At 42.6% G+C, this 70,445-nt stretch overlaps 1 protein-coding gene across 1 annotated transcript; it reads left to right on the top strand.

Moving 5' to 3' along the window:
* The first annotated feature begins 18,669 nt into the window (after positions 1-18,669).
* Positions 18,670-69,480, top strand: noc3l (NOC3-like DNA replication regulator). Its single transcript, XM_060939544.1, has 21 exons — positions 18,670-18,803; positions 25,349-25,559; positions 30,206-30,329; positions 34,231-34,388; positions 34,484-34,549; positions 37,157-37,290; positions 37,622-37,783; positions 45,204-45,297; positions 45,375-45,550; positions 47,172-47,300; positions 48,835-48,966; positions 49,054-49,134; positions 52,412-52,512; positions 52,592-52,664; positions 57,605-57,668; positions 57,756-57,827; positions 57,942-58,123; positions 58,378-58,506; positions 68,646-68,743; positions 69,133-69,214; positions 69,307-69,480. The coding sequence occupies exons 1-21, from the start codon at positions 18,795-18,797 to the stop codon at positions 69,415-69,417; spliced, it is 2,388 nt and encodes a 795-aa protein (XP_060795527.1). The 5' UTR covers positions 18,670-18,794; the 3' UTR covers positions 69,418-69,480.
* The last annotated feature ends 965 nt before the right edge of the window (positions 69,481-70,445 follow it).

The following is a 70,445-nucleotide window of genomic DNA, read 5'->3' as shown; positions in this document are numbered from 1 at the left end:
CTGTATACACAGTGGACACAGAAGTGACACTAATCTCAGATCATTAAAATTAAAGCAGTTAAAATAGTGTATGGGGAGACCGGGGATGGATGCAACTTTTTTTTTTTTTTTTAAATTAGCACCTACAACTTGAATTTTTGTGATTAGAGCATTCAAATTTTGACACAACGTCCCTTCATTTGTCTACTACAACTAGCAATGTTTTCAATTTCTCTAACTATATCACAGAATTCATTATTTCATATCAGATGCAAGGAGTGTCCTTGTTGTGACCTACCAGGGTATGTTGTAACACAGCCTGGGGTAAATTGTAACAGTAAAACTGAAGAATTAAAATTGAGACCACACTACAAAACATGCATCTATAGAAGTTTATTTGTATAGCGCTTTTAACAAATTTTTTTTTTTGAAAGCAGCTTTACAGAAAATTAAAGGCTTTTTAAATATGAGCTAATCGATCCCTAATGTGAAAGGCTTGTGGCGATGGTGGCAAGGAAAAACTCCCTCAGACGACATGAGGAAGAAACCTCAAAAGGGACCCCATCCTCACTTGAGTGATGACCGATAACGTGATTATAAATATAAATAACTCTCTTCTTTAACTGTGTCCTATAGAGTCACAAAGTATAACTGTGAAACCAGGAAATTCATTATTGTTTTAACACAAAGTCTGTTTTGTTGAAGTTATAAACTGTTCATTGATGGAAACTTGAGCGTAAAACTGTTCATGGCAACTGCAGTCCTGAAGTTAGCAAGTCAACTGCAGTCCTCTGACGTAAATGTATTACTGTAAGTGTCCAGAGCGTCTTGCAAGTGTGACTTTCGACTGTCCATATGGGGCCGTCCTCTACAGGAGCGATGTGATGAGACTCCAGCCAGACGTAGGGCATCAGGATGGATCAGGTAGGTCCGAGGAGCAGCAGAGGTCAGCACAAGAACAAAAGGAACTCATCACTGATGGTTAAATGAAAAACAGTGTCAGCATGTGTGTCCTGACAGTAGAAGAGCTTCCCTAAAGAAGATCTGATAATACTGACTGACACACAACAATGGAAACCTTCAGCAGGGGGTCAACTGCAGCTCATGATATAATTGATGTAAAATTTCAGGAAGACTTTTGCCAATTAATAAACCAGCAAATGTGCATGGTGTGTGAAATGATAAAACATGAACTTGTGCGTGTGTGTGTTATCCACCTAATCAGAGTCACAGTGGTGACAGATGTACATAGGTCTACCAGAGGTGCAGTTTTTGTGGGATCAGAACTTGCATTTTACACATCTGCTCCAATTTGGGTTTCGAGTGTCCAAAGGGTTCCGTGCACCCAATCAAAAATCATCATTATGCGAGTTGTAATTTCAGGGATGGATGTGGAACACTTTCTTATGAGGCGTTACAACCATCGCCACCTCCGTCAGTCATTCACTACGTTTACATGCACATAGAGAGAATCGAATTTCTGCCGTTGCTCGACTGAAATCGAAGTTCAAAATGCCATGTATACACCTGAATTCGGCTGAAATTGAACCGAACTTGATTTCTCGGAATCGAGCTACACGACCTAGTTTATGCGATTTCTGCCGAGCTACTTTGTGCATGTATATCCTATCGAGCTAGTTGTCGAGCTACTTCCGGAAGTGACGAGTGACGAGACCACAAGCGGGAAACACAACAGCCTCGGTCGGCATGACAACAGTAGTAGCGAGCAGCAGAAGAGGTCAGGAGGAACAAACGAAGAAGAGAAAATGGCGATGTAGAGCTCTCTGAAGTGTGGGTGGAGCACAGAGGACGGCAGGACAAAGCTTCTGGTACTAATAGGCTTTTTATTGTCAGACTTTTCAGTTTAACAGCCTACTTTTATTCTTGAGAGAAAAACACGCGCACGCTGTGTTCTAGTCCCGGGATGAGCTTTCCCCTCTGCCTCCTTAAATAGGGCGCGGTTACTGGGAAGACACACAAACACAGGTTAATTACCGTCAGGTGTAGTGATTCTGCCACTCACCTTCCCTGGCTCCGCCCTCCTGTCACAGACCGGCGCTTGACCACACCCCCACTGCCACAGGCAAGCAGAAACGTGCACTTCTGGAGCAATGAGGAGACAGAGTTCATGCTCATTCAGCTTAAGGAGTTGAATATATTAAAATTCATGGATGGGAGAAAAACGCGCAATGGAGAACACGGAACTGATAACTTTGTTTACACTCTTGAATAGCTCTTCTTCATGACGACAACCGGAAGTGTACCAACACGATGGGGCGTGTAGCGCCACCTGTGGCTCGGGTGCACAATGCACCTCACACAATAGCCCGATTTCAGTTGTGTGCATGTAGGATTGGATTTCTCTGGCACCCTGCTGGGACCTTCAGCTCGATTACCGACAGCAGCTCGATTTGGATGTGCATGTAAACGTAGTCATATTTGTATAGCTAGCTGTACCAGCATGGTGGTTTGAAACTAGCATAGATTAAATGCTTCACATTTGACCTAAAACCTGACTCTTTTATTTAATTCAAATTACTTAAAGGTAGACTGCCTTTCAGATTTTTCAAGTGTAGGTCATAAAAAGAACTTTCCTTGATACCTAGCTGTTTTTGTTCAGTGGACTGAAAGCTGCTGAACCTGAATCATATACCTCAAATTTTTTTTGTTTTTAATAATTAATGAATTTAGGGGCATGTGCCTTTAAATTCTCTGCCATTCCTGTCTGCTTCGACAGGACCCATTTTAAAAAACTACGCCATATATCACATGGTGAGCTTTTCCCATTTTGCGCAAAGCATTGTTGGATGGAAATTTGAAACAGAAGAGAAAAATAGAGGACGTGTGTGTGTGCAAAAGAAACGGCGAAGACCGTCTACAGTACCGGAAAGCGAGAAGAAAAGACGTTATATACGAAGGAAAGGAAGCACAGGACCAAACTAATAAACATCAGCGTTCAGCGAGCACCTCGGTGTGATCAGCTGTTCGTTTAGCGACAGAATGATGGAACTGTCAGTATACGGTCAAAGGTAAACATGCGCATGCACAGACACACGGACTTCCTCTGTCTGCTTGACTGCGCAAACCGAGCGATTTCATGCACATTATTTGCTCGGGAATCCGCTCAAATTAAATAACTTCCCAGCCACAGAATGGCCTGGGTTTTTTGCGATATTACAGAAATAAACATCTCACAATGACCACATTTCAGAAGGAACTAAATTTCACTGATTTTATGAAATCGGGAGGCTGTCTAGCTTTAATTCAAACTCCTGTAGTATCGGTATGAATCAAAATATAGACTTGGTTTTAAAAAAAAAAACTTTGTTAGCTGAAAATTAGTGTTTTGGCTGTAAAAGCTGCACCTTTTAAAAAAAAAAAAAAAAACAGCCATGCAAATTCATATGAAGGTCGGGGGGGAGTGGTTATACGTGGAACTGATCACATGACTCTGTGTGTTATCCCTTATAGAGATCTTGCAGTCACGTGACCGGAAAGTACACAGCCGCCATTTTGTCGGTAAAAAACACCGCTGAATACTGCTGCACTCATGTACAAAATGGATAAATTTCAACCGACGGACTACACGGCTCATTTTTCTAATGAACAGATAATTAGATATATGTCTAAAATAAACGACCTACGGATTAGTGACCCTTATGGCTTAACGGATGTAGTTTTCATGACCGTGTCAGTGGATATTGAACTGCCAGAGGTGGAATACCCAGACGTGTATAATTACCTCATTAACTTTCCCTCGCTGTTCAGTGGTGAAGCACTGTGTGCTTATAAATCTCTGGACAGTTATCTTTACAGAAATTCATGTGACCCCTAAAAGTGTAAAATAATTTTATATCTAGAGACTACATTGATTGTCACACCACTAAAGACCCAATCCACCCCCCGCCCCAACCCTTTTCTCAGGTTCCCACTTCCCGGAATTTTTTATTAGAGCAAGTCATAAACTTATGTTGCAAATAACCACATGGATATACTGAAATAAATACATGACGAACCTGAGATGAAATGGTCACTGCACAGGCACCAGTGATCGTTCTTTCCAGTCGGTTCCCATGCCTTGTTGTTGTTGTTTGCATCGGCCCGGCTGATAGCAGCAATCCACTTTGCACGCCTGTCAGGGTCCCGTGGCAGCCTATGAAACTTTCTTCCCGATTTCTGACCTCTCCTGTTGTGGCATTTATATGCCATACAACTCTCCGGCATTGTGGCACGGTAATATTTGAAGATTTGGGAAAAAAAAAAAAAAAAAAACAAAGTCAGTGTTGGAAAGACGGCGGAAATATGGCGTTTGACTGACAAAATGGCGACTGCTTACAATCTGGAGCGGATGTGACGTCACGTGCAAGATCTCTATTGGTGAAAGTGACGCTGTTACAACCATCCCCGGTCTCCCCTACAACAAGACCTTAAATGGCACCAACAATTTGGAGTCACTTGTTTTAAATTTAGTAATTCAGTAAGTGAGTTATACTATTTAGGTCATAAACATGTTTTGAAATGGTTTTTTTCCCCTTCTTTTTAACTATAGGAAGAAGAAGAAAACATTATAAATTATCTGTTTGGTGTCATTTCTTCTTGGCCTGCCATTTTAGATTGGGTCAGGAACAGTTTTTTAAAATTATTTTTTATTTAGTTTAAAATTAGACAATACATCAACAAAACAGTAAGAACAAGAGAAAGACAAAGTGACAGACATTCCAAGACATGACACAGGCATAAATAAAAAAAAAAGTAATATAGAGGAAAAAAATAGGGGTGATAAGTGAATAAAATAATAAATAGAAACAAGTTTAAAGAAAGAAAAGGAGATATAAAACAGGGCAAATTGAAATGACAGACAATTTCACTTAATGTAATTTGAATGAAATTGAATAGTTGATGAGCACTTTTTGTTGGACAGGAACAGTTTTAAAATCACTCAGGAGATTTATAGAAACGTCATTTCCGGCTTTGCACCGTGTCCTCCATACCTCCATACATTGGCGCGTCTGAGTGAAGCGATCTGGCCGCCATCTTACCACTCTCATCGGATTGGTCCGGTTATATCTGTGCCTAGGAAGCTACACAACACTGGACACGTTATTATATTTGTATGAATGTTTTTTTTTTTTTTTTTTGTAGGGGGGTTATGTGTTTTAATCATAATGTACAATATTCAATATATTTTATCATCATGGATACATTCAGGAAGATAACTGCAGACTTTCTTATCTATCTATCTATCTATCTATCTATCTATCTATCTATCTATCTATCCAAATAAAAAATACATAGACAATACAAGCATAACAGAGAAGAAAACAAAGTGTACATTACAACATGACAGAACAATTCTGGTTTCCACAGACATGCAGAGAGCTTCTGTGTCCGAAATCGCTCACTCGTTCCCTACTCCCTATATAGGGAATTACTATATAGAGGACTATATAGTGAGCTCATTGGTAAAATTAAAAAAAACAAAACGCTTTCGGACACTAGTCCGTCACTCTGGTATTTACGTCACTACTGACGTGCCAGATCGATCAGCTGGTGGGTTTTCAAAATAATAAATTCGTGCATGTATTTTTGTGATAAATCCATATTATACTGAGCGTATTTCCCACATTAATCAATACATAGTACTTTCAAATTTGAGACTTTTCATTTGATTTCTTTGAGCGCACCCACAATGCATGATGGGATATATTGCTTTGCTAAGTGACCATCGTTGTACACTACTTTTCGTGAGGCATTGTGGGATACTGTGAGTGCACTATATAGGGTGTAAATAATCCTCACTAAGGTTTCGGACAGCACTACAAAATGGCGTCCTCACTATATAGTGCCCTATATACAGTGGCACTTGAAAGTTTGTGAACCCTTTAGAATTTTCTATATTTCTGCATAAATATGACCTAAAACATCATCAGATTTTCACACAAGTCCTAAAAGTAGATAAAGAGAGCCCAGTTAAACAAATGAGACAAAAATATTATACTTGGTCATTTATTTATTGAGGAAAATGATCCAATATTACATATCTGTGAGTGGCAAAAATATGTGAACCTCTAGGATTAGCAGTTCATTTGAAGGTGAAATTAGAGTCAGGTGTTCGTTATCCCATTTGATTAAAATCAGGTGTGAGTGGGCACCCTGTTTTATTTAAAGAACAGGGATCTATCAAGTCTGATCTTCACAACATGTTTGTGGAAGTGTATCATGGCACGAACAAAGGAGATTTCTGAGGACCTCAGAAAAAGTGCTGTTGATGCTCATCAGGCTGGAAAAGGTTACAAAACCATCTCTAAAGAGTTTGGACTCCACCAATCCACAGTCAGACAGATTGTGTACAAATGGAGGAAATTCAAGACCATTGTTACCCTCCCCAGGAGTGGTCGACCAACAAAGATCACTCCAAGAGCGAGGCGTGTAATAGTCGACGAGGTCACAAAGGACCCCAGGGTAACTTCTAATCAACTGAAGGCCTCTCTCACATTGGCTAATGTTAATGTTCATGAGTCCACCATCAGGAGAACACTGAACAACAATGGTGTGCATGGCAGGGTTGCAAGGAGAAAGCCACCGCTCTCCAAAAAGAACATTGCTGCTCGTCTGCAGTTTGCTAAAGATCACGTGGACAAGCCAGAAGGCTATTGGAAAAATGTTTTGTGGACAGATGAGGCCAATATAGAACTTTTTGGTTTAAATGAGAAGTGTTATGTTTGGAGAAAGGAAAACACATAAGAACCTTATCCCATCTGTGAAACATGGTGGTGGTAGTATCATGGTTTGGGCCTGTTTTGCTGCATCTGGGCCAGGACGGCTTGCCATCATTGATGGAACAATGAATTCTGAATTATACCAGCGAATTCTAAAGGAAAATGTCAGGACATCTGTCCATGAACTGAATCTCAAGAGAAGGTGGGTCATGCAGCAAGACAACGACCCTAAGCACGCAAGTTGTTCTACCAAAGAACGGTTAAAGAAGAACAAAGTTAATGTTTTGGAATGGCCAAGTCAAAGTCCTGACCTTAATCCAATCGAAATGTTGTGGAAGGACCTGAAGTGAGCAGTTCATGTGAGGAAACCCACCAACATCCCAGAGTTGAAGCTGTTCTGTACGGAGGAATGGGCTAAAATTTCTCCAAGCCGGTGTGCAGGACTGATCAACACTTACTGCAAACGTTTAGTTGCAGTTATTGCTGCACAAGGGGGTCACACCAGATACTGAAAGCAAAGGTTCACAAGCTTTTGCCACTCACAGATATGTAATATTGGATCATTTTCCTCAATAAATAAATGACCAAGTATAATATTTTTGTCTCATTTGTTTAACTGGGTTCTCTTTATCTACTTTTAGGGCTTGTGTGAAAATCTGATCTTGTTTTAGGTCATTTATGCAGAAATATAGAAAATTCGAAAGGGTTCACAAACTTTCAAGCACCACTGTAGTGAGTAGGGAGTGATTTTGGACACGGAGTGTGTGGGTCAGGCTCCACAAACGGCAACGTAATTTCCTGTTGGCCGGAGGCATGTGACCCCTCATATACCGTTCCAGATCAGCAATATATATAAATAAATAAATACAGTCTCCTGCACAGAATGAAAAATGAAATGAAACTAATCATGCAAATAACGGATGGAACAGAGAGTTACATGTAGATATTAGAAATTTACATTTTAGAAACAGATTGATCCCAATCTGTAACTATAGTTACAAATTATGTATAATCGATCATCTCAGAATAATAAGATTAAGCAAGTCCTAAATTAATTACAGGTGGTGTAGTGGTTAGTGCTGTTGCCTCACAGGAAGAAGGTCCTGGGTTCGAGCCCAGCAACCGACAGGAGCCTTTCTGTGCAGAGTTTGCATGTTCTCCCCGTGTCCGTGTGGGTTTCCTCCGGGTGCTCCAGTTTCCTCCAAAGACATGCAGGTTAGGTTAACTGGTGACTCTAAATTGACCGTAGGTGTGAATGTGAGTGTGAATGGTTGTCTGTGTCTATGTGTCAGCCCTGTGATGACCTGGCGACTTGTCCAGGGTGTACCCCGCCTTTCGCCCGTAGTCAGCTGGGATAGGCTCCAGCTTGCCTACGACCCTGCACAGGATAAGCGACTACAGATAATGGATGGATGGATAAATTAATTACAATTTACTGAATAATTATAACAAAACAATAAATTATTCTAGGCGGCACGGTGGTGTAGTGGTTAGCGCTGTCGCCTCACAGCAAGAAGGTCCTGGGTTCGAGCCCCGGGGCCGGCGAGGGCCTTTCTGTGTGGAGTTTGCATGTTCTCCCCGTGTCCACGTGGGTTTCCTCCGGGTGCTCCGGTTTCCCCCACAGTCCAAAGACATGCAGGTTAGGTTAACTGGTGACTCTAAATTGATCGTAGGTGTGAATGGTTGTCTATGTGTCAGCCCTGTGATGACCTGGCGACTTGTCCAGGGTGTACCCCGCCTTTTGCCCCTAGTCAGCTGGGATAGGCTCCAGCTTGCCTGCGACCCTGTAGAAGGATAAAGCGGCTAGAGATAATGAGAATGAGATGAGATGAGATATTAGTGTGAGCACTGAGGAATAATCTATTCAAGCCTTTCACGTATCCCACAATCCACTGCTTGGTTGGGAATGTCTGGTGGTCAGGCCCAGGCTGCTGATAACGGTACAAAAACCAAATACTGGGCTGTATAATCAGTTTCGATGTTCAAATATTATTGCAGGTTTCCATGGTCTCAAAGATTTTTTTCATTATTCATATTTGCTCTACATGATTACACATTTACAATTTGTCATCAGTTTTGATGTTCAAATATCGGATGCAAGCTGAAATGTGACGTTATTAGATTGCTTTTATACGTCTAGTTACTGGTCCCTTGGTATTTTTCGTCAGCACAGAAGCTTTTCATCAGTCATCCTGATATCATCACCCATCTAGCCCTTTCACTTTCACTCTCTGCACTGTTTACGTGAAATGCATGTTCAGCTACTCAGCACTATAACTCTGGCTGACAACATACGTTATTAATGTTTACACTGATGAGTCATTGTAAATGTGCAATCATTTTGAGCAGTATTTATGTTGAAAAAATCTGAGATCATGTGAGCCTGTAATTAATATTTGAACATCTGATATTTGAATATTGGAACTGATTATTTCAGTCCCCCCCCAAACCTGTCCCTCTGAGTTACATGTCGGTCCTGGGATCGAGATCCTGACCTCTTCTGCTCCTCGGACCTGCCTGATCCATCCTGGTGCCCTGTGTCTGGCTGGAGTCTCATCGCATCGCTCCTGTAGAGGACGGCCCCATGTGGACAGTTAGGGGTTGTGCCTGGAGGACGCACTGCAAAAAATGGCCTTTCAAAAATAAGAAATAAAAGATTAAAACAAAGCATATTTGCTTGAATCAGGTGAAAAAAATCTGCCAATGGAACTTGTCAAATTTGACTTGGTAAGAGTTCTTAAAGTAAGATGAAAAATCTAACCTGCTTTTAGATGAAATAATTCCAAAATAAGATTGGGGAACTTATTATGTGAGATCTCATCTCATTATCTGTAGCCGCTTTATCCTTCTACAGGGTCGCAGGCAAGCTGGAGCCTATCCCAGCTGACTACGGGCGAAAGGCGGGGTACACCCTGGACAAGTCGCCAGGTCATCACAGGGCTGACACATAGACACAGACAACCATTCACACTCACATTCACACCTACGGTCAATTTAGAGTCACCAGTTAACCTAACCTGCATGTCTTTGGACTGTGGGGGAAACCGGAGCACCCGGAGGAAACCCACGCAGACACAGGGAGAACATGCAAACTCCACACAGAAAGGCCCTCGCCGGCCCCGGGGCTCGAACCCGGACCTTCTTGCTATGAGGCGACAGCGCTAACCACTACACCACCGTGCCGCCTATGTGAGATCTGATTAACTCAAAATAATCAAAATAGTTCTTATAACAAGATCATACTTCTTACATTTAGCCATTTTTTAAAAAAGATTTTTTGGGGGGCCTTTTCCACCTTTATTGGATAGGACAGTGTAGAGACAGGGAGGGATTGGGAAATGACCTCAGTTCAGAATCGAACCAGGGTCCTCGGATTTATGGTATGGCGCCTTATCCACCTAAGCCAAAGTGGATGACAAAAGCTTAGCAGTAAAAACTGAATTTAAGATAAATATACTAATATTAGGATTGTTAAATTCTACAACTAAGCATTGCTAGCTTAAAAGATTCTCCTTTTGTGACCTGTAATTAGTAAAATACTCTAGATATGAGACCAGAGACTATCTTGAATCAAGTTGACGACATGTGTAGCACTGCAACAATTTTTTTTTTCCCATTTCAACATTCAAACGTTAAAACATCTCTTAAGATTCCACTTCCCCAGGACCTCAGGCACCAAAAAAAAAAATAAAATAAAAAATAAAAAAATAAAGTCTACGCATTTTGACTTGCAGTGCTTACACGACACCAAAGCAACAGTGCATTTTGGAGGCACTGACTATTTATGTGTACGAGGGGTTTACAAGATCAGGCACAAAAAAAAAAAACGTCTACGCATTTTGACTTACAGTGCTTACACAACGCCAAAGCAACAGTGCATTTTGGGGGCAAGATTCAAGTTCATTTATTCCCAAAACAAACATACTTTGTTTTTTTTTCTTGAAACAAGATGAACCGCATTTGACAAAATGTACTTACTTGTTTTAAAAAAAACTTGTTTTATTCTCAAAGGTGCTCCAAATAAGACTTTTTCAAGACATTTTGTCTATACAAGATTTTCAAGATGGACTGTCTAAAAACTAGCCTTTCTAGCTAAATGAGGTTTTGCTTGTTGGGCAATTATGTCTTATAATAAGGGTGGCTAGATGTTTTGACTTGAAAATAGACAAATAAACTTCCTAAGATTTTTATTTTTTGCAGTGCGCTCTGGACTCTTGCAGTGGTGCTTTTGTGGCTGGGGACTGCAGTTGACTTGCTGGCTTTAGGACTGCAGTTGTCATGAACGGTTTTGCGCTCGGGTTTCCGTCGGTGGGGGGTTTATAGCATCAACAAAGCTGACTTTATGTTAAAACTGTTAATGTTATAGTCATGTTGTCTGTTGTCGCCCAAATGAGGATGGGTTCCCTTTTGAGTCGGGTTCCTCTCGAGGTTTCTTTCTCATGTCGTCTGAGGGAGTTTTTCCTTGCCACCGTCGCCGCAGGCTTGCTCATTGGGGATAGATTAGGGATAAAATTAGCTCATGTTTTAAGTCGTTCAAATTCTGTAAAGCTGTTTTGCGACAATGTTTATTGTTAAAAGCGCTATACAAATAAACTTGACTTGACTTGATTATATAGCCCAGTATTTGGTTTTTGTACTGTTATCAGCAGCCTGGGCATGGCCACTGGACGTTCCCAATTGTGCAGTGGATTCTGGGATATGTGAAAGAAGCAAATAAATTATTGAACTCTCTCAGGATCGATTCATGTGTGATGTGAATTATGTGACCCATAAACAATGTTAAGACATGAGTGTGAGAATGAACTGTCCTAAATAGTCGTCGGCGGCGGCTGTAGGATACGCAGATAGGCCGCAATTTCCTTACGAAGCGCCTTGCACAGTAAGGTAAGACAAACGATGTCATGCCGCCATCGTGTTGTCTCTCTGGACCTCCAGACCTGATGCCAAGTGGTGCACAAAAGTGCCACAGACCTGACAGGTATGGAAGTTGCCCCACAGTGACAACTGACTTGCCAAGTGATGCCATCCATTGGCCATTTGAGTGGCTCTTCCGCATGCCATCAGGTGGTGTGCCATTGACCCTGTTGGGTTCATCTACCATATTGCACCAAAAAGCACCCTGCTGCCAGCGCCTTATTGGTGATGTACTATTTAACCCATAGCTGGAACCCAGGCAGGTGCTACCACTCTGGGTCAGAGCGGACCTGGGAGCAATGGTGATTAAGGGGTAACTCCGCTTTCCCCAATACCCAAGTCCTCCCGGACCTGAGACTCACCACCGGTTGCAGTTTAAAGTCATACCCAGGACTAGGAATGATGGTATAATGTATTGTGGATAGAAAAAGACAATAGAATAGCATAGAGTAGGATACCTTAGGAGAGAATAGAATATGACAAATTAGTATATATTAAGATAGAACATAGAGAATAGCGTGCATGGTCACAGAAGAGAACATGACATAATAATATAGAATAGGATAGACATTAGGACAATATAATAGAGTACATTATAAGAGAACAGAAGGGAATATGGGGGCGGCACGGTGGTGTAGTGGTTAGCGCTGTCGCCTCACAGCAAGAAGGTCCTGGGTTCGAACCCCGGGTCCGGCGAGGGCCTTTCTGTGCGGAGTTTGCATGTTCTCCCCGTGTCCGCGTGGGTTTCCTCCGGGTGCTCCGGTTTCCCCCACAGTCCAAAGACATGCAGGTTAGGTTAACTGGTGGCTCTAAATTGACCGTAGGTGTGAGTGTGAATGGTTGTCTGTGTCTATGTGTCAGCCCTGTGATGACCTGGCGACTTGTCCAGGGTGTACCCCGCCTTTCGCCCGTAGTCAGCTGGGATAGGCTCCAGCTTGCCTGCGACCCTGTAGAAGGATAAAGCGGCTAGAGATAATGAGATGAGATGAGAAGGGAATATGATCAAATAGAAAGCATTTTGAAGATAGAAAAGAATATGACAAAATGCTACACATATTCTTTTTTAGTTTGTAGAAAAGAATCGACAGTCATGACAATACAACAAGATAAATTAAAAGAAAGAAGAAGGGAATATGACAGAATAGAAAGCATCATGGAGACACAGAACATGACAAAACACTCCACATATTATCCACAGAATATTAATGTCCTAAATAGAAAGGAAAAAGAAATATATGAAAGAGAAAGATGCACTGTATCAGAGAAAAACTGAAATAATCTCCGTAAAAATAATTACAGTCGTAAAACAGCCATTCAAAAAATGATCAGAGACTGAACTGGAAAAGGGAAAAACAATAACAGTGAAGCAGAGCGCTATAAAGATATATAGGGAATGGGGGGTAACATTGAGAAAGTAAAAGGAGGTAATGAAGGGGGAAAAAAGTCAGGAGAGACTTTTCTTGGGGCAAATTTGATCAGATACGACGCTTTAATACACAAGCCAAATACACGCAATGTGAGTGGTAAGATGGTGGACAGATGGCTTCACTCGTCTCTACAGCTCTCCAGATATTTTACATCGAGATCAGTGTCCCTGTGTCCGAAATCGTTCCCTACTCACTATATATGAGGACGCCATTTTGTAGCGCTGTCCGAAACCTTAGTGAGGATTATTTACACGCTATATAGTGCACTCAAAGTATCCCACAATGCATCACGAAAAATAGTGTACAACCGATGGTCACGAACCAAAGCAGTATATCCCATCATGCATTGCGGTCGCACTGAAAGAAATCAAATCAAAAGCCTCAAGTTTGATTTAATAAAAGGCAGCGGCAAAGAAGAAAGTATTCAGCCTTGATTTAAAAAAAGAACTGAAAGATGCAGCTACTTTATATTGATTAATGTGGGAAATTATATGCTCAGTATAATATCTCATCTCATTCTCATCTCATTATCTGTAGCCGCTTTATCCTTCTACAGGGTCGCAGGCAAGCTGGAGCCTATCCCAGCTGACTACGGGCGAAAGGCGGGGTACACCCTGGACAAGTCGCCAGGTCATCACAGGGCTGACACATAGACACAGACAACCATTCACACTCACATTCACACCTACGGTCAATTTAGAGTCACCAGTTAACCTAACCTGCATGTCTTTGGACTGTGGGGGAAACCGGAGCACCCGGAGGAAACCCACGCGGACACGGGGAGAACATGCAAACTCCGCACAGAAAGGCCCTCGCCGGCCCCGGGGCTCGAACCCAGAACCTTCTTGCTGTGAGGCGACAGCGCTAACCACTACACCACCGTGCCGCCCAGTATAATATGGATTTATCACAAAAACACATCCACGTATTTATTATTTTGAAAACCCACCAGCCGACTGATCTGGCATGTTTTAATTGTGCGACAGTAATGGCATAAATACCAGGGCGACTGAGTAGTGTCCGAAAGCTTTTTTTTTTTCATTTTACCAATGAGCTCACTATATAGTCCTCTATATAGTAATTCCCTATTTAGGAAGTAGGGAGTAGTGAACGACTGAGCGATTTCGGACACAGGGTGTGTGTGTGTGTGTGTACCAGAAGGCACATGTCCTAGATTCAAAGTAGAAAGAGGTATTAGACAGGGATGCAGCATCTCACCTCTTCTATTGGGTGGCAAAGTGGTGTGGTTGTTAGCATGGTCGCCTCACAGCAAGAAGGTTCTAGGTTCGAACCCAGCGGCCGGCGAGGGCCTTTCTGTGTGGAGTTTGCATGTTGTCTGCATGGGTTTCCCCCACAGTCCAAAGACATGCAATTAGGTCAACGGGGGTGGCCTTGGGCTGAAGTGCCCTTGAGCAAGGTTCCTGACCTCTGACTGCTCCCCGGGCGCTCTAGTGTGGCTGCCCACTGCTCTGGGTGTGTGTGCGTGTGTTCACTGCTTCAGATGGGTTAAATGCAGAGGATGAATTTCACTGTGCTTGATGTGTGCATGTGACAAATAAAGGTTTCTTCTATTTGTTGCAGTAACAGAATTATTAGCTATAATTGTTAGAAATTTGAATATTGAAGGATTAGACATAAATAACCACAAATTAATCATAAGTCAGTTTGCTGATGATACAACAGTCTTGCTAAAAAAATCAAGAACAAATGCCACTGGCCTTAGAAACAATAGAGCTTTTCTCTCAAGCCTCAGGTCTGCGTTTGAATCTGGACAAATTTGAACTTACGAGTATACCGTACATGACTGCTTTGAGACTTCACTATATAATTTACCGGTCAAAAAAGAAATTAGATACCTAGGTACAGCCCCGATTCCAAAAAAGTTGGGACAAAGTACAAATTGTAAATAAAAACAGAATACAATAATTTACAAATCTCAAAAACTGATATTGTATTCGCAATAGAACATAGACAACATATCAAATGTCGAAAGTGAGACATTTTGAAACTTCATGCCAAATATTGGCTCATTTGAAATTTCATGACAGCAACACATCTCAAAAAAGTTGGGACAGGGGCAATAAGAGGCTGGAAAAGTTAAAGGTACAAAAAAGGAACAGCTGGAGGACCAAATTGCAACTCATTAGGTCAATTGGCAATAGGTCATTAACATGACTGGGTATAAAAAGAGCATCTTGGAGTGGCAGCGGCTCTCAGAAGTAAAGATGGGAAGAGGATCACCAATCCCCCTAATTCTGCGCCAACAAATAGTGGAGCAATATCAGAAAAGAGTTCGACAGTGTAAAATTGCAAAGAGTTTGAACATATCATCATCTACAGTGCATAATATCATCAAAAGATTCAGAGAATCTGGAAGAATCTCTGTGTGTAAGGGTCAAGGCCGGAAAACCATACTGGGTGCCCGTGATCTTCGGGCCCTTAGATGGCACTGCATCACATACAGGCATGCTTCTGTATTGGAAATCACAAAATGGGCTCAGGAATATTTCCAGAGAACATTATCTGTGAACACAATTCACCGTGCCATCCGCCGTTGCCAGCTAAAACTCTATAGTTCAAAGAAGAAGCCATATCTAAACATGATCCAGAAGCGCAGACGTCTTCTCTGGGCCAAGGCTCATTTAAAATGGACCGTGGCAAAGTGGAAAACTGTTCTGTGGTCAGACGAATCAAAATGTGAAGTTCTTTATGGAAATCAGGGACGCCGTGTCATTCGGACTAAAGAGGAGAAGGACGACCCAAGTTGTTATCAGCGCTCAGTTCAGAAGCCTGCATCTCTGATGGTATGGGATTGCATTAGTGCGTGTGGCATGGGCAGCTTACACATCTGGAAAGACACCATCAATGCTGAAAGGTATATCCAGGTTCTAGAGCAACATATGCTCCCATCCAGACGACGTCTCTTTCAGGGAAGACCTTGCATTTTCCAACATGACAATGCCAAACCACATACTGCATCAATTACAGCATCATGGCTGCGTAGAAGAAGGGTCCGGGTACTGAACTGGCCAGCCTGCAGTCCAGATCTTTCACCCATAGAAAACATTTGGCGCATCATAAAACGCAAGATACGACAAAAAAGACCTAAGACAGTTGAGCAACTAGAATCCTACATTAGACAAGAATGGGTTAACATTCCTATCCCTAAACTTGAGCAACTTGTCTCCTCAGTCCCCAGACGTTTACAGACTGTTGTAAAGAGAAAAGGGGATGTCTCACAGTGGTAAACATGGCCTTGTCCCAACTTTTTGGAGATGTGGTGTTGTCATGAAATTTAAAATCACCTAATTTTTCTCTTTAAATGATACATTTTCTCAGTTTAAACATTTGATATGCCATCTATGTTCTATTCTGAATAAAATATGGAATTTTGAAACTTCCACATCATTGCATTCCGTTTTTATTTACAATTTGTACTTTGTCCCAACTTTTTTGGAATCGGAGTTGTATTTGGATCACCAAATGTTCAGATACAAGCGGGAAAAAGAATATCCAAAATCTCATCTCATCTCATTATCTCTAGCCGCTTTATCCTGTTCTACAGGGTCGCAGGCGAGCTGGAGCCTATCCCAGCTGACTATGGGCGAAAGGCGGGGTACACCCTGGACAAGTCGCCAGGTCATCACAGGGCAATATCCAAAATAATGTTGATAAATGTAAAAAAAAATACGAAGTAACTGGTTGCAAAGAGATTTAACATTGTTTGGAAGGACAATATTAACTAAAATTGAATCTATATATAGGCTAATTTATCCAGCATACTCTCTAGAGATAGGATCATTAAAGAAATTAATAGAATGAACTTTAATTTCATTTGGCGAAACAAACATCACTACATCAAAAAGGGGGACTTGCTAAAAAATGATGAGGAGGGGGGCATAAAGGCAGTTGATTTTGAAGTCATGAATGGGACCTTAAAAATTAAATGGCTCCAATCCTTTTAAAAAAAACGGTGAAAAGATATGGTTCTCATTACCTACACTTGTATTTAGTAAAGTTGGAGGTATCAAGTTTCTATTAACATGTGATTTGGAAATACCTAAATTGCCTATTAGACTCTCCACCTTTCATCAACAGGTATTGTTACAGTCGAAGTTGATCTTTAAACATAACTTCAGCCTTCATAATGTCCCATTGTGGAATAATAGTTATATTAAGTAGGAGGAAATCTATATTTATGGAAGAACAGATATGGTCTATTCTACATATTATGGATAGAAATGGCAATATACTTGAATTAAGTGAATTTAATACTAAATATGATATGGATTGCTCCATCGAGACTTATAAGAAAGTGACAGAACATTACAATATCCCTTGTTCAATTAATTAAAAAGAATATATTAAACATAAGGGGGCGGCACGGTGGTGTAGTGGTTAGCGCTGTCGCCTCACAGCAAGAAGGTCCTGGGTTCGAGCCCCGGGGCCGGCGAGGGCCTTTCTGTGCGGAGTTTGCATGTTCTCCCCGTGTCCGCGTGGGTTTCCTCCGGGTGCTCCGGTTTCCCCCACAATCCAAAGACATGCAGGTTAGGTTAACTGGTGACTCTAAATTGACCGTAGGTGTGAGTGTGAATGGTTGTCTGTGTCTATGTGTCGGCCCTGTGATGACCTGGCGACTTGTCCAGGGTGTACCCCGCCTTTCGCCCATAGTCAGCTGGGATAGGCTCCAGCTTGCCTGCGACCCTGTAGAACAGGATAAAGCGGCTAGAGATGATGGATGGATGGATGGAGTTTCTAGTGAATAATCTCATTATAGTTACAAAATATTACATACACAAATGTCGATTTAGAAAGTGCTCTCCATTATGGTCTGTTCTTAAGCAGGAATCATCTTTATTTCACAAATGTCTCAAGAAAATTAACAATGCCCAGGCTAGGAGCTTATGCTCACTTATATTGTCATATCAGTTGTACTAACGCCTTGTTATATTTGTTTTCTTTTATTTATTTTCTTTGTCTTACATACTTTAATCCACTCATTAGAGGAGGTGGGATTGTGGTTTTTGACAGATTTGTTAAAAGTATTGTAGAGAGTTTGTGTTTAAAAAAAAAAGTGTGTGTGTCTCCCCTGCATACTGCTTGAGGGCAGAGCGGAAACAGACGCTGTTACACTTCCTGTCTGTCACCAGCATCATGATTCACTTTATGGACTCGATTCCTTTGAACTACCCGTTTAAGGGAACCGAGTTGTCCTGTTTTGATTCTTACAGATACTATTGTGTCGATATAATTTCTACAACATTCACACAACCTTTTGTTTACAAAACCTTTTTTTTATGACCAAAAGAACCTGAATGTGTTAATGGTAGCTAACCAAGTTAGCTACTCGTAAAAGCTATCCATAAACTTAAAAAAAAAGTAGTGTCTCGTTCCTGAATTCTTCTCAAGGTATAATTTGAGCACGAAAATAAAAAAAAAAACGTCTTAAGAAATATAAAACAAAAACGAGTAATGGAACTTTAAGTTTACGTTTGTTTTTATAGTACTGGACTGATTTTTTCCCCCCGTGCGAGTCCGAATGAATCGTTTAATTGAAACGACTCAGATTTGATTCGATCCAATTGATCCGATTCCTACGTCACTGATGGTTTCCTGGGTTTGAGAGCCATGTGAGAGGAAAAAAAAAAACAACACATGTGAGAGGAGCAGTGAGCTGCAGGAGAGAAGAGCAGCGCTAAGTGGACATTTGCACGCTGTTGTAAAAGACACTGAGTTTCCAGAACCAGTGAGAGTCATGGGGGCGGTGAGTGAACACAAGATTCACTTTTACACACTTTACAGTTAGTAGAGATTTCTGGAACAATGCTAACAGCTAGCACAGAGCTAACATTAAAACCCACCTGTAGTCTGACAACATGGTGTGCTAGTGCATCTCAAAAAATTAGAATACCATGAAAAAGGTCCCTTCTTTTCATAATTTAACTCAAAAAGGTAAACTTTCATATTCTATATTCATTACATGTAAAGTGAAATATTTAAAGCCTTTTTTGTTTTAATTTTGATGATTATGGCTTATAGCTCATGAAAACCAGAAATCCAGTGTCTCAAATTATTAGAATATTCCCTAAGATCAATCAAAAAAAGGATTTACAATACAGAAATGTCCAACTTCTGAAAAGTATATTCATTTATGCACTCAATACTTGGTTGGGGCTCCTTTACCATGAATTACTGTATCAATGCGGTGTGGCATGGAGGTGATCAGTCTGTGGCACTGCTGAGGTGTTATTGAAGCCCAGGTTGCTTTGATAGTGGCCTTCAGCGTATCTGTATTTTTGGGTCGGGTGTTTCTCATCTTCCTCTTGACAATACCCCATAGATTCTCTATGGGGTTCAGGTCAGGCAAGTTGGCTGGCCAATCAAACACAGTAATATCATGGTCAGCAAACCATTTGGTAGTAGTTTTGGCACTGTGGGTAGGTGCTAAGTCCTGCTGGAAAAGGAAATCAGCATCTCCAAAAAGCTCGTCAGCAGATGGAAGCATGAAGTGCTCTAAAATCTCCTGGTAGTTGGCTGTGTTGACTTTGGACTTGATAAAATACAGTGGACCAACACCAGCAGATGACATGGCACCCCAAATCATCACAGACTGTGGAAACTTCACACTGGGCTTCAAACACCTTGGATTCTGTGCCTCTCCACTCTTCCTCCAGACTCTAGAACCATCTCATCTCATCTCATTATCTCTAGCCGCTTTATCCTGTTCTACAGGGTCGCAGGCAAGCTGGAGCCTATCCCAGCTGACTACGGGCGAAAGCCGGGGTACACCCTGGACAAGTCGCCAGGTCATCACAGGGCTGACACATAGACAGACAACCATTCACACTCACATTCACACCTACGGTCAATTTAGAGCAGACCTGGGCATTTTACGGCCTGCGGGCCGCATCCGGCCCTTTGGTTCATTCTGACCGGCCCACGTAAGGTTAATTAGAAATTACAAAATAAACGTATTTTCTAATTTTACCTCATGCATGGACTGAATGTGCATTGCTTTTATTTTGAAGTTGTGTTCAACAAAAACGCAATGCGTGCGACATGAACATGACATGAAATCCCACGAAACCTAATCCCGCGATAACTACTTCCGTAATTTGTCCAGACCAACCACAAACTTGTACGTCATCCTTCAAACGGTTCAGCCAATCACATAGTGTGACGTCACTAGCAAGCGCCGGAGCCCGAGCCGATCTGTAGATCTGATACCTACACCGAATTGACACGGCATCATTATTATAATATGATGTATCTTGTTTGATATGTGGAGTAGAAAGACAATATTGTCATGTCTTTATTGTGTTTTGGGGTGAATGTGACTGAGAAAAAAAATGGTACAAACGTTCACATTTTGTTAACCATTGTTTGGGAAATTTGATTGAATAAATGACATTTTTTTGTAAGGCAACCTCGTTTTTTCCCCCCATACTCTTACCAGTCTTAGCAGCTTGTAAAAACAATGTTATTTACTGCTTTATATAAAGAAATACAATTAATATTATGTAGAATTTAGTTCAGCCTTTTGGTCCGGCCCGCCACAAAATTTTCTGTTTCTCATGTGGCCCCATGGAAAAAATAATTGCCCACCCCTGATTTAGAGTCACCAGTTAACCTAACCTGCATGTCTTTGGACTGTGGGGGAAACCGGAGCATCCGGAGGAAACCCACGCAGACACGGGGAGAACATGCAAACTCCACACAGAAAGGCCCTCGCCGGCCACGGGGCTCGAACCCGGACCTTCTTGCTGTGAGGCGACAGTGCTAACCACTACACCACCGTGCCGCCCTCTAGAACCGTGATTTCCAAATTAAATGCAAAATGTACTTTCATCTGAAAAGAGGACTTTGGACCACTGAGCAACAGTCCATTTCTTTCTCTCCTTAGCCCAGATAAGACACTTCTGACATTGTCTCTGGCTCAGGAGTAGCTTGATATTAGGAATGTGAAAGTTGTATCCCCTTTCTTGAAGATGTCTGTTCGTGACGGGTCTTGATACACTGACACCAGCCTCAGTCCACTCCTTGTGAAGCTCTCCCAAGTTCTTGAATCAACTTTTCTTGACAATCCTCTCAAGACTGCGGCCATCCCTGTTGCTTGTGCACCTTTTCCAGCCACCCTTTTCAAGCTTACCCTCCTTGTGGAGGGCATCAGTGATCATCTTCTGGACAACAGTCAAGTCAGCAGTCTTCCCCATGATTGTGGTTGTGTGTACTGAACTAAACCGAGAGATACACTGTGTTCATACTGTTTTACTCAAACTCGAAATGAAATATTCTAATATTTTGAGAGGGTTTTTTTTAATGTTTTTGTACTGTATGCCATACTGATTAAAATTAAAATAGAAAAATGCTTGAAACATTTGTTTATGTGTAATGAGTCTATAATATATAACATTTTCACTTTCTTAAATAACTGATGGAAAATATTGAACTTTTTCACAATATTCTAATTTTTTGAGATGCACTAGTAGATATGTGTCTAAAGTATTGATTGTGTGTGTGTGTGTGTGTGTGTGTGTGTGTGTTTTATCATTTACAATGCACTTTAATTTAATGAGTCAGTTTCCAGGGCTCAACATTAACTTTTAAACCCACCTGCCCTGAGGGGCAAATAGGGGTTAATTTCCACTGCCCCCCAGTATTATCACTCACCCCCTATTTTGCAAGCACTACCTTTTTTCTTTTCTTCTCTTTCTAGGAAAACCATAGAATAGTTGTGAATTGCACCATAAAATGAAGATCACCCATTGAGTTATTGATTTTTATTATTAAGTTTGGTTATTGGTTACTTTTTACTTGTAACGCACAATAAGAGCAGGCTATGCTTCCTGAGGAGGCTGCGGTCCTTTAACATCTGCAACATCTTGTGGATGTTCTATCAGTCCGTGGTCACCAGTGTCCTGTTTTACACCGTGGTGTGCTGGGGGGGCAGGTCAAGTTTATTTGTATAGCGCTTTTAACAATAAACATTGTCGCAAAGCAGCTTTACAGAATTTGAACGACTTAAAACATGAGCTAATTTTATCCCTAATCGATCCCCAATGAGCACGATGGTGGCAAGGAAAAACTCCCTCAGACGACATGAGGAAGAAACCTCGAGGGCAATCCATCCTCATTTGCGCAACAACAGACATGACTATAACATGAACAGTTTTAAGTGTTTTCGTTGATGTTATAAACTCTTCATTGATGGAAACTTGAGTGCAAAACTGTTCATGACAACTGCAGTCCTAAAGTTAGCAAGTCAACTGTAGTCCTCAGCCATAAAAGCATTACTGTAAGAGTCCAGAGCGTCCTCCAGGTGTGACTTTCAACTGTCCTCATGGGGCCGTCCTCAACAGGAGCGATGCGATGAGACTCCAACCAGACACAGGGCACCAGGATGGATCAGGCAGGTCCGAGGAGCAGAAGAGGTCAGGATCTCGATCCCAGGACTGACATGTAACTCAAGCACATCCAAGAAGGACACATCCAGGCTGGCAAACTGATCAGGCAGGTCGACTCTGTGGTCGGCGTGAAGCTGGACTCTCTGGTGACGGTGGCAGAGAACTATGGACAAACTATTGAACATCATGGACGATGCCAGTCACCCTCTGCACACCGTCATCAGCAACCAGCGGAGCCTGTTCAGTGACAGAATGCTCCTTCCCAAGTGCAGGACTATCAGACTTAAAAACTCCTTTGTCCCTCACGCCATCAGACTGTCCAACTCCTCTCTGGGGGGGAGGAGGGGTAACAGGAGGACAGAGGACGGGAAGGAGCAGTAGCCTAGCCTGACAATAAGCAATACTGGACAATGTGCAATATAAAGTGCAGTATCTCTCCTGCTGGCCCCTTTTTTCTCTTTTTTTTTTTTTTCTCCCCACCCTTCCTCTCTTCCCCATATCTTTTTTTTTTTTTTTTTATACGTGTATATGTAAATATTTAATTTATCTAGAAGTTTTTTCTCTATTTTCTGTTCTGTGTTTATCCTGTAATGATGCTGCTGGAATCTTTAATTTCCCTGAGGGAACCCTCCCAAAGGGATCAATAAAGTTCTATCTAATCTAATAACAATTTTATCCAAAATAGATTTTCCTGCGTTCGTCGATTTTTATTTCCATTTCACATTTATGCAGCTGTTGTAAAGTTCGGTGTGTTTGTGTAGAACTCTCTGACTGTAGGTTCATTACTTGATAATGTAGAAATCATAAAATAGAAATCTATAACAAAGTTTGTATGAAGAAAACAGTTGGGTGCCAAGACTTTTGAACAATACTGTGTTTAAGAATATTTGTATATTGGGGTTTTTTATCATCCATCGCGCTGCATCATGACAGAGACAGGATAATGTTTGAGTTTAAAATTGTTTAGTATGTAGGCTGTGGGTGTTTTATACAGACCTGGCAACCTGTAACTGAATCAGTGCAGCCGGTCTGTCATGACGCAGCGCAGGTGGTTGTTTTTTTTTTTTTAAATAAACCTAGAGGTTGATGATATTGAAAGCCCTGATATATAAATGTTTTGCACAGGATTGTGTTCATCTGACAACAGAAACAAAGCTCCAGCTCTCTCTGCTCTTAATCTGTTTTGTTCTTTCAGGATTTATTGCGCATGTCGCTCCTTGTTGAGGGTTTTTTTTTTTTTTATTTTTATGCCTGAGTTGTTGGAAACCAATCTGGGTTTTCTGTGTCAAATAAGGAAGCGGCTTCACCTGTAAGAAAATCAAACTCTTTTATGAAGGAGCTGACTTGAATGCGAGCAGAAAAAAAATAAAAACGAGATTCTTAAAGGAACAGTCCACCGTACTTCCATAATGAAATATGTTCTTCTCTGAATTGAGACGAGCTGCTCCGTACCTCTCCGAGCTTTGTGCGACCTCCCAGTCAGTCAGACGCGCTGTCACTCCTGTTAGCAATGTAGCTAGGCTCAGCATGGCCAATGGTATTTTTTGGGGCTGTAGTTAGATGCGACCAAACTCTTCCGCGTTTTTCCTGTTTACATAGGTTTATATGACCAGTGATATGAAACAAAGTTCAGTTACACAAATTGAAATGTGGCGATTTTCTATGCTATGGAAAGTCCGCACTATAATGACAGGCGTACTAACACCTTCTGCGCGCTTCGGCAGCGCATTGATACCTTCACTCCTGAGTGAAGTTGAGCTCCGTATCAATGCGCTGTGAAGCGCGCAGAAGGTGTTAGTACGCCTGTCATTATAGTGCGGACTTTCCATAGCATAGAAAATCGCCACGTTTCAATTTGTGTAACTGAACTTGTTTCATATCACTGGTCATATAAACCTATGTAAACAGGAAAAACGCGGAAGAGTTTGGTCGCATCTAACTACAGCCCCAAAAAATACCATTGGCCATACTGAGCCTAGCTACATTGCTAACAGGAGTGACAGCGCGTCTGACTGACTGGGAGGTCGCACAAAGCTCGGAGAGGTACGGAGCAGCTCGTCTCAATTCAGAGAAGAACATATTTCATTATGGAAGTACGGTGGACTGTTCCTTTAAGCAAACTCTTCCATCCTCACTTCCGACTTTGTTTTTGCAAAATACATTTTAAATACAGTTGTGAATTTCTCTGGAGTTTTCAGGCTGAGCTCCTCTCGTCGTATTCTTTAACCACTCATTTCCTCGTTGTTCTTGAAGCATTTGCTTCTATTTGTTAACATTTTTCTTGATAGCGGGGAGACGGTAACGCCTTTTATCTATTTCTCTGTTTGAACGAGCAAAAACAGCGCAAAAATGAACCATATTGAAGACAGATTAAGCCTTGCTTGCAAGAAAGACGGTGTCTGTCTGACCCCAGCTGTAATTCTCACGTGATGTGACATCATGCACACGCGGTCTATAAACAGTGCGCGTACCATACTACAACAGCGGGGGGATATAAAATAACTTGCAAAGCAGTAAATGAAACCGAGACTAAGAAAACAGCCAAGACATAATGGTGGATACGTAGTGAGGGATGTGTTTAGGAACTGAAATAAAAGATCAAAAAGCCTAATTTTTGTGGTGCTAGTTCGTAATATATGCTCATTCCAACTTGCCCGGTCGGGCATGTCAGGGGCATATCCCACTTGCCCGAATGCATGTTTCACTTGCCCCGGGCAATCGGGCAGTCCTTAATGTCAAGCCCTGGTTTCACCACACTCAGGTCTTCCAAAAGTAGCTGAGGGAAATTTCACACCTGGTAAACAACCAGGGCTTTGATTCAGATGTTGTCCAAGTTCCTGCTACGTCGCATTTACATGTTTGTGTTTCCGTTTACATGACCGAAACGTGTTCTGTTCCACAACAGGCTACGAAAAAGCAAAAGAAGAAGAAGCCAAGCTTCCGCAAGCTGCTGAAAACCAGCAACATCAAGCTGGACAACAAGCTGAAGAACCGTCAGTTCAAGCAGCAGAGCACAGCCAAGAAGCAGCGCAAGGAGCAGAGAAAACTGCAGCAGGCCCTCAGTGATGCGTCCCATCAGACTGTACAGCCTTTAGAGCGCTACGAGAAGAAGCCAGGTGGGAAAGTTCACCTCCCTCTCAGTGTCTTTCAGACCTCATTAAAGGAGAACTAAAGGCAAATTTATCAAAATTCTATTTATCTCATTTTATTAAATATTGGAATGCATATTTGATAGCCATGTTGTCACTGCTATAGCAAGTTATAGGGGTGTTCACACGGCAACTTTTACTCTGGTGTAGCACCGGGGCTGCCCCGGTAGAGCGTTCACACGGTACAAAGTTATAGCGGTGTAGCCCCTGAAAGCTGCTTAAACCGGTGCAAATCTAACCCTGCTCGGGAGGTGGTTTAAGAAATTTACTCCGGAGTAAATGCTAGTTTGCGGGGCAGCACCGATATAAAATGGGACGTCTGAACGCTACAGGGGTAGACTCGCTACGCGTGAGGAGAGTTGATTACATACGGGCATTGCATAATTTGTATCCTGGTATTTTGCGCTTCCAAAATGGCGAATATCAACAACAACAGAACTGTGTCTTCCAGTGTTGCCAGATTGGGCGGTTTTAAGTGCATTTTGGCGGATTTGAACATATTTTGGGTTGGAAAACGTCAGCAGTATCTGGCAACACTGGTGTCTTCATTCATCCACGTTGTTTTCCCGGCGCTTGGTGATGCCATGACAACCGGGAAAAGGAAGTACATTTTCACGCATGCGCATATTTCATTTCCGCATTATTACTATCGTATAGCACGGTCGCAAAAACTGCCGTGTGAACGCAAGTGGAGCTGCACCGGTGCTAACACGCTTCTCTCTAGTAAGCAGGTTTGTGACGTGTGAATGCTCCACAAAATTTACACCGGTGTAAGATATATCGCAACAAAATACATCGGTGTAGCATCGATGCAAGTATGTGCCGTGTGAACACCCCTAATGAGTGTTTGGAATATGCTCTGTAATATATCAGTCCATATGTCAAAGCGATGGCCGTAAACGAGATTCGTTGAGACCTGTGCGAGACGTCGTAGGACGGAAGTAAAACGTACAGCGGAAATCAAAGCGACCAACGTCGCCAAAAGATGCGCACGCCCTCCTTCTAACGCTGACTTAATCAAGCCGGGAGTTTTCCTTGTGTCCAAAATCGTTCCCTACTCACGATATAGGGCACTATATAGCGGGGACGTCATTTTGTAGTGCTGTCCGAAACCTTAGTGAAGATTATGTGGGAAATACGCTCAGTATCACAATCATCTTCTGGCTGCTCCCGATTAGGGGTCGCCACAGCGGATCTTTCGTCTCCATTGCTCCCTGTCTTCCGCATCCTTCTCTACCACAGCTGCCACTTTCATGTCCTCTCTCACCACATCCATGTACCTCCTCTTTGGCCTTCCTCGTTTTCGTGTGCCTGGCAGCTCCATCCTCAACATTCTCCTTCCAACATGCTCTGCATCTCTTCTCAGGATGTGCCCATACCATCTCAGTCTCATCTCTCTTAGCTTCATTCCCAAGCTCTCCACATGTGCTGTCCCTCTGATGTGCTTGTTCCTTATCCTGTCCAACCTCGTCACTCCCATCGCAAACCTCAACTCCACCACCTCCAACTTTACCTCCTGTCTCTTCGTTAAGTGTACTGTCTCCAATCCATACATCACAGCTGGTCTCACTACTCTCTTATACATCTTACCTTTCACTTTTGCTGGGACTTTCCGATCACAAATGACTCCCGAAATCCTCCTCCGACTGCTCCACGCTCAGTATAATATGGATTTATGACAAAAATACATATATGCATGTATTTATTATTTTGAAAACCCACCAGCCGCCTGATCTGACATGTTTTAATTGTGCGACAGTAATGACGTAAATACCAGCGCGACGGACTCGTCCTTATCCTGTCGTCTTTCCAACTCTCCTCAGTTGGTTTGAAGTCATATGGAATAATCTCCATGTCACATACACAAGGGAGGCGAATGTATGTGCAGAAGTATACAGTTTAATAAAGTGCAGAATATATAGAGGATTTCGACGTGATGTCACAGGTCACGTGACGCCCCGGTGTCCACCATTTTGAAGGTCAAGCTAGCTAATGTCAACAACAGTAGCTAGTATGTTACTGTAGCAATGTTTACGTTCAGTTATTTGGATGACCTGTTAAAACCTTTCAGTCTCAAGTTTTTCCTTTACTGTATTTACTAGTTTACTGAGCTAGCGCGCTCGGGTAGGCTGGGAGCGAGCGCGCTAGCTCGGGCAGGCTGGGAGCTCCCAGCCTGCCCGAGCGCGCTAGCTCAGTAAACTAGTAAATACAGTAAAGGAAAAACTTGAGACTGAAAGGTTTTAACAGTCATCCAAATGACTGAACGTAAACATTGCTACAGTAACATACCAGCTACTGTTGTTAACATTAGCTAGTGCTAACAGCTAGCTGCTAGTGCACTGCTACAACTACACCGACCCTAATAATACAGTTCTTGGTCATTGCCTGGTAACAGCAAATTTATAACGGGCCATGTCTCAACAGACTAAGAAGTTATTTCAATGACATTTAATAACATTTTGTTTATCCTGAGGACCGAAAGTAAATGAAAATGTGAACAAACCTTAGCTGTAATAAGATGGCGACCACCGGCTCCAGGGACGACCCACTGATGTAGGCATGTTACCCAGCCTGACACAAAATATTTGTAGGCATCCAAACTCTTATACGCTTTCAGATCAATACCTGTGTATGGCGATGGGTTTTTAACGACATAGGTATACAGATCATGTGGGCCGAAGTCAGGTAAAGACGAGGGCTTCGTGTACTTCCGTACGTCAGTGAACAATCCTGGTGGAAGCAGGTAAACGTCGTTCTCTAAGCCTGCTAACCTCAATTTTTGCAAATACCTCTCCCTCTGCTCGCCCTGTAAATGCCCTACGTCGCTGGATAGTGAAGGTGTTTTCTGCATCTCGCTCCTTTTTCTTTTATGTTTTTTCCCTGGTATTTCCCACACGCCGGACTGCAGGTCAGGAAGATCACCCGCGTCGTGGCTCAGGTGGATAAGGCGCCATACCATAAATCCGGGGACCTGGGTTCGATTCTAACCCGAGGTCATTTCCCGATCCCTCCCCATCTCTCTCCTGCTCATTTCCTGTCTCTACACTGTCCTATCCAATAAAGGTGGAAAAAGCCCCCCCCAAAAAAAGAAGAAAGGCTCGGTAATGCGTACACGTGTATCATAATACTTGACGATGCAAATGTATCAGGACAGTCCTTAAATAGGCAACCACACAGTTCGTTAATTGAGCTCAGGTACGCGTTCTTCACAGTCCACTTGGCCGGCGTGCCTTCAGGTGCACGCGCCACAGCGCACAGGACCGACACTCCATCACTGATGAAGCTGGCGAATCTCGGAATTAATCTAAATTGGAACGATATGGCGACCTGGCCGCTGTGTAAACGGTTTTCAAAACGGCGGCGCCGACACTTCACGTTTGAAGTCTCGCACAAGTCTCGTGAAGATCGCGCGGATAAGTGACGCCTGCCGGGGACCAAACAAGCTACAGTCAACATGGCTTAAAAACCGAAAAGGCCGATAAGCGTAATATAACATGCCAATATGTTGTCTGTGTGTCCAAATTTTAGCCTGTCTGAATGAAAGGCCGGGGCCCTGCCTGCATTGTTCCGGCCTTTGGCCCCTATACTTTATTTCTTTCATTTCTAAGGACAGCAAATTGAACCGCTGCACCATCAGTACACTGTATTGTAAGAAACATAGGTCAGGATAATTTTGCCCTGTCGTGAACATCCAGTACCAGTCAAAAGTTTGTACACCCCACTCATTCTTAATTTTTTTTTTTTCTGCATTGTGGCTATTTTCTGCATTGTAGAGCAATACTGAAGATCGAAACTATGAAATAACACATGGAACGTAGATGGAATTATGTGCTCAGCAAAAAAAGTGTTCAAAACAAAATGTTTGATATTTTCTTGCCTTAACGCGTTTGAGATTAGTCAGTAATAAAAATACAGTAAATCATCCTATTCTAATACCACAACTGTAGCAATCCATATTACATCAAGTACAACTAAGTAAAGAGACACGACGTCCATCGTTATCATACTTTAAGACATGAAGTGACTTTTTTTTTTTAATTAATAAAAAAAAAAAATCCACTAGAAGAATTAGAAGGCGTGTCCAAACTTTTAACCGGTCCTGTATTTGCTCATCTCTCCGTTGCCAGAAGATTACAAGATGTGCTTTTGGGTTGTTTATAGACGTGGGTGTGACTTATATAATCAAGCACAACACGGAAACTGTAGTCAAGCCAAGCCTGAATGCACATATATATGGTAGTTTACGGTAACCGCTCTTTCTACGCTACGGATCTCCTGAGAGTTCTGGATAGTGTGAAAACGTTGTAGTCTTCGGATTATAGCGATTACAATTCTGAGAAGCAAAATTCATCTTGCCGGTAGTTTGTACGGCGATATTTGAAACAACAGTATTCTGGGTCATGTTCCTGTCGACCTAATAGCCACCGTCTTATTTGGTGTATAAGGGCAAGAGCTTAAAATTGATCAAATCCCAGACTGCTGATAGGGTTCCACTTGTCCTTGCACTCGTCTTTATACCAAAGTGTCCCTTGGTGACGTTGTGCTGGTGTCATGTGACCAGGTGAAGGCGTCTATAACGATCAATGATGCAATGTGTTTGCTGTCTGATGTAGAGGAGGAAGATGAGGAGGAGTTTCTGGAGTCGCTGCCCACTGATATGATGGAGGACGACGACCTGGAGGAGATCAGAGCGATGGCTCAGAAAGCCTCGTTCCTCACAAGAGACCTTTCGTCCTGGTAAAACCCGCTGCTGATGATTTATGTGATTTTATATTATACGGATTTGAGCTCCAAGCTTCGAGGAACAGAGTTCTTAAAAAAAAAAAAAAAAGACATACATACAGGTTAAAAAAAAATACTAATTGCAATACATGGTGAAATTCTGGGTCAAAATTTTTTTCAGGAATGGGATGAACAAAAACAATTACAACGTCTGTATAACGGCTGCAGTTTCAACACTCAAAAAAACGCATGTCCGATTGTCCGAGACAACTAAAGTATGTGCAAGGACGAGTAAAACTTTAATGGTAATCGTCCGATCGGACGACAAAAGTTAGTGCTGGCAACCTAAGCAACACAGGCAACTGCTCCGTGGTGCAGGTTTGAACGGTCAGTCCGGCAGTAGCATATTATTATTATTATTATGCAAAGTGAATCACGCATCGTGACATCTGACTCCTCGTCAAAACAAAATTCACCTGTGTCTATCGAAAATCTTGTTTTCCTGGACTGGTTCCCGTCTAAAATGAATCCTACCAAGCATCAGAGACATTGACTGGATGCTCACTCTGTGCTAAGAGAGCAGGGAACCAGTCTAAAGTAGCTCAGCTCGTTTCACGGGAAATGCGTTAAAAACATGACAGTATATACAGTGGGGCAAAAAAGTATTTAGTCAGTCACCAATTGTGCAAGTTCTCCCACTTAAAAAGATGAAAGAGGCCTGTAATTTTCATCATAGGTACACTTCAACTATGAGAGACAGAATGAGAAAAAAAAAATCCAGACAATCACATTGTCTGATTTTTAAAGAATTTATTTGCAAATTATGGTGGAAAATAAGCATTTGGTCAATAACAAAAGTTCATCTCAATACTTTGTTATATACCCTTTGTTGGCAATGACAGAGGTCAAACGTTTTCTGTAAGTCTTCACAAGGTTCTCACACACTGTTGCTGGTATTTTGGCCCATTCCTCCATGCAGATCTCCTCTAGAGCAGTGATGTTTTGGGGCTGTCGCTGGGCAACACAGACTTTCAACTCCCTCCAAAGATTTTCTATGGGGTTGAGATCTGGAGACTGGCTAGGCCACTCCAGGACCTTGAAATGCTTCTTACGAAGCCACTCCTTCGTTGCCCGGGCGGTGTGTTTGGGATCATTGTCATGCTGAAAGACCCAGCCACGTTTCATCTTCAATGCCCTTGCTGATGGAAGGAGCTTTTCACTCAAAATCTCACGATACATGGCCCCATTCATTTTTTCCTTTACACGGATCAGTCGTCCTGGTCCCTTTGCAGAAAAACAGCCCCAAAGCATGATGTTTCCACCCCCATGCTTCACAGTAGGTATGGTGTTCTTTGGATGCAACTCAGCATTCTTTCTCCTCCAAACACGACAAGTTGAGTTTTTACCAAAAAGTTCTATTTTGGCTTCATCTGACCATATGCCATTCTCCCAATCCTCTTCTGGATCATCCAAATGCTCTCTAGCAAACTTCAGACGGGCCTGGACATGTACTGGCTTAAGCAGGGGGACACGTCTGGCACTGCAGGATTTGAGTCCCTGGCGGCGTAGTGTGTTACTGATTGTAGCCTTTGTTAGGTCATTATTAAAAAAGGTTCTGTTTCTGGTCCACCGGCTGGGTGAGTGCCGTTTGTGCGGGTGAAATTTTTTTTTTAAACGCCGGTTTTCCGACATTTTTTCGGGCTCGTAAATCTAAACTCGAACTTGACATTTACGCATTCCCAGGGCTTTCCACTAAGGCTCATACTGCCTCCGCCGAGTGCGCGCGCACACCGCATGTCGGGGCCGCGGATGAGTTACTCTCCCCTGATCAACAAAGTCGGCGGGGAATTTGTGGTTATTATCGGTACAAACAGCGCGAATCACAACTTAAATGAGTGCGGTTCAGTTTGACATTATTGTCAGTCCGTTAGATAAACATTTTAATAAAATTAAATCGAAAATTAATATTTAGAGCCTGTGGGCTACAAAAATAATAGTCATTAAAGTAGCCGGCTGGACTTAATTGCGTGGCCGCAGCCGGCGCTTGTGGAAAGCCCTGTCGAATCAGCTCTGCGCATGCGGCGTGCGGCACAAAAAAATGGCAGCCACCATGAAGGAAGGAGATGCGGAGTTTTCAAACATTTGCTTAAGTGTGAAATCGCAAAATGGTATTCTAGCGAACAACAAAATAGTAAAGATTCAGAAAAACAAATCATTCAGTGATCATTTTAATAGCGTAATTTCATCCGAACTAGGCCTAACGGTCGATTTAGAACTACAGAAAGTCTGTGTGTCGGACATTTTAATTACCTTTGTAAAAGTTTTGCAAATGTTGCAGTCAGCATTTAAAATGCTAACTTAAAGTTTTTGTACAAGTTTCAGTTGATTAAACTGTCATTTTGTATTAAATGTGTCTGCTTTTGTAATAAAAAAGTACTGAAAGAAAAAGCAAACACAGCATTTCAATTTCTTATCCATCCATCCATATATAATAAAAAAAAAATCCCTCCCTCCCGACTGAAAATTTTTTTGCTCACCCGGTGGACAGGAAACAGATTTTTTTTAAGGATGGCCTTACTTTGGTCCCAGCTCTCTGCAGGTCATTCACTAGGTCCCCCCGTGTGGTTCTGGGATTTTTGCTCACCGTTCTTGTGATTATTTTGACCCCACGGGGTGAGATCTTGCGTGGAGCCCCAGATCGAGGGAGATTATCAGTGGTCTTGTATGTCTCCCATTTTCTAATAATTGCTCCCACAGTTGATTTCTTCACACCAAGCTGCTTACCTATTGCAGATTCAGTCTTCCCAGCCTGGTGCAGGTCTACAATTTTGTTTCTGGTGTCCTTTGACAGCTCTTTGGTCTTGGCCATAGTGGAGTTTGGAGTGTGACTGTTTGAGGTTGTGGACAGGTGTCTTTTATACTGATAACGAGTTCAAACAGGTGCCATTAATACAGGTAACGAGTGGAGGACAGAGGAGCCTCTTAAAGAAGTTGTTACAGGTCTGTGAGAGCCAGAAATCTTGCTTGTTTGTAGGTGACCAAATACTTATTTTACCGAGGAATTTACCAATTAATTCATTAAAAATCCTACAATGTGATTTCCTGGATTCTTTCCCCCCATTCTGTCTCTCATAGTTGAAGTGTACCTATGATGAAAATTACAGGCCTCTCTCATCTTTTTAAGTGGGAGAACTTGCACAATTGGTGGCTGACTAAATACTTTTTTGCCCCACTGTAAAAGTCCAAAAAAATATTTTGAGGAAATCATTCAAATTTCCTTGTTTTTGGTTATAATTCGTCGAAGTATGTGTGTGTTCGAGTGTACTGGAAAAGCTCGGCTCAGAGGGGTCCACGTAATGACGTAATAGGCCGTTTGCAGGAATTGGTCATGTGTCAATTTCCCCATAGCAACAAGCCCATGGTGGGCAAGCTAACTTGACATTCCTTGACAACCATAAGAGTTTGACTGGTAATGCAAAGCGATCCATTTCTATAATTGCTGTTTTTACCTTTCCTACTGTTATTTTTTTGACCCGAATTTTCATGCGTACTTGGAAAATGTTTGTGGTTTTAACTTCTGTCGTAAGTTAAAGCGAATCACTGGCCATAAGAGGTTTTTTTTGGACTCAAGTTGGTCGCCGCCGAAAGAAATTCACGTGTGAAATGGCGGCTATATCTGTATTTATATATCTCTATTTATTTTCAAGAATCTTCACACATTAAGCGAATGATAAAGGTAGAAAAGGAGAAATTATAAGTTATACCTGAGAAATCCACCATTTCGCACGTGAATTTCTTTTGGCGGCGACCAACTTGAGTCCAAAAAACTCCTTTTTTTTTCTGCCTCTCTCTGATGAACAAATCCGATTTTAAGCGATCTTGGCGATAATGAGTTACGGTTGTATGGCTCTTGCAGCGCTCCTGCTCACACCAAAAAGCGCAGGTCGGACCAGACGTTGGAAAAGTACGAGAAGGTGCCCAGGAAGATGAAACAAGCGGAAGAGAAGGAGGTCATTCATCTGCTGCCAATCAAAGACAAGCACGGCCTGATCCCTCAAACTATGGAGAAACCAGGTGTGGGCTGCTAGTTTGTCTCCAAACTGTTTGCCTACCACGATGGCAGGCGACTGATTTTACATCATATTCTAACGTTCTGTTTTGGTTTGTAGTGGTGCAGAAAGCACCCGAGGAGGACGAGCAGGAGGAAGCAAGCGACAGAGATGAGTCCGAGCAAGGTGAGAGGATAAAATATCATTCATGAAGCTTTTATTAGAAGTATTTTTTTTAAGTGGATTTAATGTCCCTAAACCTCACTTTTCTTTTCGTTGTACAAAGCAACAATCATTATGTCGACTGACCGTGTGTTTCCGAACCATAGCTGATCCAAAACACCATAAATTAATGGAAACTCAATAAGATCAGCCGATTTTTATGGAACCTGCCGAGATTGAACCGGAAGATCCCGAAGGGGTGCGTGACGTCACACGTGTAACAAAGATCCAGGTATCAGTTTCGTTCCCGTGCGCAGCAGTGGTTAGACCAGTCTCGATATGGAATCACGTTTTAGAGAGAATTCTGATAGTGATTGGGATTCTTTTATGTCAGATGAAGGAGCAGATGATTATCGAGGATATTCCAGAGTAAATGGTTATCTTCTCGAGCCCCCAAGACAAGAAACAGATGCCAGTTCACACCAGTCCCGCTCACCGCCGATAGCGCACCACCAGCCAGAGAGAACTGGAAACACAGACTGGTTTTTGGATTTTTATTCTAAGCCGGCTGCTGCAAGATACAGGGAAAATATTTACATGTGCCTCAATAAATACAGAAATATAATCTTTAAAACGTACACTTATTCAGTGTAATTACTGAAAGAAAATATGACCTGGGCGAAAATAGGGGAATCGACGAACTGTCCAAATGTCAGATCAAATGTCATTTATTAAACAAACGGGTTTCTTTTTGCTCCAGTAATTCCCATGAGGTCGTTCTGGTGGTGATGAACACTTGATCACTTGATGAATCAGATTTATCATTAGTTGGCGACACGAAATCTGTCCGCTTAGTTTGCACAAACCTCACCCACTGTCGCTTTAGATTAGCGTCATTTCTTGGAAATTCGTGAACTGAATGTCCTGCTGTATACGGATTTAAACATCCAAAACCCAACGCAGCGCTTTCACATCGTTGTTTTTGTAAGATTCCAACAACAATATCCAATTTCAGTGAGTAAACAAGCACGGAATCGGATGAACCGAAATGACCCAGATAACCGGGGTTCCATGTGTGACGTCATGCGAGATTAGCCCTGAGGCGAGGCTGCCTTTTTCCGGGATCCAGACGCCGCGATTTATCGATAGTTTTGTGCTTGATAATAAAATAACAAATAATTATTACACTGGGGAACGATTTGAAAAAATGTTTCTGTTGAGTTAGATTTTTATGCTGATTAAAACTAAAATTGGCATGCTGATTCCAAAATTGCAGTCTTTTTTTTTTTTTTTTCCCCCCCAGCACGTCAAGTTTTTTTTCTCCACAGCTTACCCTCCAGATAAGCAAAATTCCACTGATTAGCTGTAGTAAGACTATTTGAAGGTTATGGAAGAACGTTATCAGGGTAGATGGGATGTACATATGATGGCTGACTATTGTTGGAGCATCAAATGGTGGTGTAGTGGTTAGTACGGTCGCCTCACAGCAAGAAGGTTCCGGGTTCGAACCCAGCAGCCGGCGAGGGCCTTTCTGTGTGGAGTTTGCATGTTCTCCCCGTGTCTGTGTGGGTTTCCTCCCGGTGCTCCGGTTTCCCCCACAGTCCAAAGACATGCAGGTTAGGTTAACATGGGGCAGCCTTGGGCTGAGGTGCCCTTGAGCAGGGTACCGAACCCCTGACTGCTCCCCGGGCGCTCTGATGTGGCTGCCCGCTGCTCTGGGTGTGTGCGCGTGTGTTCACTGCTTCAGATGGGTTAAATGCAGAGGATGAATTTCACTGTGCTTGAAGTGTGCATGTGACAAATAAAGGTTTCTTCTTCTTGCACACAATTATAATTACAGTAGCCATATCCTTTGTAAGGGCGGCACGGTGGTGTAGTGGTTAGCGCTGTCGCCTCACAGCAAGAAGGTCCGGGTTCGAGCCCCGTGGCCGGCGAGGGCCTTTCTGTGCGGAGTTTGCATGTTCTCCCCGTGTCCGCGTGGGTTTCCTCCGGGTGCTCCGGTTTCCCCCACAGTCCAAAGACATGCAGGTTAGGTTAACTGGTGACTCTAAATTGACTGTAGGTGTGAATGTGAGTGTGAATGGTTGTCTGTGTCTATGTGTCAGCCCTGTGATGACCTGGCGACTTGTCCAGGGTGTACCCCGCCTTTCACCCGTAGTCAGCTGGGATAGGCTCCAGCTTGCCTGCGACCCTGTAGAAGGATAAAGCGGCTAGAGATAATGAGATGAGATGAGAAATCCTTTGTAAAAACATTGTGTTAAATAAACATTGCAGTCATGCCTGTTTCTTTCATATTTCACTGTATGTCAATATTTGTAAATTTTTATAAAACAAGCACATATCTGTTAAGTACAGTATTTTTCATATTTTCTAAGAAACCGGGGATCCTATAGTTCAAAAACTTGACGTGCTAGAGAAAAACTGAGATCAGTTTTGGATTCCGCACCCAAAAATTAGTTAAAAACAGCTGTCAGACCTAATGCAACAAAAATTGTGTTCCCCAGTGTTATTTTCCCATCCTGCTTTATTAATTCATTTTGGTTGTTAATAATGATGTATATTAATTTTAAAGCATTACACTAAGGCATTACATACACAGACGTGGGGTTATGTGGTTTAATTTCCTTACAGCGATGGAAGAAGCACAGAACTTCTTAACACTGACTCCAGAAGAACAGCTGAAGCTTCGCTCGCAGAAGCTGATGGAGAGGAAACTACACATCGCGAGCTTGGGATCAGTCATTCTCGCAGATCCAAACTCGAATGTAAGATGCACGTGGATGCAATTATCCTTCACACTAGAGAGAGAGAGAGAGAGGGGAGGAAAAAAAAGTGAAATTCTGACCTCAATTACAAATTGAGCTGAGATTGACACTCCCTAGCCAGTTTATTAGGCACGTCTGGTCATTTATGCAATTATGCAATTATCCAATCATGTGGCGGCAGCGGTGGCAGCACGGTATATAAAATCATGCAAGTCATGAAACTTCTTCAGATCATTTTCACATCAGTGTGATCTCAGTGAGCAGGTACGTGTACACACTGAACTTTCCTGTAGGTTGTAAATCCAACACAATGCTCTGTCCTGTACATCAGATTAAGAAACTGAAGGAGCTCCGGGCCATGCTGATGGAGACGGACCCGTGCATGGCGGTCACGGTCAGGAAGCTGGTCATGGTCTCACTGATGGAGATCTTCAAGGACATAGTGCCCTCCTACAGGATCCGTCCTCTGACTGAAGAAGAAAAAAACACCAAGGTACAATTCAGCTCATGTGTAGAGCACACAGTGAAGTTCAGGCGTAGCTGTGAAGTAAGGGAAGGGAAGTCATGGCCTAATCGTTAGAGAAGCAGCTTTGGGATCACAAGGTTGCCAGTTTGATTCCCTGGACCAGCAGGAATGACTGAAGCACGCTTGAGCAAGGCGTCAGATCCCCAGACTGATCTGGGTACGTTGTATCTAGGGGTGGGCGATATGGCAAAAATGTCACATCACGATTTTTTAACATAAAATCTCGATTTCGATTTTTTATCACGATCTTCCATCGAAAAAAAACAAAAACAGGCATTTTGGGGCTACAAACTTTCTGAACAGATTTTAATGAATAGTAGCAATTTTGCATGTGCAAACATTGTAAACACACTGATAAAGTGCACTATTGGTTGTGAAGACAACAACACTAAGTAAACATCACTCTGATAAAGTAAACATCACTCTGATAAAGTGAACATCTCATCTCATTATCTCTAGCTGCTTTATCCTTCTACAGGGTCGCAGGCAAGCTGGAGCCTATCCCAGCTGGCTACGGGCGAAAGGCGGGGTACACCCTGGACAAGTCGCCAGGTCATCACAGGGCTGACACATAGACACAGACAACCATTCACACTCACATTCACACCTACGGTCAATTTAGAGTCACCAGTTAACCTAACCTGCATGTCTTTGGACTGTGGGGGAAACCGGAGCACCCGGAGGAAACCCACGCGGACACGGGGAGAACATGCAAACTCCGCACAGAAAGGCCCTCGTCGGCCACGGGGCTCGAACCCGGACCTTCTTGCTGTGAGGCGACAGCGCTAACCGCTACACCACCGTGCCGCCCTAAAGTGAACATCACTCTGATAAAGTGCATTCTTAGAATATAAAAAAAAGAAAGTAAAATATGAAATGTTGAATAACACACAGTCTTCGGTTATTTTGAAATGATTTAAGTATCAAAACACCAAATAGCTTTTTGAAAATGGTCCAGACTGGTGGTGGGGAGGCTTCTGCATAGCTTTATTGTGGCTGTTTGAATGTTGCTAGCACCAGCCTCTTGTGCTCGAAATGTAGTTTATACTTAAAGAAGCCTTCCCCAAACTTGACAGCCAGAGACCTCTGCCCTCTCCCCAAAGAACCAGCGCGGGCACGGTGCGCCAGCCCCGCGCCTCGGGATGTAATTCGCCACGAGGCGCGCCGCGGGGCTCCGCTTAGGTTTCGTTTCTATCCCGGGCTCCAGCCCGACTTTACAGCGCCTCGGGACGAAGAGCCACGGTGCTCGGCTTTAGTTTCGTTTTCCCATCGGCGGCTCCAGCCCCTCTTTGGACGCCCGTAGCTCGGGCAGGGGAGGTCCCAGCCTCCCCAAGCTTAGAATGTGTAGATTCCATTTCTGACAGTAAATTCCGTTTCAGATGCATAATTCCGCGATTTCCGTCCGTTTTCCGCGATCGTGGATTTTCAGTCCCTCTACAGGTTAAGGACGTCTTGCGTCTGCCGCGTCGGCGGGAACCAGCATAGAACGTCAAGTTATTGTACCCAAAGGGAAAAAAAGTTATTGCGCTCATTGGCCAAGGCGATCTATACGATTTCTCCACTTTGGCAGATCGTCTGCGATCTTCTACTCGTTCTTATTCTTAACGATTTTATATCGTCAGATCGCACACCCCTAGTTGTATCTGGATAAGAGCGTCTGCTAAATGCCTGTAATGTAATGTAATGTAATGTAGCTGGACCTTTCAGTGTAGTAAGGAAACCTGAAATAGTGTTTAAAGGTGCCATATGATACCTCTTTTCCACAAGTTGACCCAGTTCCCTGCGGTCTTAATGAAATGTCTGTGACGTTCTTTGATCAAAATATCACACGGGTAAAACACCACAGCTTCCTTCTCTAAACAGACGGTTTAAAGTGCATCTCCTGGACCAATTTCGTGTTTTGTTTTTTTTTATATGAAAGTATGTCCCTTTACACACTCAGCCAGAAGGGTAATTTTGCACAAGGCCATCTGTCTACAGCAGAAAAAAATAAAATAACAAAACGAGTCTGGAAAAATCCCAAGGGAGTCTGGAGCCAGATTCGTGACGTTACCTGTGGAAGTGCCAGCAGGCTGCGAGAGCTTTGCACGGTTTCAGTGCACAGCCTGTGTAGACCAAGCGCTCCTATTTCTCTCTCATTGGGAAACGATGAGTACTAATCCCATCAAGATTGGTGTTGCTACACCCTCCGACGATACACCTGTTAACCATTTTAATAATTACGCGATAACGTTGAAGAAATTTGCAGAAAACCACCAGGTCGTTTTCTCATAAACAAACCAGCGCTGACGTAGGATTCAGAGGGAGGCGTCCCGCATGCGACGTCACGAAAATCAATGTTTCCCGGGAAATCCAAATGCCAAGTTTTTTCAGAGGCGGACCAATTCGCCTCAAATGGCTTGATTTCAACTGAATTTTTCTGGTATTGCGCAAGGTAAAAAAATTGCACAAAATGCAGAATGTTACAGATATTTGACCAAAGTTTAATATAAAATAGGAGAATTACACTGATCTTGCTCCTGAATTTATGCACTTTAAGGAAAGGCCTGTTCCTTTAAATGATAATGAGCCACTGCTCACCCCACCCCTTCTTCCACCAGCCAATCAGGTAGCACTTTCCTCATGAATATTCATTCACAAAGGCAGTTCAGAGAGAGTCAGATGAGGGGGTGTGGTATAATTCTAATGAGCTCTGCTTGGGACAAAGAAAGTGGAGTCAAATCTGAACGGCTTGTTGAGGCTCATGTTTTCTGAAACAGGCAGCACAAAAACTGACCGGGTGTCTTATTTCAGAGTTTATGGGTTCGTAGGCTCCAGATACCCAAATGTATCTGCGCAAGCACTGAGAAAGCGTGTTTTTCAGAGTATGTCCCCTTTAATGTGCATCTCCACCCTGATCAGGATAGTGATAGATAGATCGAGGACATTTTTATTGAGAGATAGCATTTGATATCCCAGGCATCACCAAATGGCAGACCTCGGTCCGGATCCGGACGCAGTGATGGTTCTGTCCGGACCCGTGACCAATGGTAAATTCACGAGATTAAGTAATTTTCATGAAGCATTATTTTGGACGGTCGTGGCTATTGACAGCGGGCGCTGCTACTCCAGTTAATACGACAATAGCTTCACTCAGTTGAGCCAATAAAATCGTTAGTTTACCCAGCGCGCCACAGCAGAGCAACAAGCAGAGAGGAAGAGAGTTAAGTTCAGAGACAACCGACCGAGACAACATGGCTTGCTCCAAAAGGCGGCAGAAAGTAGACAAGGAAAATCGTTGTTTTAAAGATGAATGGACGGAGAAATATATGTTCATTCTTCCGGCAAGCAGTTCAAAACCAGTGTGCCTCATAGTATGCTCCGAAAATGTGGCATTAATTAAAAGCGGCAACGTGAAGCGCCACTATGAAACAAAGCACAGCTCTTTTGAGCAAAGTTATCCCCTGAAGTCCGAGCTGAGGGCACGCAAAATAACCCAACTGCAAGCACAGTATGACAGGTCTACCCGACTCATCACACACACACTTACAGCGCAGCAACGTGCAAACGAATGTTCCTTAAAAGTAGCGTGGATTTTGGGGCAACATAAACACATTGGAGTGTGTTCCCTGGTCTAATCAAAGGAGCACTGCACACCATGACTATGTTTGGATCGACTTACAGCTGTGAGTCAGCTTTTTCCACTATGAACATTGTCAAAACCAAGTACCGTTCTAGGCTCAACAATGAACACCTACATATCTGCATGAGAATGGCACTCCAACCAAGATTTAAATTACTGGCAGGTCAGCCACATGCCCGTTTTTCTCATTAAGAAGAGTAAAAGAAGAATTAAAAGAGAAAAGTTCAAAGAAAAATGTTCTGTTTGTATTTCCCCCCCAAAAAGCCACTTGTTTTCTGAAAATGTGAACTTTTTTTTTTTTCTTGAAAAGTAGGCCTTCATTTTTTTTTAGGCTGGGACCTCCTTATTTTAAGAACAAAGAAGAGAAAATGTTAAAGGTGGGGTATGAGATTTTTTTTCAGGAGTATTTTTTACCATATTGCTTGAAAAGCTCCTCACACCCATGTTGCAAGCAGTACAATAGAAGGTTTGACCCAAAAACTAAATATTTTAATCCAGTCTACACTGTAAAATAAAGGAAAAACTCCATCCAATCCTATCGAGGTACCACCTCAAAATGATTGGATACTGACACGTCAATCAGACTGAAGTCCGCGAGCAGCCCGGCCCTTCTGTGTGTGTGTGTGTGTGTGAGAGAGCGAGCAGCCCCTCCCCCAACCCGCGCGCTGCGAGCAGTGTGTCACACAGAGCGCAGGATTTTCCCAGTGCGCTCCCTCCAAACAACGGGGATTTACACGAAAACGGAAGATGTTCACAAAATTCTTTCACAGTGAGCGCCACAAGACTCTCCTGAACACACTGATGTAATTTTTTTTGCCTGTAGTGTAAAAAATGAGGTCACTAGAGCGAGTTAAAAACGAGTGACTTTTCTGCCACGTTTATAATGGCAGTCTATGGGGCAGCGCGCCTGCCCTCTCCTCACTTTCAGGCTTCTCATTCAAAAACTGCAAGTCCTATCATGTAGGTAGACACATTGTGTGAATCAGGACAAGTGTGGCTACTACTTTTGAGAAAATTGTGTGTGGAGTGAAAATCGGGGCTGAAAACACAGTTTAAATGAGAAAGTTTGAGCTATTTTTCCAAGCTCTCTACACTCTGCTCCACTGGTATGTAACGCAATAGACACCCATTATAAAGCCGGAATTTCTCAGGCTTTATAAGGGGGAGGAGGGGTGGAGATGCGGGGGGTGGGAGCATGGCGAGGGCGGGTGTGTTTCTTTTCAAAATATGGCTTGCGGGAACCGTTATTCCAAAATCTTGTACCCCACCTTTAAGTCAATGCTCTGTTTGCACTTTTTAGTTAATGTTTTCTGAGTTGACTTTTTTACTTGAAGTGTAGGCCTTCAATTCTTCAGGTTGGGACCTCTTGAATTTAAGAGAAAAAGGAGTTATTCCACTCTGTTTGCACTTTATTTTATTCTGAGGTTTCTGTTTTCTTTAATCTGAAATAAAGGCCTTGAATTTATTTTCCTGGGACTACTTTTATTTATGGTAAAAGAGAGAGTTGTGCACGCAGCTCATTTCCTGCATTGGAAATTAACAATAAATATTGTTGAAACCATATGAAAATGTGGACATAGGGGAAGGCTATAAGACACAAGCTGGACTTCGGTTCGGACCTTCTACTTGGACAAAATTAAATAACTGGACCTCAGTGACGTTTAATTGAATACCCCTGTGATATCCTATAGATAATATACACGTGGCTGTCAGTTCAAAAAGAAAAACATTGTCAAGAATGAAAACTGAGCAGAGATTCTTTACATTGATGGGTAGTTTTCATGGAAAAGCAGTCGTGACGGCGCTGATGAATGCCGCAAGAGATTTGCATGGTTTTGCTTCCAGAGGAAGTGAGGTTCCACGGTTTTGCAAACGTTTGATCACCGAAAGAGCGATTTTTAAAAACGCGGCAGGATAACGTCCGTGTTCGCATGCCGAGTGTTCCTTCCATGGACTGCCGCGAAGTTGACGAACCTTTTCCTAAGGTACTCCAGAGCAAGACCATTAAGACCCGTGGAATGGTACTCTATCAAGTTCCTTAAAAAGGCTTTCGGATGGATGATCCCATGCCACGTCCATGATGATTCTCGCAACACGCTTCTGAATCATAAGCAGAGCGTCCGGATGTTTCTTGAAGGTCTCTCCCCAGACGGTTGCACCAGAGTCCATGATGGGTGTCCAAAAAGGTTTTCCTGGCTCTTGGTGAAAGAAATTTCTTGGAACGCTAGAAGTGATTACAAAAGATGGATGAATAGCCATGGAAAATACTTTCTTCTGATTGGCTGGGGTGGTGTCCATTATTGATTTGCTTACAAATTACTTTACAATTTTAAAGTGTAAGTAATGCTTTATTGTAATGCTTTTAAAATTAATATATATCATTAGTAACAACCAAAATGAATTAATAAAGCAGTGGGGGATATTAATTATTTATTTTATTATCAAGCACAAAACTATCAATAAATCGTGGCGTCTGGATCCCGGAAAAAGGCAGCCTTGCCTCAGGGCTAATCTCGCATGACGTCACACATGGAACCCCGGTTATCTGGGTCATATCGGTTTATCTGATTCCGTGCTTGTTTACTCACTGAAATTGGATATTGTTGTTGGAATCTTACAAAAACAACGATGTGAAAGCGCTGCGTTGGGTTTGGATGTTCAAATCCGTATACAGCAGGACATTCAGTTCACGAAATTCTGAGAAATGACGCTAATCTAAAGCGACAGTGGGTGAGGTTTGTGCAAACGAAGCGGACAGGTTTCGTGTCGCCAACTAATGATAAATCTGATTCATCAAGTGATCAAGTGTTCATCACCACCAGAACGACCACACGGGAATTACTGGAGCAAAAAGAAACCCGTTTGTTTAATAAATGACATTTGATCTGACATTTGGACAGTTCGTCGATTCCCCTATTTTCGCCCATGTCATATTTTCTTTCAGTAATTACACTGAATAAGTGTACGTTTTAAAGATTATATTTCTGTATTTATTGAGGCACATGTAAATGTTTTCCCTGTATCTTGCAGCAGCCGGCTAAGAATAAAAATCCACAAACCAGTCTGTTTCCAGTTCTCTCTGGCTGGTGGTGCGCTATCGGCGGTGAGCGGGACTGGCGTGAACTGGCATCTGTTTCTCGTCTTGGGGGCTCAAAAAGAGAACCATTTACTCCGGAATATCCTCGATAATCATTTGCTCCTTCATCCGACATATAAGAATCCCAATCGCTATCAGAATTCTCTCTAAAACGTGATTTCATATCGAGACCGGTCTAACCACTGCTGCGCACGGGAACGAAACTGATACCTGGATCTTTGTTACACGTGTGATGTCACGCACCTCTTTGGGATCTTCCGGTTCAGTCTCGGCAGATTCCATAAAAATCGGCTGATTTTATTGATTTTTACATTAATTTATGGCCTTTTGGATCAGCTATGGTTCGGAAACGCATGTTCAATCAACATAATGATTGTTGCTTTGTACAAGGAAAAAAAAAGTGGGATTCAGGGACATTAAATTCACTTTAAGTCTGGTACTGTATAACCACTTTGGGATGCAACCAGGACAACGATTATGGTTGATGCCTGTTGCTGGTTTAAATTAAAATAACGCAGTTTGGTGTCTCACTGCCTCGTTCATCATTCCCTCATATCAAAGACCTTCATAAACACTCCTTATCCTTCTTTGAAAAGAAGCAGTAGCTGTGTTTTCACTCCGCTTCCTGCCTAGACTGAACGTATGACCCGTTGGTTATTTTATTCCAGGTAAAAAAAGAGACGCAGCAGCTGAGAGAGTTTGAAGAGGGGCTCGTAAGTCAGTATAAATTCTACTTGGAGAATCTGGAGCAAACCGTTAAAGGTAAGACACACTTTTCTAACATTGGAGCACTGCGTGTGTATACAGTGTTGTGATCAGCTGTTCCTCTCACACCACAGACTGGAAGCAGAAGAAGTTGAAGGGCAGTCAGGCAGTGGCTCTGGCTTCTTATAAAGGCTTGGCTGAAGTGGCCATCAGGTGTCTGTGTGAGCTGCTGGTGGCTTTGCCGCACTTCAACTTCCACAACAACATCATTGTCGCCGTGGTGGCTCTGATGAACGAACCGGCCAAGAAGGCAAGTCGGACAGCTTGAAGGCTATTTAACAAATACACTTTATGCTAATGTGCACTAATCCAGACCTAAAGGGCTACAGTGTTGCAGTGTCTTGCAAAAGTATTCATCCCCCTTGGTGTTTTGTCGCATTGCAAGCTGGAATTAAAATTGATTTTTGGAGGGTTAGCAACATATGATTTACACAACATGCCTACCACTTTAGTCAATACTATATAGAGCCACCTTTTGCTGCAATTACAGCTACAAGTCTCTTGGGGTATGTCTCTATTAGTTTAGCACATCTAGCCACTGGGATTTTTGCCCATTCCTCAAGCCAAAACTGCTCCAACTCCAAGTTAGATGGGTTGTGTTGGTGTACAGCAATCTTCAAGTTATGCCACAGATTCTCAGTGGGATTGAGGTCTGGGCTTTGATTAGGCCATTCCAAGACATTTAAATGTTTCCCTTTAAACCACTCCAGTGTAGCTTTAGCAGTATGTTTAGGCTCATTGTCCTGCTGGAACGTGAACCTTCATCCCAGTCTCAAACCTCTGGCCGACTCAAACAGGTTTTCCTCCAGAATTGCCCTGTATTTAGTGCCATCCATCTTTCCTTCAGTCCTGACCAGCTTTCCTGTCCCTGTAGATGAAAAACATCCCCACAGCATGATGCTGCCACCACCATGCTTCACTGTAGGAATGGTGTTCTCAGAGTGTTGGGTTTGCACCAGACATGGCATTTCCCATGATGGCCAAAAAGTTCAATTTTTGTCTCATTTGACCAGAGAATCTTCTTCCATGTGTTTGGGGAGTCTGCCACATGCTGTTGGGCAAACTCCAAACGTGTTTAAGAAAGCATTGGCTTTTTTCTGGCCACTCTTCCATAAAGCCCCACTCTGTGGAGTGTACGGCTTAAAGTGGCCCTATGGACAGATACTCCCATCTCCACTGTGGATCTTTGCAGCTCCTTCAGTGTTCTCTTTGGTGTCTTTGTTGCATCTCTGATTAATGCCCTCCTTGCCTGGTCTGTGAGTTTTGGTGGGCGGCCTTCTCTTGTCAGGTTTGTAGTGGTGCCATACAGTATTCTTTCCATTTTGCTATAATGGATTTAATGGTGCTCCCTGGGATATTCAAAGTTTGGGATATTTTTTTATAACCCAACCCTGATCTATACTTCTCCACAACTTTGTCTCTGACCTGTTTGGAGTGCTTGTTGGTTTTCATGTCGTTTGCTTTGTAGTGTAGCAGAGTCAGCGTCCTTCCAGAACAGGTTGATTTTATACAGACATCATGTGACCGATCATGTGACACTTTGATTGCACACAGGTGGATCTTAATCAACTAATTATGTGACTTATGAAGTGAATTGTTTGGACCAGCTCTTATTTAGGGGTTTCATATGAAAGGGGGTGAATACCTATGCACACTCCAGATTTCTGTTTTTTCATCTTAATTATTGTTTGTGTCGCAATAAAACAACAATGTGCACCTTTAAAGTGGTAGGCATGTTGTGTAAATGAAATGGTGCTAACCCTCCAAAAATCCATTTTATTTCCGGCTTGTAACGCGACAAAACAGGACGAACGCCAAGGGGGATGAATACTTTTGCAAGACAGTGGTGGTTCTAATTTGTTTATGTTCAGGTGTCAGTGATGTGCTGTGAAGCAGTCAGGGATCTGTTGAAGCAGGACAAGCTGGGTCAGGCTTCACTCGCCACAGTGAGAGTCATCTCGGGAATGGTCAAAGGCAGGAACTACAACGTCAAACCAGAGGTAGGACTTGGAGGACACTTTTGTTTGACACTGGACTGAAACAGTGGGATAAATTCACAGCATTGCACAGGAGCCATGATATGGTGAAAAAAGTAATAAAAAAAAAATTTGTATGCTTTTGAGATTTGCATTCCTGTCCTGCTTTATTAGGAGGGAAATGTTTTTGGTATAGAAGTAGAGAAATCTTGCTCGAGAGATTATGCCGCGTTGGTTAGCTATTTTTAATGAATGTGTTATTAATTATTCTGTCCATACAATAACTTTTAGATACATTTTCCCTCATTACAAACCAGGGCTTTGAACCGGTTCAAGGAATGAAAACAAAAACCGGGAACTTTTTCTATTTCACATGGAACAGAAACGAAACCAGAAACTTTATTATTTTTTATGTTCCGAAACAGAAACGCTTATTAAAAATAATGGTAACCGGTTAATACCGGTTTTTATTTCGTTCCTCAAAGTTTCCGTAGCCTACAAATAAAGTCATTCTTCTCCTGCGCAAGTTTCTATGACCCGCTGGGGTTCACTTCCTGTGTGACGTTCGCTGACTGAATGGAGAGCGCGGGAGGGTGGACTACTATCACGCCTCCACATCTTAAATAAGAGGTAAATATTGCAGTCTATCGTTATTCAAAAACGCCAATTTCAAACATGATATCAATATATTTGTCCACGTTAATGAGAGGCTCGCGAACATTAAATAACGTTAACCTCTGTTAGCCTGTCAGTGCATACGGGGCTTTCCACTGTGGCTCATACTAGCCAGCCATGACAAACAAGTAGCCAGCAGGGGGGTGTTAAACACAAAATAAACTCCGCTGAGTGCGCGCGCACACCGCATGTCGGGGCCGCGGATCAACGAAGTCGGCGGGGAATTTGTGGTTGTTATCGGTACAAACAGCGTGAATCACAACTTAAATGAGTGCGGTTCAGTTTGACATTATTGTCGGTCCGTTAGATAAACATTTAATTTTATTAAAATCGAAAATTAATATTTAGAGCCTGTGGGCTACAAAAATAATAGTCATTAAAGTAGCCGGCTGGACTTAATTGTGTAGTCGGCTGTATGGCCGGCAGCCGGCGCTTGTGGAAAGCCCTGCATAGGGCCTGACTAGCCTTTGGTAACACACTAAACGAATTATCTTTCATTTTTGGCACTTTTTCTGTTTGTGTAGATGGGAAGACATACTGAGAATCCAAATCGCCAACATTTGAAATAATTGTTTTGAATTATTTCTTGTCTTATTTAATGAAGGTTGTAATAGAATTAGCCTACATTTGGCTTAAGCTGGATGAGACAGAGACATAATTTTATAGCCATTTGTTAAACAGCTGGCAGGGAACATAATTAACCGTTCCGGGAACGAAATTTTTTAGTTCTAACCGGTTCGGGAACGTCTATTTAATGGTGGAACTCAAAACCGGAAACGTTAAAATTCCGTTTCTGTTCGGAACGAACCAATAGGAAAAAAATTCTGGTTCAAAGCTCTGTTACAAAGACGCCATGTCAAAATAATGGTGTGTGTGTGTGTAGGTCCTGAACACGTTGCTGTGTCTAAGGATAAAAGAAGTGGATGTGAAGAAGGACGCCGAAGACCTGGCCCCAAAACAAAAGTTCATGAACTACAAAGAGAAGAAGAAGAACCTGTCCAGGATGCAGAGGAAGGTCAGCACATGCCTACTGTATAAAATTCACTTCCTGTTGCTGTGTGTGTGTGTGAGAGAGAAGCTGAATGTCTTTTGTCCTCAACAGTGGAAGAAAGCTGAGGAGAAACTCCAAAAGGAGCTGCTCGAGACTGAAGGGTCTGAGAGTAAGGACAAGAAGCTCAAGCTTGTAAGTCCTTCACGAAGCACAAGAATGCTGTTTAATTATTATTTCTCCGTGCTCTCATGGAAGGCGGTCGTATTTCTCTGCCTCTCCTCTCCCTTATCGTCCCTGCTTTGCTCCTCTTGTCTCATCTGTCTACTGTCTATACTTTTGAGAGACTCTCTCTGCACTGCTCTCCAAACTAAAAAAATCATGGAATTGATAAACTGGTCTCTGAACGCAATTGACACAATTTTCTCGACGAGAAGCCTGGGTTCGGGGGAACCGGCCTGTCCTGCCGGAACGTTCGCAGCTGGCTACACGATGGACGCGTGGGAGAGGTGGCGGGTCGTGTGCCTGGCGGTTCTTTCTGTGTAGGACATTGAAGACATCTACCTATTCGGAACCATGATTACAGGACTTTTGCTGATTGGATTAGGCATTGCCCTGGTTTATCGAGGAAATCAGAAAACGGTGACAGCTGTCCAAAGCCCCATAAAGCTGCCCGACATGATTGAAGCGGTGGGCAGAGCTGTCGGCACTCAGACTGTGGCTATTCAGAACTTGAACCGCAACATGGATAACATCATGGAGAAGCTTTTGGCTTTGCAAAGGAAATGGATCGATTCGGAGACCAGAATGGACAAAGAGTAGTCGTGTAAAAGAATGCATCTACTCGCCTCAAGACCAAACAATCGCAATCTTATCTGCTTTTGGCTCCCTCAGACAGCACTGGCCTCGGCCAAGGCCGTTGCTGGAACAACAACTCCCCCTGAAGATCACTGCAGTGAGATGCTCTTGCATTCCTTCCCCCACTTCCCACGGTCGCCACTTTTACCCCCAGTGTGACAAGCGGGTGTGCGACCAGCGCCATCATGGCTGCAGGAACGGACGGCTGCTTGCTTGCGCTGGGTTACCTCTACCTCCCCCCCCCCCCCCCCCCCCCCCCCCGATCACCCCGCCCACCCCCTTCCCCCCTCAAGTCCCGAGCTTTCATGTTGTAAAGTGTACGTGTTATTTTGTGCTTATGTGCTGAGGTGTTTTTAAATGTTCCCACACTGTACTGGAAAGGAAACGCAGGACCAAACTAATAAATATCGGCGCTCAGTGAACACCTCGGTGTGATCAGCTGTTCGTTTAGCGACAGAATGATGGAACTGTCAGTGCACCATCAAAGGTAAACCTGTAGATGGCAGTAATGCAACACTGTGGATCCCAGCTGCTATAAAACCCAAAAGAAGGTGGTGGTAAACCTGCGCATGCGCAAACTGACTTCCTCTGTCTGCTTGACTGCACGAAGCGAGCGATTTCATGCGCGTTATTTGCTCAGGAATCGCCTCAAATTAAAGAACTTGCCAGCCACAGAATGACCACATTTCAGAAGGAACTAAATTTCACCGATTTTATGAAATCGAAAGGCCGTCTCGCTTTAATGTTTACACGTTTATTGCAGTGCACTTTGTTAGCTAAATGATGCATCATGATGCATATAATTTATCTTATACCTGTCCTCAAGTATCATGATATAATATTTTTTGTCATATCGCCCACTCCTTATCAGGGCCCCAGGGATAAACCAGCGTGCCAGTATTATCAGCGGAGATGACAGAATTGCCGATAAATCAGTATTGGCGTTTATAACGGCCAGTAAATGATAATTAAAAGAAGAAACGGTGAGACAGATGATTGATCCTTTAATTATCCTTTGAGTGTCGTTGTGTAGTTTGTCCACCAGAGGGCACACTGCGGCAACAAACATGATTGGAATGCCACGAATCCCAACAATCAGCTGACCCAAGAGTCCGGACGACGCGTCAGACCGATGAAGGCGTTCAGCTATTTTATAAACCTGCCATTCCAGTTTATTTTAGTTGTATGCATAAATTAATGACATGTATGTACAAATTGTATTTAGTTTTAACTAAATTTTTTTTTGTTGTTGTTCCTCTACCTCTATAAATAAACGAATAAATTATCCTAAAGTATTTCAGTTATATATAGGTAATAAAGTTGGATTCAACTTTTTTTTTAAAATACTTTGAAGACATGTAAGTTATGTATATACCATGGCCTAAAGGTTAGAGAAGCAGCCTTGGGCCCAAAAGGTCACTGGTTCAATTCTCTGGACCAGCAGGACAATCCATGGCTGAAGTGCCTTTGAGCACGGCACCTAACCCCTATCTGCTCCCCAGGCTGCCCTGGGTATGTCGTACATCGCTCTGGATAAGAGCGTCTGTTAAATACCTGTAATGTAATATAGTTTTGTATATAGATCATTCAAAAAAAAAATTTCCTGTCTACATAGAGACCTGCCTGACCTGTCTCTGGACTATTTATGATATTTTAATACATTTCTATTTTGAACAAAGACATTTGTCTTTTTTTTTTTTCTTTCCAAGGGGTGGGTATCGGCCGATAATATCAGTTATCAGAAATCGCACACCTTTTTCTATTGTCCTTGGTATCGGTGCCAAAAATCCCTTATCGTTCAACTCTAGTCCTTACAGTAATACTCATGGAATGGTGCATTACTGTTATTGGCGATAATGTAACAAAAAAGAGCGTTATCATGGCAGAAGTGAAGTACAAGCCTTTTTGGCGTACACATTGGTGTTATAAAGACTTCGTAATAAGATTGTAGAGAATTCTATCCATCATCAAAACATTCTTGTACAGGGATTGGCCAATGACGGCTCATGTGACATAAAATAGTTCCACCATTGATATCTCTTGATGTCAGAAACTTAAAAAAAAAAAAAAAAAATGGATATGTCGTGAGTCAGTCATGGTATATCCTGGATATACCATGAAATAATGTCACAATTTCAAGCTATACAGCTGACTCGAGTCGTAGAATTTCCGTGTGTAGATCTACGGATCGTGCCTAGCGAGGCAGGTGATAGCACGGTACACTGCGCACTTTTTTTTTTCGCTTGAAATTTTTTGATGAGGGATATAAATCTAGTATCCCATACACTGAGGGGCACCGGTTGAAATGATGGATTCTCTTCGGTGACTGGTGTAGTACTGGGTTGCGCCCGTCAGAAAATAGTGCTACACCAGTCACCTCCGAGAATCCATCGTTTCAATCGGAGCCTCCGAGTGCATGGGATATTAGATTACTATATTCCAGGCCTTAAGGTAGGAAACGCTAAACACTTGGAACTACGGTGACACTAATGGTGTTAAAACTTTACTGTTAGAATTTTAACAGTAAGGATCTCCCAGGCGTTGTTTTAGAGGCAGTACGAATGCGTTATAAACTGTGACGTCATTTTCTGTTGTTTCTCTTCACTTCCTCCAGCACACAGAGACGCTCAACATCGTGTTCCTGATCTACTTCCGAATACTGAAGAAAGCCCAGAAATCCATCTTGCTTCCCTCCGTTTTAGAAGGTTTAGCAAAGTAAGTGCTCTGGATCAGATCTCTAGCTCACGTTACACTCGTTAGTCTGCTTGGCTAATGGCTCGTGTTTCCCTTTAAGGTTCGCTCATCTCATAAACTTGGAGTTCTTTGACGATCTGCTCACGGTTCTGCAAGATTTAATTATGTCCGGCGTAAGTATTTGCAGTAGGTCATTATTTTTGAAAGGTGAACCAATCAGTAGCCCAGGTGAGGCCTGGGACAAGATGATTTATGTGTCTGGGTTGTTGTTTATTCATAGTTGCTCTTTAAGCTAGAGATCTACAAAAAAACAAAACTAAAAAAAACCCCCTGTTAACTATATTTACTTCATGGTAGTGCCGCATACCTTGACGTAACCGTAGTGGTGTTGGTTGTGACTCCAACCACCTGCTGAACTACACACACGGGTTTTTACTCGATGACCTTTTCATCATCAGGAACGCGGTACACGGCATCGCTGAAGAAACCGAGCAAAATAAAGTGCAGCATAAAGCTCTCCTGCTCACGCAGTGGACTTTTCCGGTCAGTTTAAAACATTTAGCTCTTTAACAGCACAACAGACCGCGACACCAAGCAGCTTTACAGAAATCTGGATGTAGATGTCTCACTCAAGTAGATGTACGTTAGATTTAGATTTGTCCCTAATGAGTGTTGAGAGGACGTGAGGAAAAGCCCTCAAGAGGAAACCGACTCAGAAGGAACCCAGCCTCTTCTGGGTGAGGCAGATAGTGAGAGTATACAGTGCTGCTGAAAGTTTGTGGACCCTTTAGAATTTTCTGCGTAAATATGACCTAAAACATCATCAGATTTTCACACAAGTCCTAAAAGTAGATAAAGGCCGAATCCCATTTCACCCCTTGGACCAACCCCTTGGCCCTTCCCCTCCATTTTGCGCGTTCACGTGAAGGGGTAGGGGTATCCCAATCCCAGTTAACGCGGAGGGGTAGGGGAAGGGGTAGGGCTTCTGTACCCCTCCAAACGGAGATTTTCCTGGAGCTGACTCCGAACGAAGGGGTTTGAGTGATTTCCCACAATGCCATGCGGATTTCAGCGAGATTTCATGCGGATTTCAGAAAGATGGCGGTTCCCGCGGCGAAAGATTGTCATAAATGTATTTTCTCCATTATTTACGTGTTTTAAGTTGTTATCCAGAGGAAACACGCCACTTGATTCGCTTTCGAGCTGAGAATGAGCAGCGATTTCTGAAATCCAAGCTGCTGCTAAAAAGCTTTGGGAGTGAGTATTGTTTTCGGTTGCTTGACTGCGTACGTTTTGTTCTGTTATTCTCGCTTTTATTGTTTACATGAGTGTTCTGACACCTCATTCTGTCGGATGTGGTGCACGAAGCGCCAAAGATATCCCATTCAGTGGTGTTAGTTAACAAATCACACCCTGCCAGCAGAGATTTCTGGCTCTGGCTCTGACTGTAGCGGCTGGTCGCAGCCAATGACGCATTTGGTCGCGTTTTGCTAACGTAAACGCTGACGGAGGTACGCGATGACGTATGCGATCATTGAAGGGCTATCCCAATACGTAGGGGTTGAATTTCAAGCCCTATCCCTTGTAGCTCAGTTTCAAGGGGGAGGGGTAGGGGTAGAAATTAGAATTGGGATTGGGCCAAAGAGAACCCAGTTAAACAAATGAGACAAAAATATTTGTCTGTGAAGATTCTCAATCATCCAGGTCATAGTAAGCTGTGGGTGGTAGAAATGGGCAACTGGACTTGCTTGAAAATTCTTGAAAACGTTTCACCTCTCGTCCAAAAGGCTTCCTCAGTTCTGTCTGACTAATAGGGAGTATCAGATATTTATCTTCTCCTGGATCAGAATCAGAATTCTGATGACCAGCTCATCTAAGGTGTCATTGAGGCATCATGTTGGTGTGGGTCACTCCAGTGACCACATCTCCAGTGACCCACACCAACATGATGCGTCAATGACACCTTAGATGAGCTGGTCATCAGAATTCTGATTCTGATCCAGGAGAAGATAAATATCTGATACTCCCTATTAGTCAGACAGAACTGAGGAAGCCTTTTGGACGAGAGGTGAAACGTTTTCAAGAATTTTCAAGCAAGTCCAGTTGCCCATTTCTACCACCCACAGACAAAAATATTATACTTATTTATTTATTGAGGAAAACGATCCAATATTACATATCTGTGAGTGGTAAAAGTATGTGAACCTTTGCTTTCAGTATCTGGTGTGACCCCCTTGTGCAGCAATAACTGCAACTAAACGTTTGCGGTAACTGTTGATCAGTCCTGCACACCGGCTTGGAGGAATTTTAGCCCATTCCTCCGTACAGAACAGCTTCAACTCTGGGATGTTGGTGGGTTTCCTCACATGAACTGCTCGCTTCAGGTCCTTCCACAACATTTCAATTGAATTAAGGTCAGGACTTTGACTTGGCCATTCCAAAACATTAACTTTATTCTTCTTTAACCATTCTTTGGTAGAACGACTTGTGTGCTTAGGGTTGTTGTCTTGCTGCATGACCCACCTTCTCTTGAGATTCAGTTCATGGACAGATATCCTGACATTTTCCTTTAGAATTCGCTGGTATAGTTCAGAATTCATTGTTCCATCAATGATGGCAAGCCGTCCTGGCCCAGATGCAGCAAAACAGGCCCAAACCATGATACTACCACCACCATGTTTCACAGACGGGATAAGGTTCTTATGCTGGAATGCAGTGTTTTCCTTTCTCCAAACATAACGCTTCTCATTTAAACCAAAAAGTTCTATTTTGGCCTCATCTGTCCGCAAAACTTTTTTTCCAATAGCCTTCTGGCTTGTCCACATGATCTTTAGCAAACTGCAGATGAGCAGCAATGTTCTTTTTGGAGAGCAGTGGCTTTCTCCTTGCAACCCTGCCATGCACACCGTTGCTGTTTAGTGTTCTCCTGATGGTGGACTCATGAACATTAACATTAGCCAATGTGAGAGAGGCCTTCAGTTGCTTAGAAGTTACCCTGGGGTCCTTTGTGACCTCGCCGACTATTACACGTCTTGCTCTTGGAGTGATCTTTGTTGGTCGACCACTCCTGGGGAGGGTAACAATGGTCTTGAATTCCCTCCATTTGTACACAATCTGTCTGACTGTGGATTGGTGGAGTCCAAACTCTTTAGAGATGGTTTTGTAACCTTTTCCAGCCTGATGAGCATCAACAACGCTTTTTCTGAGGTCCTCAGAAATCTCCTTTGTTCGTGCCATGATACACTTCCACAAACATGGGTTGTGAAGATCAGACTTTGATAGATCCCTGTTCTTTAAATAAAACAGGGTGCCCACTCACACCTGATTGTCATCCCATTGATTGAAAACACCGGAGTCTAATTTCACCTTCAAATTAACTGCCAATCCTAGAGGTTCACATACTTTTGCCACTCAGATATGTAATATTGGATCATTTTCCTCAATAAATAAATGGCCAAGTATAATATTTTTGTCTCATTTGTTTAACTGGGTTCTCTTTATCTACTTTTAGGACTTGTGTGAAAATCTGATGATGTTTTAGGTCATATTTATGCAGAAATATAGAAAATTCTAAAGGGTTCACAAACTTTCAAGCACCACTGTAAACCGATACTCTTGTGTAACTGTGTACTGTAGAGTCGAGCAGTGATGCACGTGTTGGAAAGACGTTCAGTGTAAAGCATCGCAGTGTTCAGTAGAGTTTCAGCATTGAGTCTGTAATATGCAGCTGAAGTGATGCACTGGATAATGAATGGGACTTGAGCAGAGTTTTAGCAACACGCGGTACTGTACTTCACTACCACTGTTTATCTTTTCGGTTTTTGCTACTTCCGCCGTTCATCCTTTCGGTTTTTGCTACTTCCGCTGTTTATCTTTTCGGTTTTTGCTACTTCCGCCGTTTATCCTTTCGGTTTTTGTTACTTCCGCCGTTTATCTTTTCGGTTTTTGTTACTTCCGCCGTTTATCTTTTCGGTTTTTGTTACTTCCGCCGTTTATCTTTTCGGTTTTTGCTACTTCCGCCGTTCATCCTTTTGGTTTTTGTTACTTCCGCCGTTTATCCTTTCGGTTTTTGTTACTTCCGCAGTTTTATCTTTTCGGTTTTTGCTGCTTCCGCCGTTCATCCTTTCGGTTTTTGCTACTTCCGCCGTTTATCCTTTTGTTTTTTGCTACTTCCGCCGTTTATCCTTTCGGTTTTTGCTACTTCCGCCATTCATCCTTTCGGTTTTTGCTACTTCCGCCGTTTATCCTTTCGGTTTTTGCTACTTCCGCAGTTTTATCTTTTCGGTTTTTGCTACTTCCGCCGTTCATCCTTTCGGTTTTTGCTACTTCCGCAGTTTTATCTTTTCGGTTTTTGCTACTTCCGCCGTTTATCCTTTCGGTTTTTGCTACTTCCGCAGTTTTATCTTTTCGGTTTTTGCTACTTCCGCAGTTTTATCTTTTCGGTTTTTGCTACTTCCGCCGTTCATCCTTTTGTTTTTTGCTACTTGCGCCGTTCATCATTTCGGTTTTTGCTACTTCCGCCGTTCATCCTTTTGTTTTTTGCTACTTCCGCTGTTCATCCTTTCAGTTTTTATTATGTCTGTCGTTTATCGTTAACAGGAAGCAATTTTTATTATTCCGCCATTTATCATTTCCATTTTAACGACTTCCGCTGTTGATCGTTTACAGCAGGAAATACTCCAGCATTTATTTCAGTCTGCTCTTTATAAATTGAATCTGTACTTCAGGTTCAAATTTGACTTGAGCTGCTTCAGTAAAAGTGAATTTTAAAGTGTAAATCTCTGAACACTCAAATGAAACTACTTTGGATTTAAAGCAGTTTACTTCCAAGTAAATAAATGCAGACGTTCTGTTACTATATTTCAATGCTAAGAATTAAATGCTGGTTGTTTTGTTTGTTCAAATATCATTGAATTATTAAGTCAGTCTTTTAAAACCTTCACGTGTCTGCATTTTTGAGAAATCCACTTAAGTATGATGAGACATCTAAACTGCAGCAGTTTTGAACTTTTTCAACACTTTTTTTTTTTTTTTTAAATATATGAGGCTCCTGGTGCTTCCAAGCTTCCAGTCATTCCTGTTCCTCTAACCCCTTGTCTTCCTGCATGTGTAGGACTTGTCCTACCGAGAGTCTCTCCACTGCATCCTCACAGCCTTCCGCATCCTCTCCGGTCAAGGTGGGCGTCGTTTCACTTTTCTTATCCATCACTGTCACTCGGGATAAACTTTTCCATTTGATTCTGACCGCCCTCTGTCTCCGACAGGCGACGTGCTCAATATCGACCCGCTGAAATTCTACACCCACTTGTACAAAACCCTGCTTAGGCTGCACGCAGGTAAGCTCACCTTCACGGCCGTGCGCGCTTCAGCGGTCTGACTCGGGGATAGCTGATGAAGACGAGAAAAGCAGACTGTTTGTTTTTGTGTCTAATGAGGTTTGTCTCCGGCAGGCGCGTCGAACGAGGGCACAGGCATCGTGCTGCAGTGTGTGGACGTGATGCTGAGTAAGCGCAGGAAACAGGTCAGCCTGCACAGAGCGCTCGCCTTCCTCAAGAGACTCGACACGCTCGCTCTGCACGTCATGCCCGACTCGTGTGTGGGCATCCTGGCAGCTAACAGGGCGCTCATACATGTGAGAACATTGTGTTTATCGTCCGTGTATACAGACAGTGTGTCTACTACAGTGATGGAAAGCGTGAGAGCGCTGACGCTGGAGATTCCTTCCATGAATCTGGAATAAACCCGAGAGCGTCACCTGATCAGTGATAGTCATGTTATTTGTTCCATAAAATGAACAAGATTTTTACAAGTCTGTTTAAATATTACGTGGGGATTAAATAAAAATATGGTAGACATCGATTTTCAGTCTGTGTAATTTGTGTGTAGACTTTCCCCAAGTGTGACTTCCTGCTGGATAACGACATGCAGGGCAGCGGTGTGTACCTGCCTGAGCTGGATGAGCCGGAGTACTGCAACCCTCAAAACACCTGCCTGTGGGAGCTGCACACCCTCAAGGTAGCTATATTACAATAAACGCTGCAGCAAAAGCATCCGTCAAAAGTTTGTACACCCCTACTCTACTCATTTATAGGTTTTGCTGTATTGTAGAACAATCCCGAAGATGAAACAACATCCGGAGCATGTATGTAATTATGTGGTGAACAAAAGCGTTCAACAAAATTTTTATTTTATTTTAGACCCTTCAAAGTATCCAGCATTGATGACGTGTTACACACTCTTGGCGTTATCGTACCCAGCTTCATGAGGGCGTCACGGTGGCCGGGAAGTGCAAAACAAAATGCGAAACACCTTATATTTTATAAAACAATTACATTAGCAAAATGGGGTGGCACGGTGGTGTAGTGGTTAGCGCTGTCGCCTCACAGCAAGAAGGTCCGGGTTCGAGCCCTGGGGCCGGCGAGGGCCTTTCTGTGAGGAGTTTGCATGTTCTCCCCGTGTCCGCGTGGGTTTCCTCCGGGTGCTCCGGTTTCCCCCACAGTCCAAAGACATGCAGGTTAGGTTAACTGGTGACTCTAAATTGACCGTAGGTGTGAATGTGAGTGTGAATGGTTGTCTGTGTCTGTGTGTCAGCCCTGTGATGACCTGGCGACTTGTCCAGGGTGTACCCCGCCTTTCGCCCGTAGTCAGCTGGGATAGGCTCCAGCTCGCCTGCGACCCTGTAGAAGGATAAAGCGGCTAGAGATGATGAGATGAGATGAGACATTAGCAAAATGCTTTTACCAAGGACAAGACAAATTTACAAATGAGAATCGTCACAGAACGGGAATGTACCAAATGCCGCAAGCGACCTGGAAGTGATGGTGAGCGGTCAACTTCTACAGAGTTTATGGTGACGGAACGTCGATTGTGACCGAATGATGTTTGGCCCCTTTTGTGGAAAACACATGAAGCGCTTAATACGGTTCGTGTGGACGGTCTGTAGAATTTTTTTTTTTAAAGGACACGGACCAGACAGAAGGACCAAGCGCACAGGGAACAAGACGACAGCTGTGTCTGAAATCACTCACTATATAGTGAGGAGTGAGTGATTTCGGACACAGGGAGCACAAATTGACCGCTGACTCTAGCCCTGTGTCCGAAATCGCCCACTCGTTCACTACTCCCTACTCCCTATGTAGGGAATTACTATATAGGGGACTATATAGTGAGTTCAATGGTAAAATGAAAAAACGCTTTCGGACACTACTCTGTCACGCCGGTATTTACGTCATTACTGTCACGCAATTAAAACGTGCCAGATCAGTCGGCTGGTGGGTTTTCAAAATAATAAATACATGCACGTGTTTTTGTGATAAATCCATATTATACTGAGTGTATTTCCCACATTAATCAATACAAAATAGCTGCATCTTTCAGTTCTTTTTTTTTTTAAATCAAGGCTGAATACTTTCTTCTTTGCCGCTGCCTTTTATTAAATCAAATTTGAGACTTTTGATTTGATTTCTTTCAGCGCGACCGCAATGCATGATGGGATATATTGCTTTGGTTAGTGATCATCGGTTGGACACTACTTTTCGTGATGCATTCTGGGATACTTTGAATGCACTATATAGGGTGTAAATAATCCTCACTAAGGTTTCGGACAGCGCTACAAAATGGCGTCCTCACTATATAGTGAGTAGTGAGCGATTTCGGACACAGGGTATCGCTTCTGGGTCGCTTGTGGCATTTGGTGCATTTCCCCTTGTGTGAAGATTCTCGTTTGTAAATTTGTCTCCGTAAAAGTGCTTCGCTAATCTAATTTTGTTTTATGAAACGTAAAAGTGTTTCTAATTTTGTTTTGCACTTCCCGGCCACCGTAGGTAGTCACCTGGAATGCTTTTCAATTAACAGGCGTGCCTCATCAAAAGTTAATTACTGGATGAATTTCTCGTCGTCTTAATGTGTTTGAGATCAAACGGTAAATAATAAAAATACAGTGAATAACCCAACTGTAGTAATCCATATCATGTCATGAACTGAACAGGTAAGTAAAGAGAAACGATATCCATCATTACTTTAAGACATGACGTGTCCTTTTAATAAAAATAAAGAATAAACATTGTGTCCCCAAACATTATATCTAGTACATTAGGGCTGGACGATATGACCTAAAATTAATATTGTGATATATTTTGACACTTTCATCTTAACAATATGTATCATGACGTAGTATTGCTTTGCTTTTGTTCCTTGTGTTTTGACCTTTTCTGTATGGTTGTGGGGGTTTTTTTTCCCCCTCCTCTCTTTTCTCCTCCCTGTTTACTCCAGTTTTGGGTTTATAAAGCCTGTTTTGTTTTGTTTTTTTTCTTCCCCCACCCCTGACTTGGTGTCTACTCTGCCATCTCCTGCTATTCTCGACAGTAAGGTTGTAATATTTCTGAAGCTAGTTCTCCATCTCGTGCTCCATTGTACAGATTCTGCACTGATGTATTAATGGAGGTCAAAACACTAAAGTTCGTTTCTGGAGGAAAGTTGGTATTTCTGCTAAATCACGATACTCAGGCTATTCAGTTGGCTGAAGATATGAATAGTCATATAGCAGTAATAATTATTGTTATTCTATCCACATTCATTGGATATGAGCAATCGCGCTCTGATTGATTGGCTACTCTACTACTCAGATATCCGCTCATATACCATGAGTAGAGAAAAACAAAATGGCGGAGCGCCTCAAGTCAGATATGTCCCATTATCACGTATTTAAAAGAAACAGAAATAGCTAAAAGAATATAGTTTTGTTTTGTTTTTTCCCCCACACACAAATATCTCCTGGTCCACACTCCAGCCCAGTCGGTGGCAGTAATGCACCTTTAAGTTGGTTTGCCAGTCGCCAAAAATCCCTAAAGAACAACAACAAAATGGTGGCGCATGTTGCTGAACCAACCGAGGACGAAATAAAAACTCTACTTGAAAACAAAACCCCCAAAAATGCAAAAGAAAAGCAACAAAATATGGAATAAAAGCATTTGATGGTAAGAATGTAAGCTTGCCCGTGACCCTGCACAGGATAAGCAGTTATGGATAATGGATGGGTGGATGAATGGAGCCCCTTTCACATACAAAATCCGTTATTGTATGAGATAAAAACAGCACAGGATGGATAACAAATCTTCATTCCCACTCAGTCTTCCATAATGGAAAAGTAAGATATTGCATATTCCCACCTGACTGTATTTAACGGAATGCTACAGCACGCAAACCTCTATCACTACGTTCACACTAGAGGCTGAAGTGACTCAAATCCGATTTTTTCGCCCATATGTGACCTGTATCCGATCTTTTATTGACAATATGAACGACACAGATCTGATTTTTTCAAATCCGACCCAGGCCATTTGGATATGTGGTCCTAATTCCGATTCCTATCCGATCTTTTCATATGCGACTTCAGTCTGAACCGCCAGGTCGCATTCATCCGACTTGCACGTCATCAACAAGCCACAAACGTCACTATTCTGCGCTGAAGTAGGCGGTGGGTCTCTCAAAAAAAGTTACAACAACATGGCTTTGATGTTCCTTTGAACGGAGTTTGCAGTCACTACCCCGCAGAACGCCTGAGCCAAAACCCTTGCCCTCTTCCTTCTCGACCTCCTCCTTAACATCAGGCTATTGTGCATGTTCTGGCTCCGTCGCAACAATAACTGCATCATCGCCAGGTACTCCATGCTGGCTACTGTCATACACAAGAAACTTTAGGTTACTTCCGTAAACACTGGCCATGCTCACTGCGTGTGACGTCGTCGTATCCTGCAATGCGCATGCAGAACACTTTTAGGTCGCTTTTCGTTCATACTGAGGATCACATACAAGTTGCATATATTTGTTAATGTGAACGACCTCACAAAAAAATCGGATTTCACAAAAAAATCGGAATTGAGCATTAAGCCTTGCAGTGTGAACGTAGTGTATGAGACGTGTAAAACAAGTGAGACCAAACAAAGACGTATAATTCGTGTGGTGGCAAGCCCAGTGTTGGGGGGTGGGGGAGCCCGAGCTGAGACATTAGCCAAGTAGCCACATGACACCAGTCAAGCTGTATCAGGTCTCCCTTGAGAGATACAGTATCTTTCCCTGTTTCTGAACGTTTGTTTAGTTCAAGCAAAGGCTTTTTATAACATTTTTGCCTAATACAGTATCTACCGATGGGGTGTTTGGTGTTTTTTTTTTTTTTAACCCCCCCTTCCCCTTGTTGTTTGGCGTTTGCTGCTGGTTACTTTACACTGAGGCAGTATGATTTAGTTTGTCATAATATCACTACGTCATCATTTACATCACCGCAAGCAACATCATGACCAACCACAACATGTAAATCCAATGGTTCCTATTCCCAGTGGAGCCATGGCGAAAGATTACTGTAAAGGTAACTAGGTCACCAGGGGTGTTGATTAACGTTTCAGCATTACCGGTTTGCCCCCATTCCCACATAACCATTATTATGCTCTAATGGTGTTATTACTCTATCCACATTCACTGGATATGAACAATCGCGCGCGCTGAACCAACCGAGGACGAAATAAAAACTATTTGGAAACAAAACAACCCCCCAAAAAATACCAAAAAAGCTATGAAATATATGGAATGAAAGTATTTGGTGGTAAGAACGTATCTTTTTTTTTTTTCTTTTAATTTTTCACAAATTGCTACGGTCATTTCTTATGGAATCAATTTTGTGCCAAAATGTTCATACAATATTTTGAAATATCAAACAAAAATGACAAAATACAAAAAAAGAAAAAAAAAAGTAAATTTTTTTAGACTGGCAAACAAATTATTCGTGTAATCGTGCAAAATATCAGTCTATTACTCTTCAGAAACCTTTTATTTTTGTTCCGCGTCTTTCTCAGTTTTGTTTGACGTAATTTATTTTGGTTGCGATTCCAGCTTTCTCGTTTGCGCTCCCTGACTTTTTGCTTGCAGTTTTAGCACAAACTTCCCATGTGGGTGGGCTGTCCAGGAATGCATTCCCATTGGCTAACTTATGTTTGACTGACAGCTCTTCTCAGCCATTTCCTACTCGGATTTTGGCGGACTGTTTGGCGAGTGACCGATCCATTGACTGTAAACAAGGATGGAGTGGACTTCAGTGGCGACTATGATATTGAATTAATTCAACAGAGTGTAAATTCAATATCATAGTCGCCACTGAAGTCCACTTGATCCTTGTTTACCGTCAATGGATCGGTCACTCGCCAAACAGTCCGCCAGAATCCGAGTAGGAAATGGCTGAACGTAGCTGTCAGTCAAACACAAGTTAGCCAATGGGAATGCATTCCTGGACAGCCCACCCACACGTGAAGTTTGTGCCAAAACTGCAAGCAAAAAGTCAGGGAGCGCAAACGAGAAAAATTACGTCAAACAAAACTGAGAAAGTCGCAGAACAAAAATAAAAGGTTTCTGAAGAGTAATAGACTGATATTTTGCATGATTACACGAATAATTTGTTTGCCAGTCTAAAAAAATTGACACTTTTTTTTTTTCTTTTTTTGTATTTTGATTTGTCATTTTTGTTTGATATTTCAAAAGTATTGTATGAACATTTTGGCACAAAATTGATTCCATAATTTCTCTGGCCTGTTTACATTCTAAGCGGAAATGATTTTGTCGGATGTTTTTGTATGAAGCTTTTATTTATCGAATTTGTAAAAAATAAAAACGCTTCATTTCTCAAAATCCAGGGAATGTAGATAAAATAAAACGGTTATTCCACTCAATCTCGTCGTACACGGCTTATAGCCGACTCGGCGCTACGTGCCTCATCGGCTATCGGCTCATGTACGACGAGATTGAGTGGAATAACTGTTAAATATATCCCCCTACACAGTATATATTCAAGACCTTGATAACTCCTGAAGCCAGCTCCTGAGCGTACACTATAAACCTGCACTGATTTTCAGTTCGGTTCATTGGCATTGTTATTTAATTAAGACAGCTGACCGAATCGAAGCTTTCTTTTCTCTCAGCTGGCAATGTCGTAAACTGTGACCTGTGGTTTGTGTGATCGTCACTGGTCGCTGAAGCTTCAACCTAATTGGCTTTGTCCAAGACATTAATTAATAAAACTTGTATGGGTTTAGTGACCTCTCATAACAACCAGACTAAGACAGACAGTACTCGGAAAATGGCTGTTATCCCCCCCCATTTTGTTATTTTTAATCAAGTTCACTTTTCGTGTGTTTAGGATGTTTAGCAAATGCTAGTGTTGGAGTGTTTTTATATTTACAAAACACCTCCTAGTGGGCAGGCATTCGGTGTTCAAACTAAATACTGTATTATGAGAACACTATGTATGATTTTCAGAAATAGATACTGTTCGAAAGAAATTCTGTTGGATTGGAGTCTATCCATACTGAGCACCTTTAGGACACCGAAACTTCTCAGCTGGCATCACTAATGCTCTTGTGACTAAATGAACACAAATATCCCCAGCCACGATCGCACAGAAAAATGGAGTGGAAAGTCTTCCTTGAAGAGTGGAGGTTATTATAACAGGATGATGAAGGACTACATTTGGAATGGGAGCCAGTGTTGTAGTCGAGTCCCCAGTGTTCAAGTCCGAGAACAAGACCCCATCCGCACCATCTGGCGATGGCTGTTACTGCCTTTATGGGTCAATCCATGTGAAATCACCAGAGGCCTCGCCACTGACCATCTCAGATTTGCTTCATACTTTCTGGAAATATTGTCAGTTTGCCCAATAAATAGTGTACAGAATTTTAGGCTTGTGCCTTCATTAGTTTCTGAGATAGGGGCTTAAAAAAGGGGCGTGGCCCCAATTTCACTGTTGAAACGCGTGCTACAGAAAACGGACCTAACTTCCATAAGTCATTACTTTTAAACTATTCATGTAAGATACATGAAATTTTCAAGGATTGTTCAATGCCAGTCACCTTTAAATACTAAAATAGACAGTTCACAGTTCAATATTTGCCAAGTTATGGCTTGTTGAAAATCATTTAAAAAAAAAATGGGGTTAGTATGTGATCAGATGGGGTTAGTATGTGATCACTCGTGACTGCCTGTAAGCTCGCTCGAGCTGCTGACCGCTTTACAGTGCCTCCAATACCATCACAGGGTGATTTACCATGAGAAGTAAATGTGTGCTTCTAAGGGATAGTGATAAAAAGCCTCATGAATTTTGTGGTTTTTCAGTTTTTATGCATCCAAGTAGATTATATGCCTTAAAACAGCATTTCCGTCTATCGTAAAACATGCCGTACTTGATACCTTAATATTTATAGTTTGGTTTAGGGTACCAACTTCATATTTTGTGTATTTACTAATCAAAACAAGCTCTCTCCAGTCGTATAACACTACGTTCACACTGCAAGGCTTAATGCTCAATTCTGATTTTTTTGTGAAATCTGATTTTTTTGTGAGGTCGTTCACATTAACAAATATATGCGACTTGTATGTGATCCTCAGTATGAACGAAAAGCGACCTAAAAGTGTTCCGCATGCGCATTGCAGGATACGACGACGTCACACGCAGTGAGCATGGCCAGTGTTTACGGAAGTAACCTAAAGTTTCCTGTGTATGACAGTAGCCAGCATGGAGTACCTGGCGATGATGCAGTTGTTGTTGCGACGGAGCCAGAACATGCACAATAGCCTGATGTTAAGGAGGAGGTTGAGAAGGAAGAGGGCAAGGGTTTGGGCTCAGGCGTTCTGCGGGGTAGTGACTACAACCTCCGTTCAAAGGAATGTGTGGGTGCGGAGTCGCATTGATGTCATGCGCCATGTTGTAACTTTTTTTGAGAGACCCGCCGCCTACTTCAGCGCAGAATAGTGACGTTTGTGGCTTGTTGATGACGTGTAAGTCGGATGAATGCGACCTGGCGGTTCAGACTGAAGTCGCATATGAAAAGATCGGATAGGAATCGGAATTAGGACCACATATCCAAACGGCCTGGGTCGGATTTGAAAAAATCGGATCTGTGTCGTTCATATTGTCAATAAAAGATCGGATACAGGTCACATATGGGCGAAAAGATCGGATTTGAGTCACTTCAGCCTGCAGTGAGAACGTAGTGTAATTGTTTTTATGGTAGACCTTGTTATACATTTGTAATATGCATTTGAATTATAGGCACAAAATGTTTTTTTTTTTTTTTTTTTTTTTTTTTATAAAGCCTAATAAATCAAAAAGTTTGATTTCTTTTGAACACACACCTAATTGCCTAAAGAGTACTATAACATGAGTAATAAATAAGAAAATTTAAAAGATCTGGTGTGCTTTAATGTGGAGATATGGGCTGTCAAAGTTGCTCCAAAGCACTTTTTTTTTTTTTAAATGATTTTCAGCGGGGCGGCACGGTGGTGTAGTGGTTAGCACTGTCGCCTCACAGCAAGAAGGTTCTGGGTTCGAGCCCCGTGGCCGGTGAGGGCCTTTCTGTGCGGAGTTTGCATGTTCTCCCCGTGTCCGTGTGGGTTTCCTCCGGGTGCTCCGGTTTCCCCCACAGTCCAAAGACATGCAGGTTAGGTTAACTGGTGACTCTAAATTGAGCGTAGGTGTGAATGTGAGTGTGAATGGTTGTCTGTGTCTATGTATCAGCCCTGTGATGACCTGGCGACTTGTCCAGGGTGTACCCCGCCTTTCGCCCGTAGTCAGCTGGGATAGGCTCCAGCTTACCTGCAACCCTGTAGAACAGGATAAAGCGGCTACAGATAATGAGAGTGATTTTCAGCAAGCCATAACTTTGGCAAATATTGAACTGTGAACTTTCTATTTTAGTATTTAAAGGCGACTGGCATTGAAGAACAATCCTTGAAAATTTCATGTATCTTGCATGAATAGTTTAAAAGTAATGACTTATGGAAGTTAGGTCCGTTTTCTGTAACACACGTTTCAACAGTGAAATTGGGGCCACGCCCCTTTTTTAAAGCCCCTATATCTCAGAAACTAATGAAGGTACAAGCCTAAAATTCTGTACACTATTTATTGGGCACACTGACAATATTTCCAGAAAGTGTGAAGCAAATCTGAGATGGTCAGTGGCGAACATTTTTCTAAATTTGATGATTTGGGGTGGAATTACCCTTATGTGAAAGCGTCTCTGCTGCTGTGTTGGACTAACGTTCCTGCTCGACTGCCTCATTTTAGTTAACAGGCTACAGATAAAAAGCTTGTTCATCACTCAGCAAGCCCCGCCCACTATCAACAGGGCAAATAACATGAGAGAGGGTTAACACTAGCTAGTTCATCGGTCAGCAAGCAAGCCCTGATATCAACAGCGCAATGAACATAGCGTGTCACTTCCTTCTCTGCGTGGAGTCTCTCCAAATGAAGTTCGAGGTCGTCCCCGTCGTCTCCTCGATAGTTCTTCTACACATGGAACACATAGCAGGGCTTTTTTTTTTTTTTTCTCCCCACTGCACGAGAAGTCTGTATAAGCAAAGCGGACAATCCTAGGGATGTTCTCTCCAGGCATTTTAGTGCCATTAACGTTAGTTTGTTCCTGAACATGACGTATGAACAGGTTAGTGTGCGTTCTCTTGCATAAAATTAATGTAGATATAAATATGCCAGGGGCGGCACGGTGGTGTAGTGGTTAGCGCTGTCGCCTCACAGCAAGAAGGTCCTGGGTTCGAGCCCCGGGGCCGGCGAGGGCCTTTCTGTGTGGAGTTTGCATGTTCTCCCCGTGTCCGCGTGGGTTTCCTCCGGGTGCTCCGGTTTCCCCCACAGTCCAAAGACATGCAGGTTAGGTTAACTGGTGACTCTAAATTGAGCGTAGGTGTGAATGTGAGTGTGAATGGTTGTCTGTGTCTGTCAGCCCTGTGATGACCTGGCAACTTGTCCAGGGTGTACCCCGCCTTTCGCCCGTAGTCAGCTGGGATAGGCTCCAGCTTGCCTGCGACCCTGTAGAAGGATAAAGCGGCTAGAGATAATGAGATGAGATGAGATAAATATGCCAAATTATTATGGCACGTTACAAAAAAATAAAGAAAAAAGTCTGAGGCATCAGTGCTCAAGTCCAAGTGTGATGGTCAGGTGTCCATCAGTCTTTGGACTTCAAAACTAAGCATTATGGGATCTGAAGATTCAGAAATGGTAACTGTTAGAAAGAAACGAATATCTGATAGTTGGATGGTTATTTAAATGGTGTTAGTTCTCGTATTGGAATACTGATTGATTATTTTTTTGTGTGTTGCAGAGACACTACCACCCCATGGTGAGGAAATATGCCACTCATCTGTTGGCTGGAGCTCCAAGTGAAGGTGCCGGTGCGCTGAGTTTAGACCTGAGCAGGAGGTAAAAAAAAAAAACTTTTTTTTTTCCTTCTTCTTCCCCTCCAGAGCGAAGGAGATTACAGTTCAAGGCTGGATAAATGATTTATAACTTACTTTGTTAGCTCGTTCACTGCATTGCCTCATGCTGTGTTCTGCTTTCCTGGACGCTCCATTAACTTCCCGTGAAGGTGAATTTATGTAGCTGAAGAACGCAGAGTGTCTTGGGCTGCCGTTTCAGCTCCGAGCTGTGGCGTTCTCTCAGTGCACTAAAAATGATCAAGTCTGACGAACAGCTTCAGAGGAGTCTGTGTGTGTCGTGTTTTGAATTGGAGTCGTAGGCTGTTTGTTTTCATGAACCTGGAACGATTTTCCTACGCAATTAGAACGCAGCATATTGACTGTCCATTTCAGAGCACCTGTCCAGCTCTTTGAAGATTACAGTGTGAAGGACATGAGCTTTAACCCACCAGTTGCAGGACCACCCAGGAAAAAGGTGAGCTTACTTGCTGCTCAGAAATGTATTCATTATAATCTGATGGGTTTTTTTTTTAAATGCATCTTGTTCACTCGGTCTGTGTATTTCAGGAATATTTCACGATCGGCGAGGCTTTCCTCGACTCGGATTTGAAAGCACAGATCGATGCAGCTCTTCACGAAGATGAGCAAATAGCCCTCGACTTTGCAGCTCATTTTTGAGTTTGGTGTAACTGTAAATATGTCTTTTGTATCGGTATGTTTCAAATAAAAAAATAAATTTAATTCTTCGCATAGTCTTTCAACTCAAACATGTTTCAGTGTAAATTTGTAAAAATTATTTTAGGATTAATGTTAATACTGGGTGTCCCAAAAGTCTGGAACCAATAGACAGTTGTTTTTAGGCATGTAATGATTCAGATTTATGATTCTCAGGCTGTGTAATCTTAGTTTTTCCAAGCTGTAATTGCATTGTTTAGACAGCAGAGGGTGCAGTAGCAGAAATGCACATGACTTAGGTGGAAGTAACGGATCGAACAACAGAACGCGCTGCTGCATGATTGAATTCTTGTTTAATCTAGAGCTGTTTTTTTTTAACAGATTGCTGATAGCTAAAGAAAAGAGAAGCAAATGAAGGTAGTAGACGTGCTAATAAGCATATGAACGAGAGACCTGTGCAAGTCTGAGCTCAGCCTTTTTCTGATTGGGAGATGGAACCTACAGTCCGTTATGAGCCTAGGTATGTAGTTATGTTCAGGGTTGGACTCTCCGGTAGCTGTGAATTGAAGTGTGTGACTACTAGAGCCCGGACAGATCAGTTGGTAGAGCATCAGGCTTTTCATCTGAAGGTTCAAATCCCTGTTCGAGCGAGTAATTTTGGCCGGCGTGGTGGTGTAGTGGTTAGCACTGTCGCCTCACAGCAAGGAGGTTCTGGGTTCAAGCCCAGCCACTGGCGAGGGCCTTTCTGTGTGGAGTCTGCGTGGGTTTCCTCCAGGTGCTCCGGTTTCCCCCACAGTTCAAAGACATGCAGTTCGGTTAACATGGTGGCCTTGGGCTGAAGTGCCCTTGAGCAAGGTACTACCTAACCCCTAACTGCTCCCTGCTCTGGGTGTGTGTGTGTGTGTGTGTTTTTTCACTGCTTCAGATGGGTTAAATGCAGAGGATGAATCTCACTGTGCTTGAAGTGTGCATGTGACAAAGGTTTCTTCTTCTTCTAATTGCCATTGAGTGGGGTTGTTGCTGGACAGCGC

The sequence above is a fragment of the Neoarius graeffei genome, chromosome 14, assembly GCF_027579695.1.
Source record: "Neoarius graeffei isolate fNeoGra1 chromosome 14, fNeoGra1.pri, whole genome shotgun sequence".
Classification (NCBI taxonomy): Eukaryota; Metazoa; Chordata; class Actinopteri; order Siluriformes; family Ariidae; genus Neoarius; species Neoarius graeffei.
Note: the sequence above shows the minus strand (reverse complement) of the source record. Positions and strands in the feature narration are given on the sequence as shown.

What these genes read in the sequence shown, in the direction of transcription:
- noc3l (XM_060939544.1), top strand. An exon ending in ACTACAACGTCAAACCAGAG is followed by an intron (nt 47,301 to 48,834) that starts GTAGGACTTGGA and finishes GTGTGTGTGTAG; the next exon opens with GTCCTGAACACGTTGCTGTG. An exon ending in AAGATTTAATTATGTCCGGC is followed by an intron (nt 52,665 to 57,604) that starts GTAAGTATTTGC and finishes CTGCATGTGTAG; the next exon opens with GACTTGTCCTACCGAGAGTC.